Source organism: Clarias gariepinus, chromosome 17 (assembly GCF_024256425.1).
Source record: "Clarias gariepinus isolate MV-2021 ecotype Netherlands chromosome 17, CGAR_prim_01v2, whole genome shotgun sequence".
NCBI classification, from domain to species: Eukaryota; Metazoa; Chordata; class Actinopteri; order Siluriformes; family Clariidae; genus Clarias; species Clarias gariepinus.
Genome location: NC_071116.1, coordinates 29,389,626 through 29,460,000, shown reverse-complemented (window position 1 = coordinate 29,460,000; position 70,375 = coordinate 29,389,626). Strand labels below are relative to the sequence as shown.

General features: G+C 40.0%; 2 protein-coding genes across 5 annotated transcripts in view; both read right to left on the bottom strand.

Annotated features, from left to right (window-relative positions):
• Positions 1-17,154, bottom strand: part of rc3h2 (ring finger and CCCH-type domains 2) — a 23,458-nt gene extending 6,304 nt beyond the window's left edge. For 2 of the 4 annotated variants that reach the window (XM_053476238.1, XM_053476242.1), the window contains exons 1-12: positions 9,733-9,869; positions 7,770-8,074; positions 6,885-7,002; positions 6,059-6,292; positions 5,502-5,677; positions 4,811-5,011; positions 3,891-4,023; positions 3,677-3,795; positions 2,613-2,725; positions 2,079-2,306; positions 254-393; positions 1-107 (exon numbers count right to left, since the gene is read on the bottom strand). The exon at positions 1-107 is cut by the window's left edge and continues 294 nt beyond it. In XM_053476238.1, coding sequence (XP_053332213.1) covers positions 1-107; positions 254-393; positions 2,079-2,306; positions 2,613-2,725; positions 3,677-3,795; positions 3,891-4,023; positions 4,811-5,011; positions 5,502-5,677; positions 6,059-6,292; positions 6,885-7,002; positions 7,770-8,000 — 1,800 coding nt within the window. In that variant the 5' untranslated portion in view covers positions 8,001-8,074; positions 9,733-9,869. Of the gene's footprint in view, positions 108-253; positions 394-2,078; positions 2,307-2,612; positions 2,726-3,676; positions 3,796-3,890; positions 4,024-4,810; positions 5,012-5,501; positions 5,678-6,058; positions 6,293-6,884; positions 7,003-7,769; positions 8,075-9,732; positions 9,870-14,313; positions 14,439-17,037 lie in introns of those variants that run through there. The other 2 variants (XM_053476240.1, XM_053476241.1) reach the window with 2 other exon arrangements.
• A 15,114-nt stretch (positions 17,155-32,268) lies between these two features.
• On the bottom strand, positions 32,269-68,086 carry si:ch211-243g18.2 (uncharacterized protein LOC559906 homolog). The gene is made up of 10 exons (XM_053515827.1): positions 68,044-68,086; positions 42,747-42,824; positions 40,618-41,009; positions 38,733-38,815; positions 37,386-37,542; positions 36,488-36,652; positions 35,939-36,064; positions 33,046-33,263; positions 32,909-32,937; positions 32,269-32,462 (listed from the first exon to the last, which is right to left on the bottom strand). Exons 1-10 carry the CDS (start codon positions 68,084-68,086, stop codon positions 32,347-32,349), a joined length of 1,407 nt encoding a protein of 468 aa, XP_053371802.1. The 3' UTR covers positions 32,269-32,346.
• Between the last annotated feature and the right edge of the window lie 2,289 nt (positions 68,087-70,375).

Genomic DNA, 70,375 nt, shown 5'->3' with positions numbered 1-70,375 from the left:
AGGAGCCAGAGGAGGCGGGGCTGAGGAGTCAGAGGTGGGGCTGGAGCGGGGAAAGCGAGGCAGGTAGGGTTTGTGATGGTTCGACAGAGAAGGAGGGAAAAAATTACCTACAAGGAGAAAAAAATAAATAAATGTAAACAAGTCTCTTTAAAAAATATGAGCTAATAAAATACATCAAAGATGAGAAGTGAAGTTTTTTTTGGGGGGATAGCTACACTACTGCTGCGTGTGTGTGTGAGAGAGAGACAATTACCGGTCTGGCAGGACGGCAGCTCGTATACAGATCTCTGGTCAGGAAAGTAGGTGACCTCGTGGTGACCCCTGTGTGGTTTGAGGAGCTGAGAGGGGTCTGCAGGTCCTAACGCTGGGCTCTTCGGGGGAGAACCCGTTTTCCTGGGAGCAGGAAGAAAGAGACAGGCCTGTGCTTAGTGTTCTAGAGCGTTCTACAAATTAAGCCTGAGCAAAGAAAGTCTGATTAAACTGGTGAACAAACAGAGCCAAAAGTAACTAAAGACCTGAACCCGACACCATAACAACCCCTGAACACCCATCTGGAACAGTCCAATAACCACCTAAGAACTCGCAGTAATCTCCTGGAACACCTCTCGGCACAAACGCCACAATTGCAGTTGCATAAAAGCAGTACGTGTTGGCCTAGCAACCACCCAAGACACAATAATAACCCCCCAACAACCACCTTAGATATCATAGTAACCACCTGAGACCACGGCACCCACTTAGCAACCAGCTCGGATACCACGGCAACCATGCAATACCATATTCATATCTCTGAAGCGGCGACAGCCTACCATCCGCCCAAGGCACCGCGGCGACAGCAGAGCATCTACCCGCTTAACAAACAATTTTAAGATTTAATTAAAAAGTATAATCAAGATTTTGATTTTTAAAGGAATCAGCTCATTCAATAAACTGGAAAACCTCAGCAACCACCGAGCAACACCCTAAACCACCTGGGACACCATAGCAACTGCAAAACATCACTCAAACACTAGGGGGCACCAGTTGCACAACCACTCTCTGACTTCAGTAAATGCACTTTAAAAGAAAATGATTTGAATTCACGGTTATTTATTATTTTATTGAGTAACCTGTCCAACCTTCATAACAACTGAACGCACGTCTTTTTTTTTTTTTTTTTGCTGGTCATCACCTCCGCCTTGTTACCAAGATTAGAAGATTAACCTCTTAATTAATTTCAGTTTTATACAAAAATTTTAAATAAGTAGAAATAACATTTATTAAATTGACCTCCAAGATCTAAATGTCTTTAAATAAAAAAATACTAATAATAATTAATAAAGAAATATAAAAAAAATACATACATTTATATTATAAATATTCTATATATAAATTTAACCTCCAAGATCTAAATGAAAAAAATAAAAATATATAAATATAAATACATAAATAAAGTAATAATAATGATAATATCTTAGGGCCTGTCCACACGGAGACGCGTTTCGCTGTATACGTATATACATTTTTTATCGTATTGGCGTTTCGTCCACACGGATCCGGCGTTTTAGGAGACTGAAACCGCTATTTTTTGAAACTGGGTCCCAAAGTGGATAAATCTGAAAACGACACCCTTGCGGTTTCGTGTGTACGGCCAATCCGTATATTTTGTGAAACGATGATGTCATCACATCACGTGTCGGCTGCGTCACACGTAACAGCAACACCAATAATGGCGGACTACATGATTGTGTTTGTGTTTCTACAAAGCCTTCAGCTTTATTACAGCAAAATCTATTGCTTCTATGCAACTGTTATGAGAAACAAGCGATTATGGACAACACCATCTTGGTTCGTATACAGCGCGCAAGGTTATGCGCATGCTCAAAGTCTTCTTCTCCGTGTATAGTGCATCTCTATGGCAGAATTACAGCGCCCCATACTGGTCTGGCACATATACTACACCGTTTTCAGTGGTTTCGTGTGTACGCAGATATTTCTTGAGACGACGCCGTGTTTACGCAAAAAAAAGATCGGATAGAGAACGCACCGGCTTCGTGTGGACGGAGTCTTAGTGTGTGTGCGCGTGTGGTGTCTCTCACAGGTCTTGACAAGTGGTCGTTAATCCGTCAGTCATCTCCTTCATCACTTCATCCTGCTCATCCTGCTCTCCTCCTCTGGGCACAAGGCGAGTAGGGGAGGAGCTCTCTGAGGCCACGCCCTCCTGCTCACCAACACCCAAGTCCACAGCTGAGGATTTAACTGCCCCCACCTTGGGCAGGAGGGACGGCCTGGTTCCTGAGCAGACCTTCTTATTCCTCATTCGGTACCTTGGAGGAGGAGAGATGGACAGAAGAGCAGTGACATGCTGTGTGTTTGTGTGTGTTGCGTGGGTGTGCATGTGTCTGCATGTGTGTGTGTGTGGGGGTCAATAAAGGAACAGAAAAGAAGGGAGGAAAAAAAAAAAAAAAAAAACTCCTCCGTTCACCATGTGCGCGCGTGTGTGTTATGTAAGCGGTTTTCATTTGTGCAGACTGATCTGTATGAACGTGAACATGTGTAACACAATGACACACATTTATAAATAAATGCCCCCATGTGCATGTGTGCATCGGAATTTGTGTGTGCGTGCTTACTTTTCCAGCTCGTCCTGGGTGTGGGCGAAGGTGCAGTTGACACCCCGTGGGCAGGTTCCTTGCTGCCGCAGGTCTCTGCACATACTGGTCTTATATTTACTGTTGGGTTGAGACTGTCACACACATAATTAAATCATTAATTATTTAATTAAACAAACTCAAATGGAAACTTCTTAAAAATTTATATTTTCATATTTTACTTACTTTAAAACATTAATAATTGAAATGTTTAAAAATAAAACGCAATACCAACATTACAGTTGACATTTCTTTTACTACTTATCTCATTCATCCATTTAACATTACATTTAATAATTTTTAGTTTATAAAATTATTCCTTTTATTTATTAAAGTAGTAAAAAAAAATAAACGCTTCATCAGACACTAAAGCTGCATCCAGAATTCTGTTTTTCTATAATTAATAATTCTACAAATTCTGTACGGTGTATCTTCGGTGTTCTCAGTTCTCTCGTGTGTGAGATCAGGTGAGAGAAAATCAGGTGTTTTTCTCCCACTCAGAATCTGCCCTAACGAGGAATCATCACTGACACCACAAACACACACACTAGTGAATCTACAAAGTGTATGAGATTTTTGTCACCACAAAGGTTTTTTTTTTTTCAAACTTGTCAGAAATGCACTAAGTGACTGCACAGACATTTTTTTTTAATCTTCTGACCAATCAGCAAACGGCAGCAAAAAAAAAAATAGTGATTCTTTTTATGGAGGTAATATTTCCAAGGAGATTTAAAACATACTTTAATAGTCACGTCACTCAAACTTTCACAAAAAACAACCTCCTCCTCCTCCTCAACTGAGTTTCACCACCTTTATCTCATCTGAATTACTCAGAATAAATCTGATCCAACTGAGGCTTGTTAGATGATATGAAGTCTAGTGTTACATTGTTTATTCTCCCCACATTTACAGAAAAAGTGATCCGGACTGCAATTCTCCATTTCAATGTTGCAAAAAGTTTTTTTTTTTTTTTTTTTTTTTTTTTTTTTTAAACGATACACACTGTGCAAAGTGCCTTTCAGATCAGGTGAGGAGTTTGTCTTTACCTGAAACGTTTCATGGCTTTTTTTGCTGTAATTCTGGATGAACTCAACGAGACCATGGACCACAACCTTAACCGCCAGCATCGCTGCCTCAAGCTCCTCCCACGAGGGGATGGCTGCGTCTATGAGCACACAGAAAGAGACAGGAATTATTAAAGGGTCCTCAAACCCTGTGGTGTATGCACCCAAACACATGTGTATGTATACACACACTCACCCAGATTCTGATCAATGCCAGCCAGGAGTTCTAGCGGAGCTCGGAGGATGTTGAGGTTGGCCGGGTCTCCGGTTCTCTGCAGGACGATCGTCAGCTCCTGCACGCTCTTCGCAAAGGATTCTGGGGACTGGAGCTGAAACGAGGGCGTGAAGGAAAAAAAAAAAAAAAAATGGAACAATTTTTATAACTGCAAAAGGAAAAAAATATATACATTTTAAACAACGTTCAGTGCATATGAGTGCAGCAGAAACTGTGTGTTCTCAGACTATATAACTCGATTGTGAGATCAGATGAGAGAATCAAATGTTTCTCCCATTCAGAATCTGCCCTAACGAGTAATCATCACTGACACACAAGAAAAGTGAAAATGTTTTAAACTTTAAGACTGCTTTTAAAAGGGCATTTTTAGCACTTATCAGAAAACACACTGTTACACAGCACCGGTTTAAAGGCGTCTGTGTAGGTGGAGATTTTATATTCCTTTGTTTGTTCTTAAACAATAAAACAAATTAAGTCTTTCCCATCAGGAAAACAAAATCTATTTTTAAATGTACTTATGTACTATAATTAAAAAGGTATAGGTATACAAATAATGTAACAGTCATAAATAACATCAGGTGTACTTTTTCCTTTTTTTCGTAAATAAATTAACTTGTTTTTGCATTACATTTTCAAAAAGGCAAATATATATATATAAAGCTAATGTATCTATAAATGTAATGGGAAAATGTCCCCATGAACCCTTCCCCTGAAGCCCCACCTCTGATGCCCTCTATTGGCTACGACATTACATACAAAAATTCACGTCAAACGTGCATGAGGCGCACTTCAGACAAAATGTGCCCATGAACCCAGCCTCAGAAAGAAAGCACGATTTTAAAAAAAAAAAAAAAAAAAAAAAAGAAGGACGTGGGCGGTACCTTGTCTATGATGGACTGCATGTGTGATTTGTGGACGAGGTCGCCGTACAGCAGAGATGACCACTGCTCAGGTGAGATGCGAAGCCCCGCCTCCATGGCGATGTGGACGATCTGGGCATCGTGTTCACGTCTCAAAGCATCGTACGTCCGAAACTCCTCCTTCAGCTGCATCAGGGAGGAGTCTTCATCACGCTTCGTCACCTGAGGAGACGAGAGGAAGATAAGGATCTGACAGGAGATGAAAAGGAGTGTGTATTCACTCACAGTGCGGTGTGTGTGGCGTTCTCAGACTATAAAAACAACTCGTGAGAGATCAGGTGAGAGAATCCAGGTGATTCCCCCGCTCAGAATCTGCCCTATGAGTAATCATCACCGACACCAAAACACACACACACACTTTCTATATTTACGATTAGAAACCCATCGTCTACTCCTCTTACAACTCCAGCAGCAAGAAAAAGCGCACCGGTGCATTCTGGGACAGGGGCAACATTCCTGCCCTGCCAAGCACGCTCGTGTCACGATACAACACACACCCCGTCTCAAACACTTAAGCCGTACTTATGTCCTGTCACCCTGCCATCACATCAATCAACTTCAGCCTGAGGTAATAAAGTAAGGAGTGAAACTAATAAAACTAATAAAATAATCAGTGGCAGATTAGCATTCGCAGCCGCGCTGCTCCTCTGACCTTAAAGCAGGACGCTCGGTACAGCAGCTGCACCACATGACCGATGCTCGTCTTGGAGGCCTGAGGGAACCGAGCTTCCAGCTTCTGGACCACGAAGAGCACCAGGACCTTGCGGGAGAGCGCCGAGCCGTCCTCCAGGGCCAGGAGCACGAGCTTCAGGGCGTCCTCCTGCATCGCTGTGTGTCCAAAACATACACAAAATGCTTAGACACAGATTTAATCACTTAAAACGGTAGGAGACTTGAGCGCCTGGTGGTCTCAGACTGGTAAAAACTCATTTATGAGATCACATGAGAGATTTTTCTCCCAGTCAGAATCTGCCCTATGAGTAATCATCATCAACACCAAGCTGGGACAGAGAGGGGGGACCACATGGGGTGTCTGGGAATCGGAAGGAGGACATGGTGCACCTGGAGTGAGAGAGTGACGTCTCGTGCACTGTTCATACACTAGCTCATGGACCTTAATAAATAAATTAATAAATTAATTATTTTTAAAAAATAAACCAGACACCCCGTCCATGTGAGAACCTTTAAACCCCACAGCGTAACACTCACCAGGCCCGAGGAACTGACACCCCCGCGCCCTGACGGCAGCCCACAGGTTGGCGGAGAGCTGCTGTGGGTTCTGGTGCTGCAGGATGAGCTCGGTGATGGTGCGTTCTCCCAGAGAGCGAGCGGCCCGCAGCGCCCTCACGCGCCCCTCCTCCTCCACCAGCTGGCAGTTCACCAGGGTCACCAGTTTCCTCTGCATGGGCCGACTGAGCGTGCTTGCACTCGGAGAGACCACGCCTTTCATACACACACACAGGCCAGGGGAAGTACATGTGGTCAGGCTGCATTAGTTACACTTAAGCGACAGCATTAACTCTCTTAGAGAGTTTTAATTTAATTTATGTAAGAAAATACTAAGAAAAGTAATTAGCTCCGCCTACTTTACGCTGCGCTGTTGCCATGAGGTTTGTACAACAATACTGTGATATAAAACATTGTGCATTGTACTGCACACTGCCACCACAAGAGCCACATTAACCTGCTTAGCTTTAGCTTCTCTACACACAAACACACATTTTATTGCCTATGAACTGCTTTGCAATGAGAAGAACATCTGAAGCTCAACAGCAGACCAAACGTAAACTCACATTTAAAATAAAACTGATTTTTTTTTTTCTTCTTAAATTTAATAATCCTGCACGTCCTGGTACAGGCAGAAAGCCTGACACGCTACGCTACATCAATGACGCACAAACATCAACCACAAAACAGGCAAACAGGAAGCACTCTGATCTACACACTCACAGCGTCCTAACCACAAGAACAAAAGCACACAGTGTAGCACATTCTCACACACACAGGGAGAGAGAGAGAGAGACGAGACTCGTACCTTTCCCACCGGTGATGGGCTTAAGGTACAGCGCCAACTCTTCCACAGACGTCCTGCACACGTCATAATGCTGCAAGTCTTCATCGCTGTCCAGAGACACACTGTGGCTTTCAGGAACCTGCACACACACACACACACACACACACACACACACACACAGCAAATAAGAAAACTCAGCAACCCATTTGTCTTACATCAAAACTATTGATCTAAACCACATGTCCAGAGGGACATTAATTTCCCCCACCACACACAAACAACACCCCTCCTACAACTTTACCACAGGAGCTATTTGTAGCTGCCCCACCTCATCACACCCCCCACACAATCATGTGCTCAATACATCAACCAAATCTTTCCTCCCATGCCACAACTCCCACGTGCCAGACCACAACACCCACCTGCTAACGGAGACCCAGAATGCCCACCTGGCTTCATGCCACCCTAAAGGCTGCACACACACCAGATGAGAATTTCCCCAATAATTTTTTCTTTAAACACGTCAATTATATTTCACGAACCAGTAAACCTCTGACAGAATATTTCACACCAACAATGGAAATTCGCAGCGGTCGATCGACCCAATACAACCCCACAACCCACCTCACCCCCGACAAAAACGCCTCTGACCAATCACAGCGCAGCTTGTTGGAAAGTGTTGTAAATAAAAATATAATCACTTGAAAACATTCCACAAAGCGGACCGAAGTCATTTATAATAAAAACGACAGTCGGAGCGTAGCGCACAAAAACATAACACTACGTTTATTCCTGTAGATCTAAGAATAATATAATAATTCCTAACAGTTATTACACTACGCACTGATACAGAATGTTAAAGTGTTTCATCTATCCACTATCCCAGAACCCCGCCCCACGGCTCACCTGCGCCCCCACCAGCAGCAGTAGGGCACGGTTGACGGGCAGCAGCTCGATGTCGATGCTAATGGCGGTCTGGTCGAAGGGACAGGCTTTACGGTGCAGTTTGTGAAGGCAGGTCTTACACACGGTGTGTGAGCAGCCCAGGCTGATGGGTTTGTGTCCGCCTGCGTTAAACTCATTTAGGCAGATGGGACAGGACAGGAACTCCGTCCACTGTGCCGCCTGTACAGGCATCCTGGCACCTCCGGTGGGGCGTTCACGTGCTTACGAAGATCACATGACGCCCAGGGACAACTGCTCACACACACCTGTGGAGAAAAACACACTTGTTTACATGAATGTTTATTAATAAAATGATCCTGTATGAGAGACGGAAATCACCAGTCACCTCCCCATACATCACCACGTTACTTCGGTGCCAATTCAAATAAATTGCAATTCGATAAGTATCACAATTACATAAATTTTCAGATTCAATATTACATTTCCCACCTTAATTATTTCTAAACAAACTTAGCAAATAATTTACTTCAACCACACAGGACGTGTGAACAGAGTGCGCCACCTGTAGGATTATAAAGGAATACAGGAGGTTTTACCACAACAAATACCTCTAAAGTTTCAAAACTCAACCCAACAGGGAGCACGCGGATCCGAGCTTGTTTTCCTCAGAACATGATTTTCTACTAATTAGCACTTACAGTGTGATTCGAGACTAATGCAAGTGGGTGTAATGAAAGGGTTTGAGACTAATGCTTGATTTTTGATAGTTTAACACCATAAAAATGCATCGCCGTGCTTGGTACAGAATCATTTATAGCTGATCGGGTAATTAGCAGTGATGCGTCATTCACAAACGATTCATTATTTTTGAACGAGTCTTTAACGTGACTTAAAAGAATGAGCAGTCTCAGAGTAATTCGTTCATTTTCTACTGAACGTGCATGCGCAAAGCATCACAAAATCTCTGTAGGTTATGTACAGGAAACAGAAATGAGTAGTTCCTCTCATGAGTCTTCTTGTCCGAGTCGTTCGTTCATTTGTTACGCGACTCCTATAGATGCTATACAGTACAATAATAGCATCTACAGCTGTCACGTAACAAAGGAACAAACAACTCGGACCAGAAGATGAGAGAGGTGAGCTGCGGAAAAGGTAAGTTCATAGATAGAAGAAAAGAAAATACAGGTAAAAAAATAGATATAAAGAAAAGAAATAAAAAGTGAAATAGCTGACAGAAAAGGTAAAAAAAAAAAAAGAATGAGCAGAGAGAAAAGGAAAAAAAGAATTAGGGAAACAGAAAAAAAAAACAGGAGAAAGACAATCACCCTAGAAAGACAGAAGAGATGAAACCCAAAGACATCAGAAGACGAGAGAAAGGAGAGACAGGGGGAACTGGAGACCAGATGACGCTGGGACAAGAAAAATGAGGGGGGGGGGGGGGTGCAGAGAGAGACTTATTAATATTACTATAAAAACTACTTTAAAATGTGCTTTATATAAAGTCAACCTTTAATCTTTCCTACTTATTTTTTAAATCAACTGTTATTTTCTTGTGACTTATTTCTGAGCTTAAGCAGTTATAATGTTAATATTCATCCAATCAAGCACCTTTTAATCTTAAATCTTGAAAGACAGAAAGAGAAAGAGCGCGAGAGAAAGAATTCGGTGAAGGAAACTAATAAAAGAGAGAGATCTGTGGAAAAGTGAGGACCACGTGGCGTGAGCCACGTGCTGCGCGTGCACACTCCTCCACACCGCGTGCTCCTCACCTCACTAGCCCCGTGAGCGCTAACTGTTACAGACGGCTCGCGCCACTGTTACCTTTAGTGAACTAATCGAGATAAATTAATTTTATGAGCTTTATAAACTCTTTCTGGCCGCAGCGCGCTGGTCTGGGGGACAGTGACGAGACGCTATTTTACTCTCTTTCTCTCTCTCTCTCCCTCAGTTACGGGAAATTTACCCTCATTTTTTCCTTCATGCCGAGCTCGCGCGCTGTGGTCCTCCCCGGGTCCGCACACCTCACGGTACAGAGCGAGCGCATGTTCTCTCTCTCTTCCCCTCCGGAACACGGAGAAAAGTTCTCTATCACAGACCCTGTCACACACCGGGACTATAAACGAGCGCCCGGTGCAGAGTGCGGATCCCAATCTCACTCCTGACTCACTACACAAGTGCCCTACTGCGCATGCTCCCGCGTGCTATGTAGTGCGCTTTATATCCAACAGGAAGCGGTTTGGGATTCGGACAAAGTTTTTCTTCTTCGGTGGATCTCAGGAGTCTCAGCACACCGCCCCTAGCGAGACGCTCGGAAGCTGCACTTCCGGATACGGACTAGCTAACTTCAAAAAGAGCTTAGCTGTAACGTTATGTGAAAAAGTTTAGGTACTAAGTGCAATATTACCTCGGCATACGAATTTAATCCGTTCCGGAAGCGAGTTCTTGAGGCAAAATTTTGTACTGCGAAAATTTTTTTCTTCTAGTAAATAATGTAAATGCAGATAATCCGTTCCAGCCACCCAAAAATATTACAGATTTACTTCATTATGATGATAATTTTGTGTGTGCCCTGCGATGGATTGGCACCCTGTCCAGGGTGTACCCCGCCTCGTGCCCTAAGTCTCCTGGGATAAAGAAGATGGGTGAATGAGTAAACGTTAAACCTCACTTAATTTTAACTTAAACTTTGATTCCTCTTGGCACCGGTTGTGTTAAAAACCAAACTGAAACTGGTTCCCTCTTGCTACCGTCCTTGATAACATTCTTGGGCCCCATGGTGCTATTTCTTTACTAAATCTTGCACAAAATGCGAAAAAGAAAAAGCAACAACACACAAAACAAGGAAACCCCCTTCTCTTGGCTTTACACTGACACAAACAGATTCTGAACGGCTTTCAGACATACGCGCAACTTAGCCGGCGTTGAGTTTGGCTCGGTTCATTTTTACTACATTCATTGTAGTTTGTATATTGTTATTTTTGACAGGAAGACATAACCTCAAAAAGGCATAAGTGTTTTTCAGAAATACTCCTGCATCAAGCAAAGACAACAATAACTTTAATTTACATTTGGGCAGACGCTCTTATCCAGAGCGACTTACATTTTATCTCATTACACATTTGAGCAATTGAGGGTTAAGGGCCGCGCTCAAGGGCCCAACAGTGGCACCTTGGTGGTTGTGGGGTTTGAACCTGGGATCTTCCAAACCGTAGCCCAATGCCTTAACCACTGAGCTACCCCTGACCCTTTAATGAACTTAAATAAATGTAAATGTATTTAATACATTTATTTACTCAGTAAAGAGATAAATCTTAAATTACTGGAATGTTGTAAAGAACTGTCCGACACATTATAAAACCCTGAAGAGATAGTCCTGACCCCTCAACTTCACACCTTCACAGAATGTGAGGATGTGGGCAAAAAAAAACCTCCAGAGAGAAATAACTTAAAACTATTGGTGATGTTTCATTGTAAAGAAAAATCCCCAGTAAAAATCAGAGCTATGTTTAATAGTGAAAGTAGAAGCATTTACACACACACACACACACACACACAAACAGTGTGATGAGAACTTACAGGATTGAGATTAAACAGCTGTGTGTCCATAATAAAACCACTTGCTAGCGACGCTCGTCCGAAAAAAAAAGCCTTCAGTCTGCAAAAAAGCATAAATATTGGACTTTGGAGAGATGGAAAAAGGTCATGTGACCTGATGAGTCCAGACTGAGCCTATTCCAGAGTGATGGGTGTGTCAGGGTGAGAAGGGAAGGACATGAAGCGATGCTCCCATCATGCATAGTGTCCACTGTACAAGCCTCTGGAGACAGTGTTATGATCTGGGGTTGATCAGTTACTCAGGTCTAGACTTAATAACGTTATGGGGCAAAAAAATGAAGTTAGCTGACGACCTGAATGTACTGAATGACCAGGTTATTTTAGGAGAGTATGTTATTCTGATTACATATTGTATTATATATTGCATTATGTACTGTATGTATCCACTATCTGTGGTCTGCTGGATCTTGTGAATTTCCCCATGGGGATGAATAAAGTATCTATCTATCTATCTATCGTACATCCAGAAAGGATTCACAGGATCACTTTTTCCACATTTTGTTATATCACAGCCTTATTCTAAAATGGATTAAATAATTTTTTTCCCAGAATTCTACACACAACACCCCATAATGACAACATGAAAAAAGTTTACTTGAGATTGTTGCTAATTTATTTAAAAAAGAGAAAGAGAGAGAGAGAGAAAGCACATGTGAGAAAGCACAGGTACATAAGTATTCACAGCCTTTGTCATGAAGACGTTCTGAACCACCAGGACTCTTCCTAGAGCTGGCCGGCCATCTAAACTGAGGGATCTGGGAGAAGGGCCTTAGTCAGGGAGGTGACCAAGAACCCGATGGTCACTCTGTCAGAGCTCCAGTGGTTGTCTGTGGAAAGAGGAGAACCTTCCAGAAGGACAACCATCTCTGCAGCAATCCACCAATCAGGCTTATATGGTAGAGTGGCCAGACGGAACCACTCCTTAGTAAAAGGCACATGGCAGCCCGTCTGGAGTTTCCCAAAAGGCACCTGTAGGACTCTCAGACCATGAGAAACTAAATTCTCAGGTCTGATGAGACTCTATGGCCAATCTACCATATAGGCCTGATTAAGGCCCTTCTTCCCCAATCCCTCAGTTTAGATGGCTGGACAGCTCTAGGAAGAGTCCTGGTGGTTTAGAACTTCTTCCACTTACAGATGATGGAGGCCACCATGCTCATTGGGACCTTCAAAGCAGCAGAAATCTTTCTGTAACCTTCCCCAGATTTGTGCCTCGAGACAATCCTTTCTCGGAGGTCTACAGACAATTCCTTTGACTTCATGCTTGGTTTGTGCTCTGACATGAACTGTCAACTGTGGGACCTTATATAGACAAGTGTGTGCCTTTCCCAAACATGTCCAATCAACTGAATTTACTACAAGTGGGCTTCAATTAAGCTGCAGAAACATCTCAAGGATGATCAGGGGAAACAGGATGATCAGGGGAAACAGGATGTGTCTGAGCTCAATTTTGAGCTTCATGGCAAAGGGTGTAAATACTTATGTACATGTGCTTTCTAAATTTTTTATTTTTAATAAATTTGCAAAAATCTCAAGTAAACTTTTTTCATGTTGTCATTATGGGGTGTTGTGTGTAGAATTATGAAAATAAATAAATTAAATCCCTTTTAGAATAAGGCTGCAACATAACAAAATGTGGAATAAGTGACGCCCTGTGAAAACTCCCCGGATGTACTGTAGATATCTATTAGTTAATTAGCAACAGTTTGGCCTTTGACTTAAGATCATCTGTCATTGGTTTGACTTACAACGAGGTATCCTGATAGTTTAATTTATGCTAATATTATTTTCTTGTTCAAGACTTATTCCATCCCTTGTCCTTTTAACTTCTTGTTATTTTTGTATATACATTGTATATACAGAATCTCAAATCATTATTTCAAGATAGTGTCATTGTTTAGGCGTGGTGTGAAAAAAAGTGTAGTTCCTGTGCAAGTTTCTAATCAACATCATAAGCGTGTTATATATATATATATATATATATATTCACACACAATTTCTGATGAGTCACATGACACATATGACCTAAATAACCAAAATTATGTGGCCAGGAAGAAACCGACGCCCAGCCCGCATACTTCCTCATAGACAAAATGAACAGAGGCTCATGCTGTTGTACCAGACTAACTTAGTGACTTAGTGCATCGGGAGATTTTATAAAAAAAAAAAAAATCAATCTATGCATTTATCATTGATTTACACAGCGGCAGAATTGCTGAGATAAAATAATGTCAGTGTGTAATGTTCAGTTTCTATTCATTTGCATATTTTTGAGATCTTACAGGGAAAGTCGAATTCTTTCTCTTTATTAAGCAGATACCAATAAAAGCAATTTTTACAACTTGAAATCAATCTCATAATCTAAAATATTTTATTGTATATGTAGCTATTTTATTTCAGGCAACTTACACACAATCTCATAATTTAATCTACAATCTGTACTGTATATTCAACATGAAGCTGTTTTCACATTAACCCATCACTCCTATCTGTCTGAGAGATCCAGGACAGCTTCTGCTGCTCGGAAGAAAACGAAATAAACATTTCACTCGTCATCACGCCGCATCTGCTGAAGCATGTAAGTGAGTAATGACATGCGGCGCTCATCACGACGCAGAGACTCATCCGACTGCTCGGCTTTTCTAGCCTCACTAACAGAAACCTCACTGCTGCATGGAAGGTAGAGGCGTCTAAAAGGAAATCTAAAAATAATTTATAAAAAAAAAAAATAAAAGATCAAAAAAGACAAAACCATGTGGATTAGTTTCATAATTAAAATATCTGACGTATGTTCAAGTAATCTCCTGCTGCCTTGAGTTCCGGAGGTGGAAAGTTCACACGTGGCATGTTTGTGGTGTTTGTGCGAGTGGTTTTGAATCGGAAAAAAAAAAAACTGACAGCGTGAGAAAACGTACTGCTTAATGCTTACCTTCGTGCAGACGTCACAGTCACACCAACAAACGACGTGCTCTTGTTATGTCATTGTGACGCAAGCGTGTTTACGAGATTCTTTTTTTTTTTTTACACACGAAATATGAGCTACGTCTGCAGAAATCCGCTTTCCGCCGTGTAACTGCGTGCTAATAATAAAGCAAAGCCTAATTATACTCCGACACAAACGCCAAGGGCACCACGATGCAAGCCGAGACCCTCACTGACGGACCTGTGTGTTAAAAGGGAAACTCGTTCCTCCAACGACAAACCCCAGATTGGCCCGTCTTAAAACATGAACCCCTGGAGTCAGAGGGCGTGGAGGGGGGCGAGGGGGGGCAAGGGGGGCGTGTGGTGGTTTCCAGATCACTTTACAAGGCTCTTAAAGTTCACCACAACAAGACTATTACCACTGTGTTAGAACATCCTGTCCCCTCCACACACACACACACACACCAACACATACACAAATACACACACCGAGCTATCTCAGCCATCAGACACCTCCTGGTGCATGATGGGACAGCACAAAGTGTCCATCGCCTCTCCCTTGAGCACTTCCTTTATACTGCATTTCCTTATGTTACTTATTATTCTAAACAAAAGAGACGCTTCCTCATGAACGGACACCCAGATCTGATTCAAAAGAATCGACTCAATCAAGTCTCTAGCTTGTCGGTCTTTTTAGCATGTTGCAAACCTGAAACCTGCTCGCTGCTCCTTTATTCTGATCACTTCCTCTCCTGCAGTGGAACTTTTCACTTTCACTTTTCTGTAACGCTTCTGATTCTAATAAACCAGTTTGTGATTCATACAAACTTCTCCACCTCCTGTTTCTGAGAGAACAACCAGAAAAATTATAATAATTCCTAAAAAACACTGGAATATTAATGTCTGAGGACACTTCTCGGAAATGCATATCAGCACGCTTATAACGCAATACCATGATTTATTAATGGTTTATTAGCGAAATAAGATACAATACAGACCAAAGAGAAGTGTTGACTATCAAATAAAAAAAATCTTAAACCACAAAAGTGAAAGTATAAAGGAAGTTCGACTGAGAGAGAGAGAGAGAGAGAGAGAGAGACGAATCATTCAGCATCTGAACTGAGTATGTGGCCATAAACTTTACGACTTGTTCTACACAGTCTCTTTAAACTTTAAGAGTGTGGAATCATGCAATCGATTAGTCATGCCAAGGCATTTCATTGTGGGTGTGTGTGGGTGTGTGTGTGAGAGAGAGAAAAAGACTGGAAAACTGTATTTCCCAAACAAATAAAATGTAAGAGTATTTGCTTTTAATTTTTGGGTTTAAACATTTTTTTTGCTCTAACCCTCTAGCGTGCATCACAAAACTACAGGGGCGGAGCTTGTAGCGGGTAAGTCGGCGGTTCAGAGGATTCGTTTGCATTTTTGTCTCTGTCTCGTACCTGTTCGTGCAAAAAAAATAAACCTTTTCTGATTAAAGCTGCAGTCTGTAATGCTTAATTTAGTTGCCAGATCTGTAATAATTACACGTATCTATAATGATGTCTAATGATAAGCTGGAAAGCTGCATGTGCTAGAAGTTATATATCAGTCATTGTGGAGTGATACGACTCTAGACCATATGTTCTCTCTCTCTCTCTCTCTCTCTCTTTAGTTTTTTCCTCTACTCCTATTTACAGTTATTTCTGGGCCTGAAACATGTACACATATGGTGTTATGTTTTAATGAAGTCATTCCCCAGTATCAGCATTTACTTTTAGTCACTGGTTTACCCTAGTCAGGGTTACACACACACACACATTTATAAACTTTTTCACACACGCCCACACACACACACACATACACACACACAGAGCGAGAAAGAGAGGTAATCACCTGAAGAACCTGGGGGAGTCCCATCTGAATCCATTTACAAATCAACCTGAGTCTCTTTAGTGCATGTAAGTGTGTATTAGTTCACATCTGTATGCAATAAGTAAACTTCCATGGATATAATTAGCCTATATGTGTGTGTTGATGTGTTTGTTTTTACAGCCCACAACAATAACTGCCTGTATTTATTTATTCAATTTGGTCCGAATCCCTCAAATGAAATGAATCCTTTGCTTGCAGGTGAAATTTTTTATGAGCTATAAGGGACACTTCCTCATGAACCACCCTTATTATGAAAGTCACATAAACATGCCTACATGCAAAAACATCTGAGACAAGCAATTGGTTTAGGGCCAATAATACCTTATGTGATAAAAAAAAATCATGCATTGGAATAATTAGAATATTGTTTTATTCACTATTATATTTTAATAATAAAGCAAACATGGAGCAACAGTGTAATATGATATGTCTAAAATATACTTTCAGTTAAAAAAAAAAAAGCATTATACCAGAATGTAAATCATAAGATCACACTAAATGAATGAATCACTAAATCAGTTAAAAAGAAATGCTTGCAGAATCTGTCCAAAAGCTGCCAACTTTATCAATCATAATGATCTCCACTCCATAAACACAGACAGGTACAGAGACAGAGACAGATAAACTTGTGCATCACTCAGGATCTTCTCAGCTTTCTTATCTGATCAACACTGTGAAGACCATGCATTTATTTTTTATTTATTTTTGTACTTCCTGATGTTGCATGAGAGAGCAGAGAGACAGCTGTGTCCTGGCTGAGAGTAACACTGAGAGAAACATAAACAAAGCAATTCCATGCATATAGACCTTGACTTACCTTAGATCAGGGTGACAAATCATTCTTAGGATTAATCCAGTGTTAGAGAGAGGGGGGGTGGAGGGGGGTGAGAGGGGGGCAGGAAGGCACTTTGTTCCCGTGTAAAACTCCTGGACGCCACAATAATAACCCCAGACTGCCAGCAGTCATTTCTATCAGGCTGAAATGCGCGTCCACTCGGGCAGGCGCGCTCCCGCGTGCTCGGCGACGCGCGCGCTCACGGGTGTACGTGGTGTATCCCTCCGCCGTGCGCGTGCGCGTCACACCAGCGGCCCCCCGGTACAGGCTGTGGTAATGGGGTTCAGAATAAAATAAAATCACTGGTGTAGAGGTGTGTGTGTGTGTGTGTGTGTGAGAGAGAGCTGAAGGAGCGCGCGGTGTGTGTGTGTGTGAGGGACTAGTTCCCCTCAGGTGGTGTAAGGATCTCAGGTGTGACGCGGTGAAGCCGGAACGAGCCGCTTTTCGAGGCGTGGGCCGAGCCGCTGTGTGTGTGTGTGTGTGTGTGTGTTATTTAAAGAGACACGACGTGATAAAGCGCACACTGAAATACTTAACAAATAGTGTGCAATGTTTCCTTTTAAACACTCTTCAGGACCCCAGTGTGTGTGTGTGTGTGTGTGCAGGAATGATTCTTCCCAGACCTGGTGGGGTCCAAGTGATCACACACTCTGCCTGCTTCTCTCTAAAACAGACAGGTTATAAAGGATGTAGGTTTATAACATGTATACATCCTTAATTGTTTTACACACACACACACACACTCACACACACACACTCACTCATCGTCAATACCACTTTATCCTGGTTTAGATTAGATTAGATTAGATTAGACAGCACAGTGGCTTAGTGATTAGCACTGTCGCCTCACACCTTCAGGGTCCAGGTTCGATTCCCGCCATTACATGTTTCCCTTGTGCTTGGTGGGTTTCCTCCTGGTACTCCAGTTTCATCCCAAAAACATGCAGATTAGGCCAACTGGCGCTCCCAAAATGCCCATAGTGTGTGTAGGTGTGTGTGTATATACATATACTGTATATATATGCATTTTATAAAGTCTATCTATCTATCTATCTATCTATCTATATATATATATATATATATACACACACACACACAGAGTCAGCCAAAACAATGTATACTGTACACACTTCAAAATTAAACTATATACGTCTCTCATCCCTCTGTGCTTGGTGGGTTTCCTCCTGGTACTCCAGTTTTATCCCAAAGACATGCAGATTAGGCCAACTAGCGCTCCTAAAATGCCCATAGTGTGTGTAGGTGTGTGTGTGTGTATATATGCATTTTATAATGTGTCTATCTATCTATCTATCTATCTATCTATATATATATATAAACACACAAAGTCAGCCAAAACAATGTATACATATATATGCCTCTCTTCTGATAATCACATGATCGCATCAGCGGTGGTGTGACTACTGACATCTTTAGAGGAAACATAATACTACACATTTTCTGCCATCAAATTCGAGGTTTAAAAAAGGGCGTAGATACCAACTGTTATGTGTATATATACAGAGTCAGTCAAAGAATTTATACACACTTTGTGGACTCAAGTCAAGATAATATAATAGAAGATAATATGCTCAAGTAACATGATATACAGAAATAAAGAATAAATATGGGTGGAATATAGTACTGCAATGATAAATATAAGTTAGAGATGGTGCAAAGATGTATTGTGGATGAAGCAGTGCATACAGGGTCGGGGAGACTTAGGGCATAGGGTGGGGTACACCCTAGACTGGGTGCCAATCCATTGCAGGGCATGTAAACACATATACACACACATACACATACACACACATACACACACACTCATTCACACACTACAGCCAATTTGAGAACGACAATTAGCCTAATCATCCTGGTGTTCCACTTCTGTTTGGAGATCTCGTCATGGATGTCCCGTGTGGTCCGCTTTATGGTTCCACTTTACCATGAAGACGGTTCTGGCCCCGGCTGATGCAGACAGCTGTTCTCTGAGGACTTGTGACTGCAGTTACTTAATAGTTCAGGACTGGAATTTACTAGTCTAAAATCATCATGCAGAAACAGGTGGATAGATTCTGTTAATGTTCACTAATTCAATTCAATTTTATTTGTATAACGCTTTTAACAATTGGCATTGTCCCAAAGCAGCTTTACACAATCAAAAGAATTATTTAAGTCTGGATGAAATGTGAATTTGTATGAATCAAAATGGTCAAATAGTCCCTGGTGAGCAAGCCGAGGGCGACAGTGGCAAGGAAAAACTCCCTGAGATGGTAATAGGAAGAAACCTTGAGAGGAACCAGACTCAACAGGGAACCCATCCTCAGAGAGCAGGAATTGATCTGCATTCATACTGTGTGTTAGTTGGCAGGCAGTTCAGCATAACAGTTGATGTTAATTGATGTTAATATGGAGTCCAGTTAGTTATTGAAAACTCAGGTAGACTTGTATGAAGTTCCAGTCCTGAACTATCGAACGGTCAAGTCCTCAGAGAAACAGCTGCCAACACCAGTCGAGGCCAGAACCGTCTTCTGGGTAGAGAGAATCATCCCCAGACACCAGACGCATCCCAAAGAGACACACGGGACGAGATCTTCAGCCAGAAGCGGGGCACCAGGATGGGTCAGACAGGTCCGGAGGGCAGAGGGAGTCAGGAACGACATGTGTAGCTCGACAGAGAGAGGGAAGAGAGAGGGGAAGAGAGAGGGGAAGAGAGAACAGGAGAGGAGAGATAACAGTTATGTCTGGTCACAGTCACATAATGTATAATGTGAATGTATATTGAGCAGGTCTAACTATAACATCATAACTAAAATGGGAGGAGCCAGAAGGAAACACAGACATGAGGGCTTCCTGAGATGTAAAGCAAACAAACACCTCACCATCAACAAACCTGAGTGATCAATGAGAGTGAGGAAGACAGCATCTAAACATACCAGTTCACCATAATACTCTACGTCCATGAGTCCCCCAGATCTGCTCCTTTACCTATGGCTAATCTATTTATAAAAATGCTTGATTAAATAAATAGGTTTTTAGCCTGGACTTAAACACTGAGACTGTGTCTGAGTCCCGAACACTATTTGGAAGACTATTCCATAACTTTGGGGCTTTGTAAGAAAAAGCTCCGCCCCCTGCTGTAGTTTTAATAATACGCGGTACTGATAAGCAGCCTGCATCCTTTGATCGAAGTAGGCGTGGCGGATCGTAAGACACTAGCAGTTCGCTCAGGTACTGCGGCGCGAGACCATTTAATGCTTTATATGTCAAGAGTAGTATTTTAAAATCAATTCGAAATTTCACTGGGAGCCAATGCAGTGAAGATAAGATAGGTGTGATGTGCTCATATCTTCTGGTTCTAGTGAGGACTCTCGCTGCTGCATTCTGGACTAGCTGAAGCTTATTTATGCATCTAGCTGAACAACCAGACAGTAAGGCATTACAATAGTCCAACCTAGAGGTGATAAAAGCATGAACTAGTTTTTCTGCATCGTTTAGCGACAGTATATTTCTTATCTTGGCAATATTTCTGAGGTGAAAGAATGCTATCCTGGTAATATTATCTACATGAGCTTCAAATGAAAGGCTGGAATCAATAATCACACCGAGGTCTTTTACTGTTGCACTTGACGGAACAGAAAGGCCATCTTATGTTCACATGTAAACGTTAACATCAGAATGAGGAACTCATCTCAGTGACCTTTGACATGGTTGTTGATGCCAGTTTGAGTTTTTCAGAAACTGCTGATCTTTTGGATTTTTTTTTCATACACAGCAGTTGGTAGAGTTGGCACAGAATGGTGCAGAGAAACTTCCAGGGCTTTGTTTTTATTATTATTATTATTATTATTATTATTATTATTATTTCTGTTTATGTACTGTACATGTGATATTACAGAAGAAGAGGAGAAATGCACTCATAGATTTTAAAAATTATTCTTCCTGGTGGCTAAGTTAAAGGGTTTGAACCCCTGACTTTCCAATCAGTAACCCAGAACCTTTGAACTGTTTGAGTCACCTCTGCCCCAGTTAGTGCTGTTGCCTAACATCACCAGGATGGGGTTTGAATTGCAAACTCCTTACACACACACACACACACACACATAGACCAGGAGTGAAATTCAAACCCCCATCCAAAGGTTCTGGGTTACTGATCGGAAAGTCAGGGGTTCAAGCCCCAGCACTGCCAAGCTGCCACTGTTCAGCTCCTGAGCAAAGACCTTTACCCTGTCTGCTCCAGGGCGATGTGTCCTGGCTGCGCTCTGACATCAGCTTCCCAACTGGGATATTTAAAAAGAATCATTTCACTGTGCACAGTGTGTGTGTGTGTGTTTATGTGTGTGTGTGTGTGTGTGTGTGTGTGTTGTGATGAGTTGGCACCCCAGGGTGTACACCACCTTGTTCCAGAGAGTTCTCTGAGATAGGCTTCACGCCCAAAGTACCCCTACACAGGACAAACGTACAGAACATGGATGGATTTAGGACAGGGTGGCTGGGGTTCGAGTGGCTCCTTTAAAAATCAAGCATGACTTCTTTCAACTGTTTTATCATTTATAAACAGCAAGTTTATCGTATATCGTAACTCAAATAATCACTCTTTATAACCTTGGTGAGCAGAAAAGCATCTCAGGGATTCACATCAGACTTTATAAGGGCTCAAACAGCAGCTGTAGATACCAAAGGGGACAAATACTTATGCATGCCAGTGTTGCGGTGTGGTAATACTAAATGATTTGCACTGTGCAATACAATTATTCACCTCCTGACCACAGCTGGGGTTTATTCCCTAACAAACTGTTTTTTCTATTCCCGCTTCTGATTTGTGCCAAAAGTCTATAAGAACCGTATGATTATGTAGGCGTGACATCATCCAGGTAAATTAATGAATAAACACTTTTATCAACAATTCTTTAAAAAGATACTTCACTGATTGAATGTATTAAACTTGAAATATTTTATTCCTTACTCTTTACTCTTTAGTGTAATGCCCCCGTGTGTCCACAAAGCACACTGCAGCTCAGTCAAAAGTCTCTCCAGGCCTGATCCACTCCTGTGTAATTAACATCTGCACCTTCAAACCCTGTATGGATGATTTGGTTCAGAGTAGACTTTCTTTATTGTATTAACTGCACACGCTGTGCAAACACCACGTAGCCTGAGGACATGAAGCACGCGTGTCTGTAGGACATAAGACATAAGTGATGTAAGTTGATTGCTTTAACCTTTGTACGTACAGGATGCAGGTCCGGGTGGAATGTTTTCATTGACTGTATAATCACATTAATAGCCTAAATATTGCTGTTGTTAAAATTAAAAGGCTTCAAGCCAAGTTCAGGACTTAATTCCCATAAGGACTTAAATGTAAAAACAAACTTTTTCACTTGAAGCCTTCTGGTATTCACTCACTCACTCACACACTCACACACTCATCCTCTATACCGCTTTATCCTGTATAGTATTAGTATTCAGAAGGAAAATTCACTCTCTCACTCCGACTCATTTTCTATAAAGTTTATCCTGTACAGGGTCGCACGGGGCCTGGAGCCCATCCTGGTGCAATCGGGGTAGAGTGGGCCTTTAAAAAAAAAAAGATTTTACTGAAATGCATTTCCTGTTACACAGCTGCACTTTTGACCCCAGAGACGAAAGGTGTAAAATGGACGATGAAAGTTCCTCTTTTAGTCTGTTTCCTCTCAAGGTTTCCTCCTTGTGTTGTCTCAGGATGTTTTCCTTTCACCACGACACCTCCGGCTCCCTCATTAGGGACAAACCGATAAAGCTACACATGTATGCACGTCGCAGTTTACATACAGAATTTTTTTGAAAATGTTGATTGTTGTTCAAAGCGCAATATAAATACATTTGAATTAAAATAAAAATAAATTTGCACGTAGGTGTAGATATGGTGTACTTTCATTCCAATTTCAAGGCGTCCCATGAAGCTCGTATTTCTGTATTCCTGTGTTTTTTGGAGGAGACAAAAAAAAATCTTTCTGAAAGTGTAAGTGAGTGATTTCATGGGTTAACCTGCCATGTATTTGTGTGTAATGTGTTAATGTACACACCAGGGGGCGTCACTAGTCTGTACTACTCAACTGAGTGTCTGCAAACTGAATTCACATTGATATTCCCTCAAATGAATATCAGTAATCCGTAAAAATGCATCTCTGTACATGAATCTCTTCACAGCGTCGTGATCATTCAGATAAATCATGAATTCTTTGTAGAAGATGATCAGTGAAATGTGTCCTCACGTTTCCTGCGTAACTTTATAGTTACATTTAAGATCAATCAAACAAGTTCATCACTTACGTTACAAACAGCCATCTCCATCATCAGGTTCTCTTTACTCTCTCTCTCTCTCTCTCTTTTGAGTTTGACAAAATAAAAGCTTGTCATGTTAACAAGACCTCCTCTGATTTGAAGACAGAAAAAGTAAAGTTAAAACCTTTATATCTTTTTGTCTGTTACAAAGCGCTGACACTGGAGACTCCTTCCATACATATTAAAAGATCATTTGTTCTCCTTATAGAAAAAAATACATGGAAAATCCGTCCTGTGAATCCGCTGTTACTATAGAAACCATAACCTAGCTTTTAGCACACGTGTGTAATATAAAGCTGCACTACTGTCGACATTGCTGTTAGAGAAAACTAATCCACTCTGTCTGACCAATCAGAATCCAGACTTATCTTATCAGAAGAATCCACACTACTGAGTGAACCCTATATATATATATACATACATCAGTTACAGCTTAAAGTGAATGTGCTTCATATTGTCACACACACAAACACACACACACACACCCTGGATTAGAGCTGATCATTTCCAGCCACAGCATGTTGAAGCCCAGAGTTTTGGTATCACAAGGTTGGAATATTTTCGACCCTTAATCCCAGAGTTCTGAGACGAGTGTGAGTAAATCACATAGACAGAGACAAACATCTGCCCCCGCAGGGCAATAAGCCCCCGCAGTGCCCGGCTGTGGCTGAGTGATGTCGCAGATGGAGAAAGGTTACATGTCCGTGCCGATCCTGGGCTTGAAGGTGGACTGCAGTTGCACAAGGTGTTACGCTGACTACGACTGGCCCGCTGAAAAACATTACAGTCATTACAACCACTCGGGCGTTTAAGGGATTAAGAGGCTCCGAGGAACATTGTTTACCTGTGTGCTTTAGGATCGTCTAGACTGGAAGAGTGTTTAACTGGAAAGGTGGTGGCTGTGTGAACACAAACACCGTTTAGTCAGGGAATCATCTGTATGTACGCTCTACTGTAAACGCTCCAGGAAAATAAAAACGCTTCTTTAAAAGGTACTTTGGATGGAAAGAAAGTTAAACCAGTACCTTCAGCATTTTAAAGTTCGTCTCCTGTTTCATTTTAGAAAACTATGAATTAGTTAGAACTGAAGAGTTAGAACCCTACATAGATCCTTCTGAAAGTTCGAACTCTAAGTTAGAACCATCAAAAAATTAGAACACTCGGAACTCTCATAAGTTCTAACAGCAATTCCGAAAGTTAGAACTATATCTTAGAACCCCTTCAGAACCCTCGGTTAGAATTCTTAGAAAGTCGCAATCCTCCATAAGCACTCTCCAAGAATTAGAGCCCCATTCAGATCCTTCTAAAGTTTAGAACCCTAGTTTAGAACTATCAGAAGATTAGAACCCTCAGAGCTCTTAGAACTTTGAACCCTTTGAAAAAAGAAATTTAAGACGCTCACTTATACCCATCAGAAAATTACAACCGCGAGTTAGAACTCTCCAAGAGTTGGAAGCTTAGTTAGATCCTTCTGAAAGTTAGAATCCTGATGTTAGAAATGTCAGAAAATCACAACATGATAACATAATTGGAACCCTCCGTTAGATCCCTTAGTTACCTTTTTAAAGAAAACCTAAAACCTTGGGGTCCACTTGCATGGTGTCTTAGGGCTTAATACCCCTTAGGGTGTTGCCTTGTACCTCATAGGGTCCAGGTCCAATTCCCGGCCAGGTTCGATTCCCGCCTCTGTGTGCACGGAGTTTGCATGTTCTCCCTGTGTTTGGTGGGTTTCCTCCAGGTACTTCGATTTTCTCCCACAGTTTAAAGACCTGCAGATTAGGCTAATTGCCGTTCAGAAAAAAAATGCCGTAGTGTGTGTGAGTGTGAGATGGATTGGTACCCTGTTCAGGGTGTACCCCATTCCGGGTGTACCCCTGCCTCGTGCCTTAAGTTTCTTGGGATAGGTTCCAAGCCCCCTGCGTTCCCAAATACAGGATTGACGATGAGATGATGTTCTATGGAGCGCATAGATCTATGGAAGTAGATCTCTTTTAGGAAGGTATCAACCATAAATCATTAGAGAACCCTCTAATATTCCTAGAGAACCCTTTTAGGATCACACTTCCTTTAAGAAGTCTCTGAAAGATATGCAGCTTCCTTTCATCTTAAAGTGGGTCTGAGCATGCCAAATACTTTTAGAATTTAAGGAGGATTTTTAAAGGATTTTGGGCAGAAAAATCAACGTAGTAGTTGTTTAAGCTTTAAAGGTTTCATGTAGAACTTCATCACTAAGCAGGTTAAAGGTTTGAGATTAACCCTCAGCTTGTGTTTACCTATGAGGTAACTCCTAAAAAAGAGAGAAAGAAAAAGGTTCTTTAGTGGTTCTTTGCATGATTTATTGATCTGCTTTTTTAAAATAATGTTTCAACATTTTTGTTTTCTCCAGCCTGAAATTTTCCTCCATAAACACAAGAAAACATTACAGACAGAACATCTGCGCTTCTGTCACACCCAGCTTACTAATTACACCCCTGCATCTTAAACACATCTGGTCTTGGGTCATTCTGCACACACACACACACACACACACACACACCTACTGTACCTTTATTGGTCATCCATATCACTGCTGTGCTTTTTGTATGATGAAATATCCAAATAAATAAATAAATAAATAAATATTTAACCCTTAATTCAGCTAGCATCCATTTCTTAGGTATGTAACTCTCAGGAAAAACGGTTCTTCACATGACTTATGGTTTTTAATTTTTAATTTTAACAATCTCATTTTGCCTCCTTGTTAAAACACTTCACAGTTCCATGTAGAACCCTTCACATTTCTCTTTTAGAAAAAGTACGAGTAAGGAACCCTTCCTATGTCCACCAAGGCAGTTTCGTGTTTTCAGGCAGCCAAAAGACCGTCCTTCAGACAGAAGAACCTTCTCCATGATGGCACCAAGACTTTTCTGGGCTAGAACAAAGAACCGCTTATGTCAGGGGCCAGGGGTGCGATTATCACAACAAGCTAAACATTTGTGATCGCCATCTTTAAAAAATGGACTCAATATGCAGTGGGGAGCTCAAATGCTTTCCAGTAATGATAAAGCCATGAGAACTGCTCACAAAGCTGTTTGCCATTGTCGTTGATGTGCACGCCGCTAGCAGTGACGCTAGCATTTTATGCATTTTATTGGCTGCTATGATTGCCGTTAGTGTTGTCGCTAGCAGTGCTGGGTTAGTAGAGCCGTACACAGACGTAAACAGTGACACAATGAGGTTAATCTCCAGCCTATATAAAAACAAAGCCAGTTTTTAGGAGTTTTTAGGTTCGGTACAGTTTAGGTATTTCTTTTTAATAGTGACCAAGATACATGAACAGGATAATGTAATAGACTTTGATAAAGGTTCTTTTTTTATTTTTTTGCAGAACCTTAATCAAACCCTAATCTATCCAGTGAATATCTTGGTATATGGTTCTGTATAGAACACTTAAACGTTCCTAAAGACGCCACACATCAGACATCACACCTGTCTCTCTGCATTACGATCCATCACAGCGTCTACACTCCAGTTAACTGTCTTAACATCATTCTGCATCAGACTCAGAGTCCTAGTGTTTGTCTTTTGTTGGGTTCTTGGGTCCAGAATCTGCAACATGTAAAAAAAAAAAAAAGAGAACAGTTTCTTCTGCTGTAAGTAACTGATGCATTGTTTTGTGTATTTTTCCCCCAAAACAGGAGCAGACATGACTGTACAGACAGAACATCAATGCTTCTGTCATGCTCTGGTCACTAATTACACCCCTGCCCCTCAAACACACCTAGTCTTGAATAGTATGACACCTGTACACACACACACACACACACCCACACACACACTCTACTTCACTGACCGAATCTGTAATTTCTGAGGCAAAAAGAAAAGATCGGTCCACAGAAAGATTTGTTTAAAGTCTACAGACGTATACTTCAGTAATAATAATAATTTTATTTGTACAGAACAGAAGACAGCTTGAAATAAAACTGGATGTAGATTTATAAAAAGGAAAACTCTCGAGACTGAAAAGAAGGAAACCCATCACCTCCTGCTCTCAGCTTCACTATAGGACGGATGGATTATGTAAGGAATAAGACACCTGAGAGTGTGTGTTGATGAGAAGATCCTCCGCGCCGGAGTGGTGTGTGACACGGCCCAACACGGAGCAGATTACTGTTATATACAATAACTAGTTAATCTGTAGTGTGTTATTCTAATTAATTCACAGCGATTACAGCGTTTCAATGATTATTATTCAACAGTTCGTTCTGCCCGAGTGATCTGATTGGATGAAAGTCAAAGCACCAGCGGTGATGATGGACAGCAACAGCACTGTGAGGTGTAACTCTATGTATGAGTGGGCGTGTCCCAGGTGTTGTCCAGTGGTTAATGACACTAACTGTGTGTCTCAGCGTGGGTGAGATGGTCAAATGTTCCTTAGATGGCTAAAAGAGAAATTTAGTAGACATTTAAGCTTTAAAGGTTCCATTTAGAACCTTAAAACTAAGTGTCCAACAAGTGAATATCTTGTTGCCTGATTGTATATACAACCTCTGGATGTTTCCCAAAACTTAATTAGTTCAATGTTCTAAAACCTTCCCTTTACACAGGACGCATGTGACTTCGGTGTGTCACGCCTCTTTTTTTAGTGTGGATTGCATGGATCGTATGTGACTTGCAATCTTTTCGAATCCCACTGTTACTATGGAAACGATAAAATTTTCAACTAAATGCACCACTTATTCGTGTCACAGTCAGAGCAACAATTTCTATTATTTTAATTTAAAAGAAGACACACGACCCATCGATTGACGGACGGCTGAGTTAAATATTAAAGAGGAAAACTAACATCGCGTAGTGAGTCACAGCTGTTTCGTTAATCGCGACAAACTCAGGATCGTTTTCTGAAGTGAAATAAAATCTGTAAGTGAGGAATAAAAAAGACAAAGCAGGTATTTGACTGTGGGTCTTCAGTGAGCGGCCAGGCACGGAAGCTTAAGCAGCTCTAATTACAGCTGAGTTCGTTTAAAAAAGGATGAAGAGAACGCTGATCCCTGGCTAAGATCTACAACCTCGCTGCTGAAGAACACACGTATCTAATCATCAAGAACATTCAGGATTCTTCAGGATTTATACGCTACTTAAATACAGTAGAATTTCCCCTGGTTTTAATGCTGGTAGTGTTTACTTTTTTTTTCATTCCTGTCCTCCATACAGTGTTTCAGAGGTGAAGGGAAGCTGAGAACATCTACACTACCTTACTGAACTTAAGTACATATTTCACGTATCTGTGGTTTACATGTAGTAGGTTTATTAGAGGATACTTTTTACTTTTGCTCTGTTTAAAAGTACAGCAAAAATCTGTACTTTTACTCCACTACATTTCTGCAGGGAAACAACATGTTCACAATTTGAAAGCAGAGAGACAGAGACAGGGATAGAGACAGAGACAGAGAGACAGAGAGATTTTTACTATGATTATTTTAATACTTTTGATACTTAAATAAATTAGAAGGCGAGTACTTTTGTACTTTTACTCAAGTTCACATGTAAATAGAGGACTTGTACTTATACACTGAAAAAAATAATCCTTTGAATTTACTTGATGTTAATGTGTACACACATCAGTCCCACATCATCAATATGTGGCCAAATTACACAATTTTTGCCGGCTAAACCAAAGTATTTCATCATGTTAAACTTGTGTGAAAGAATCATGTTGATTTAACATAATCTTTATTATTTACTGTAACAGCAATTGATTGTGCAACTGTAATGTAATTGAATTATTATGTCTATGATTCTCCATTATCATTAAAAAGTCTAACAATTTCTTAGTGCTTACATTATTCAAATGTTTATTGTAATTTTAATTAAAAAAAAGTAATCAGTCAAATTAATTTTATTAGGTTCATTTAACTTATTTACTACAGCTGCGTCCAACATAATTTAATACTGTTAACATAAATGAATAGCGCTGGTACAACATATTTTTCAGTTGTAAATTAAGTTGATCCAACTCAAGTACTGTAAATTTAAATTAAAAGTCCTGGTCAACAGAATTCTGTGAAGGAAGGAAGCATAAGACAAACGGGATAAAACTGAGATTTTTATTTTATATTTATTAAAAACTCCTGAAGTCAGATGCAGACAGGACACTTTCACTCACAAACTCCTGTGAAAAAATACAGAGATAGATTCAATTAAAATTCATGATACTTAATTTATCAAATGAACAATATTTATACTTTCTTCCTCTCGCTTCACAACTCATGAGAACAGACCGAAACCAGAACCGAACCGCAGATTAAGCACGCGCATATAACCGTCTGTATTTTAAGTGTGATTAAAAATACAAGAAATAGCTTAAACCAAAATAACGTGACTAAACATCGCTAAACAGCAGGTGACATTTATGTTCAGTATTTCGTTTCTATTTAGAAAGATGGGAATTAATTCCTGCTTACCTTTTCCACACGCCCGCCAAACGTTTGTCTTCTCAACACGCTGTGTTCTCTTCTCGCGATGTCTTCTCGCGATGTTTGATCTGATATTTGAGGTTTTCATAGTGACGAGATCTCTTTGGTTTATCTCAACATAATTGAATCTAATACATGGTAAGTTATTGATTTCATGCGAATACAACATCATTTATTCATGTTCATCTTAGAAACATGAAATTATTATGTACAAAACACATATAACATTTTAGTACATGTAACAGGTAGCCAGGTTAATTTTTTTGAGTGTACTTGAGTAATACTTGCTGTAGGGAATCTTCTTCTACTTTTAGTCAAGTACAAGATCTCTGTACTTTGTCCACATCTGCAGATTTTAAGCCTTATCGATGTATTGGATTACGAACATTATGTTCCAGAAGCGGACTCGTAAATCAAAGTGAATTTCCCCCATAAGAAATAATGGAAAATCTAATTATTCGTTCCGCAGCCCCCCAAAAAATAAATAAAAATAATTGATACAAAATATAAAGTAAAAATAAAACACATAACGGCATGCTGACACAGAGAGAGAGAAAATGGACACTCTGCCCTACACAGAAACACTGCTCTGTCGTGACTCTTTTCAAAGGTAAAGTGCAGGTTAATTTGTTTGTTTTATTTTTACGTTACAGCAGTGATTCCGTTAGTGTTAAAAATGTTTCTGTCTCAACTTCATAAAGTGAGCCAGATGAAGATCAGCAAAATCTAGGACAACATCAATCCAGCCTGGGATGGATAATCTTTCAGACTCAGTGTTTTTAACTTTTGCTATGCTTTGTGCTTTCATGGTCTTTTATTCTATCACCTAGAAACTCTTTCATCATACTCACATGCTGCTGCTTCGATGATAATTCATATATGTTAGAGATCTCTATGTATAGTTATCTCTGACCATCAATCTCAACCTGTCTGTCTTTAATACTAAGATTTTTAAAATGTGTCTCTTGCTCTAATATAAATCATGTGATCAGTCAGTAGTATCTATAAACCCGGGTTATGGTGTTCTGGAGTGGTAACATGCGCTCTGGTCATTTTATTGATCTGATATTCCACCCAGAAACTCTGTACATAACATACTGTACATGCACGTGTAAGATGAGCCTGAACAACCTCTATACATTTTTTCCGTCTCTGAATTTTGCCCGTTCCATTCGCATTTGTCAAGAAAATGGTATGCAAATATTTAGCTTTGTAGTTTGAGGAACAGGACAAACTTCCAGTCTCTCTACACTTGAATGACGATCCCGGCCGAGGTGGCTCGGAGCCCACTGCCGTCGCTCCCGTGAACGATCAGCGAGTGTAACGCATGAGCCTTCCAAAACGACAGATAACTTGCTGCAAATTTGAGGAGGAGACGCAGAGAAAACTTTCTACCGTGATGGTGTCCAAGCACTGGTGAGACACTGGGAAAAGTGCATTAGTGTATCAGGGGATTATATCAGGGAGACATAAAGGGAGGGTTTACTCTTAGAATTGCGTTCTAAAGTCCCGGTTTGACTTGAACGCTCCTTGTGGATAGAAATTCAAAGCAATTAAATACTCACTGGGAAATTCCTCAGTTATTTAATGAAGGGTTCTTCATGGGTTCCTCAATAATAATGAAAATAATAATTATCTTTATTTATAGAGTAATTTTCATACACCTGCTGGCTTTAAAGTGCTGTCGAATTAATAGTCCTAAAGTTTTCTCACTCATTCTCTACAGCGTTTATCCTATAAGGGTCTGTCCCAGGCCACTCGGGGCACAAGGCGGGGCACAAGGCGGGGCACAAGGCGGGGCACACGGCGGGGCATCTATTTAACATTAAACATATTCTATGTAAATATGCACGAGATGGACTGTAGTGTTAAATAGATAATGCAAATACAGTATATGAGTCACATGGATGTGTTTTAAATGAATTAGTTAAGGTGATTGATGATCTGGGAACATTTTGTTCTGCGGTTTGTTCAATCCTACAGCATTAAAGCCCCAGGATTATGAAACAAGGGGAAACACCAAACATTCCATCAAACACACAGATCAGACATGTGGATTATTTTTCATTCATTATTCACTGTTTTATTGGTTACACAATCAGTCGATTCCATCATGTACATGTTAAAGAACACTACAGTCATCTTGCTTTAATAATAAGAATAATAAATGCTTAAATTGTAGGCAAGCAGGAACAGGAAAGAAAGAAAGAAAAAAAAATAAAGGATGCTCCTTTTGATAAAAACACTAAAGAACAAAGGCAGGACTTATCGGGTGTAGAGCGCTGAACAGATATCTGTTTACTCTAGTAATGTGCTCGCTTTGTGTAGCTGGAGAAAGACACAAGAAAGATGATCTCTCTGAAAGGCTTTGATGGTCTGAAACTGAAACGTGAGAGTCCTTCAGGGGGCCTTCAGTGTGTGTGTGTGTGTGTGTGTGTGTGGGGGGGGGGGGGGGGGGGGGTTGTTAATGTGGTCACTAACGAACAATTGGAGCTTTATTTTTTGACTCCGGTTCTTATTTCTTGGATTCCTCGATTTGCTCCACCTCGCTGGACTCGTCCACTACCTTCCCGTTGATCATGGTCTGAGTGACCACCTTGACGATCTTCCTGGTGCGAACATCAGGCTCTTCTGCAGAAAAGAAACAGCAACACTCAGTCAGTCAAGTCAACCCAGGCTGATACAATACAGAGAGAGATGTTTTTGTCGTGTGAGGTTTGCGTAGCCAAGGACGTGCTGCTGTGTTTTGCTACGTTGCCCCGTTTACGGCGTTTAATCTGTCATTAGTCTACAGCCACGGCCTCTGTGAGTCGCCTGGCTGCTATGAGACGTGTGTGGACCTCTCGAGCCCTGTTGGGCGAGATAATATCGCCATGTATTTTTTGTTCTAATCTCAAGTTAATTCAGGTCTCCAGGCTGTGAGAGTGAGCAGGGTGGGACTCGAGCCACAGCGAGCTCTTATCACAGCGAAAGCTGCTCATGTCAGAGCGTGACCTGGGTGTGAACGTGTCATTTATTTCCCTTTGTAAACATGTTAACAAACGTTCTTTTGCACGCTGGCACGCTTCGATACTCACTCTTAGGAGGAGGAGGGACTTCCTTAACGCTGCAGGAGAAAAGAATAAACAGGAAATCAGAGGTGAAATAAACCAAACTAGGAGATGTATTACTTGTTATTAGACAGTAAGTGAAACCCCTGAATTTGGGCACTCACGCTTCCTCTCCCTCAAGAAGGCGCCTGTAGGTGGCGATCTCCAGCTCCAGGTTCTGTTTGATGCGCAGGAGCTGCTCGTAGTCGGTCTTGTTGCGCTGCATGTCGAGCCGAAGCTGAGACAGATCCTCCTCCAGCTGGGTCAGCGTGGCCTGCAGGCGCTCCATCTCCAGGGCGTACTTCTGACCCGTTTCACCCAGGTTCCCATCCAGGGCGGAGACCTGCAGGACGAGACGGGGACGAGACCAATATAAAGGATTGTCAGTGTGTGATTTGGGGAAAGTTACACAGTTTCCAAATAGCTCTGTCATGCATTAGGCCAGAGATGAAGCTAAACGAAGAGCTTAATGAAGACTGGGTGAAGGAGGAAGGGTTTTCTGCTTACGAAGTATTAGAGGATGAAAACTGATTTATTTTTCCACATAAATACACATATATGCATAAAATATATGACCTCAGACTTCAAAAAACAGGGACAGCCATTATACCGTATCACACAGTTCTTTCATTTCTTTATGACAAGTTTCCATCTAAAGACTGTGACCTGGAACTGTCTTTACTGTAGAACCCTGAAGCTCAGGGGTTCCCCTGTCTATCAAAGCAACACTTATTGAATTGAACCAATTTTTTCCTAGAAGTACAATATAAACATGAAAACTCCATTATGGAAACAATCAACGGTTATTACCCGGTTTAACTGGTTTAACCCAAACCACCAGCTTGCAAGTAAAGTCACCTTCAACCCTCGGAGATCCGTCGAATGGATTTAACTTTGCTTATAAATAAATCCATGTGCAATTTATTTTACAGTGGTGTGCACAATCAAAACATTTTTTTTGTTGTTAATGAGGAGGAGGATAAGGAGGAAGAAGACACACACACACACACACACACATATCCTGCACCATCATACCATAGGTCAGCAGGTTTATGTTTATGTGAATGGGATTAATTTCCCCTTCAGCAGCCTGTATTTGGGGTTGTGTAAGGTCAGGTGCAGGTGCTGCTCGGTTATGGCAGAAATCATAATCGTGATTATCTTGGACTCGATACTGAAATCATCTTTGGAAACATCCTGCATTAAAGCTTTAAAACAAACTCGCATGAAAATGTTCTTTTTCTAACTAATTAATGTATTTATTTATTTGTTTATTTATTATTATTATTATTACTATTATTAATAATTAATTTTTTTATTAACAAAAGATGAATGCCACAACCTTACTTGGGATTATAGTGAGGGCCAAAACAGCCTGCAGTAAGATAACAAATGTATCACAAAATAAAAAATATGTTGCAGAATATAACACTATACGTAACTCACTCACTCACTCATCTTCTATACCACTTCATCCTGTTCAGGGTCGCAGGGAGCCTATCCCAGGAAGCTTAGGGCACGAGGCGGGGTACACCCTGGACAGGGTGCCAATCCATCGCAGGGCACACACCCATTCACACACCATGGGCAATGTGGGAACGGCAATTAGTCTAACCTGCATATCTTTGGACTGTGGGAGGAAACCGGAGTACCCGGGGGAAACCCACCAAGCACGAGGAGAACATGCAAACTCAGAGACGGGAATCGTACCCGGACCCTGGAGGTGCAAGGCGACAGTGCTAACCACGACACCACCGTGCCGCCTACTATACATAACATTAAATTATAATAATCATTTCACCACGATTGTCTTATTTATTACTATGATCAATCTTTGGATACTCAGACACATTAGCGTCCTCTGTGGTTTTCAGCCCGTGTCCTGGATATTTTAGTGTTTTTTATCGGCTCCATCATCTACATCCACTTAATTGCAGAAAAGATTGTGAATTAGTTCAGGTCAGGTGTGCTGGAAGCTAAAAAAACACGAGACTGTTGCTCTAGATGTAGTGCAAATTGTGTGTGTGTGTTGGGGGGGGGGGGGGGCTTCTATGCAAACTGTTAATCATATGAAAACAAATAAAGGAAGTGTTTGACAAGCTTCAGTGTTTGCACTGGTTCATTCCATCCTAACAAGGGGGAAAATATTGAAATGGAACACACACACACACACACACAAACACACACACACACACACACACACACACACACACACACACAAACACACACACACTGTATAAATAAATATCTGGCTGTAAAACAAGTTTGCTGACATTCAATCAAATTGCACCTAATGGTAAAACAGATCTCTATTTAGCTTCTGATCGTGACTGTTACTGACCGGCTGATGGAGGAGACACGATTCTGTGGAACTGCGTCCAGACAGAGGTTCCTTCTACACAAACTCCTTACAACATTTTTATTTCATGTTAGGACAGGATGGATTGTGGATATTCCATGGAAAAGGAAAAAAAACATGAATGTGTGTGTGTGTGTGTGTGTGTGTGTAGGAGGGGATTTGCTTGTGCTTTTCTTAAATTCCTTTGAAGCAGACCCTTATGCAATCTGTTTACTGTAAATGCAGTAAATGCCCGACTCAGAGCACTCTGAGCGGAGACAGACATCTCCTGATCTGAGAGCGAGATTGTGTCTTAAGTGAAAATCAAGATCTCATGAGAAAGGTTGCGGCTGATACAGCAGGTGATACGGAGGGATTACTCAGTCCTCCGCGAGCACAAATGCCACTTTAAGCAGCATCGCTTTCACATTCTCGACCTGAAATCGTCTGACCCTGTCAGCCAGGTGCTTGTGGACCGGGGAACCAAAAAAAAAACAAGAACTAAAACCAGGACACGGCAGCAGGGGGACACGGGCCGGGCAGCGCTTTGGGGACGTGTGTTTGAAAAGGGCACAGGCTTAAATTGCGCTGTAACTCTATGCGCACTCAAGAAGTTCAGCCTGTAAACAGGAGCCGTGTTTTTAAAAGGTTCCCCCTCCTTCATCTTGATGGTTTCTGACCTGTTTGTGGAGGCTCTCCAGTTCCACCTCCAGGGTCTGCAGGAAGCGCTGCCTCTCGGTGAGTTCGCTCTGAGCCCCTCGCAGTGCCTCGTTGCTCTCGTGCACCTCCGTCTGCACCACCTCCAGCTACAAGGGGAACACGGGAAAGTTTAATTACGCCGTTCCCACACCAGACTATAAGGAATGTTACACATGGGTTCCATAGCAGACAAGTTCTTTATCATTCACGTCTGGGGAATTTTAAAAAGCTGGTGTGAAAAAAGTTAAAGGTGTAGTCTGTCTCTGAGATGTCTGGATGGTTTATTATTATTTTTTTACATCAGAAATCATCTAAAAACCTGATTATTTTCCTCTAACAGTAAGTATTTTTAATCTCCAATAGCCTCCTACAGGTTTTTACCAACCAAACTGACACTTTTTGGACTGGAGACTCCTTCCTTTACATCTACATCAAACTACCCATCTCCTTACAAGAGGATCGCCTCCCCATATCAACCACTACACACGTTCCAGAATTCCCAACACCAACACCCAGTTGAAATCACCAACCTTTTTGCGGTACCAGTCCTCCGTCTCTTCTTTGTTCTTATGAACTATGCCCTCATACTGGGAGCGGAGCTCAGCCAGCACCGAGCCGAGCTCAGGGCCGCGAGCGGCGTCCACCTCCACGTTGACGTCCTCCTGGGCTATCCGCGCCCGCAGGCTGTCCATCTCCTGCAGAGAGTTCTCATAGCATCACATGTCTCTCAGCCGTTCATTGTAATAGTATTTGATTATGGTGAGTGTGTGTAAATTCACATTTGTTTAATCGGGTGTGGTCTGTAAAGTACACGTGTGTACAAGTATGTATGCATCAGAGTTGAAGAACTTAATACCACAGCGTGGTGTAAAGTAGGTGGAAGTGTTTTCATTATTAATTCCGTCGTTAAATATTTAATGGACACCTCGAGTTACCTTCTGCTGCATTTGTAACGACTATGTGACTTGCACGAGACTAGCCACTCGTCTAATCCGCGTCTTAGGAAAGCGTCCAAACTGATGGAGAATCGGAAATATCAATTTCCACTATTTATAAAAAAGCCTTATAATGAGTTTCTTTAAAAAAAAAAACAGCCCTGCAATTAATTTCAATACTAATGACCTCATCGAAGATATTTTTAGTCATCAAAATCAAATTTAACTAATGACAATTACGATTGCACCCATTGGTCAAAAAGAAGCCAATTGGGTCAGGAGAGTTAATATCAGGGTTGCCAGGTTGGGATAGTTTAAATCATTAAGTCCCTAAGATTTTGTTTCAGATGCAATTAAATCTAACCTAAAAAAGGTTTGAGTGTGGACAAATTGCTCAAAACAAGCTGCTAGATTTTCCATCATCTCTACAAATGAATTCATCCTGGCTTTAAGTGTAATTGGAGTGTGATATCGTGTGAACTTCCTTTTGTACCTCCTCGTGGTTCTTCTTGAGGAAGTAGAGCTCCTCTTTCAGGCTGTCCAGATCTCCCCGTAGTGTAGCGATGATCTGATCATGGTCTGTCTTGGCCTTTTTCAGAGCCACACAATCCCTCTCCACTGACTGACACATAGCACTCTCAGTTTCCCATCTGGAACATGAACAGACTTCCATCACCACTTCAACATCCATCACCAATTTCACTAGCTGTTTCTTTTACTCAAACCAGGAATGGAATTCAACTTTAATTTTGGAAACCAACAGCAAACAGCAAAGTTTTTACAAAACCAGGTTGAAGTGAAAACTATTTAGAAGGTGTAAGAAACCTTTATGTACCTTCTTTTTTTAAATGAACGTAGATCTCCAGGACATGGGTTAGATATCTCTCGTTTACATTCACAGAAAAAAGGTCAAATCATGTAAAGAACTTGTTCATTTCAGTGAACAAGCTCTAAACCATCTCAAGAACCTTTAAGGAACTCATTTGTATAATGAAGGTAGATTGTGAGGACATGAAACCATCCTTGACTTTTAACAATTTTAGGAACTGTTGAGGAACCCTTATTTTTCAACAAAGCAGGTACGTGTTTAGAGACATCTGGTCTACACTGTAAAACATCAGCTCCTTAAATCCTCCATTCAGAGGAACCCTAAAATAATATAATACACATTGATACAGTATCAATAAACATTTCATACTTCTATGTCTTCTGCTCTCCTGGTATACACTCTTAATAGGTTTTATGGTTCTTCAGCTTTGGGGTAAAAAAAAAAAAACCCTCTTAACTACTCTGAGAACCTTTGATGAACCATCTTTGGAGAGTATCAATGTAAAGCTATTCTTTAGGAAATAGGTTACCCAGTCATGGTCTACACTTTCTGACAAAAAGGTCACCTGCAACAGTTTTTCCAGCCTATCATCTTTAAAGGAACATTTAAAGAACTTGAAATTTCCACACAACCTTTGAGGAGGCACCATTTAATGAACATGCAGGAGATCTTCTATTCACTGCCAATAATTCTAAAACGTAAAGGTTCTTCAGGATGTCAGTTAAAACTTGAAGTAGTGAGGTTAAGATTTCTTAATTAATGTCGATCCATGATTCGACACTTCTTGTTCTTCAAGGAGCATTTTAAAGCACTTTTACTGTAACTACCCAAAACATTAAAACTTTATTTTTTAAACGAGTGCAGACCTTAAGGACATGGGCTCCTCTGTAATGGTCATCCAGTTTGTCCATTTTAAAGAGCCACATCTAAAGAACACTTAATCAAGACCCTTTTTTTTTCTTCCTAAGGATGTAGATTGGTTTAATGCAGAAAACTCCTTCCGTCACTCACTTGATCCTGAAGTCATCTGCAGCCAGCTTGGCGTTGTCGATCTCCAGCATGATGCGAGCGTTCTCCAGAGTTCTCTTCCTGACCTGTGGGGGAATAAATATGTTTATGAGTTGTAGTAGTTGGAGGGCAGAGTGAAGTTTCTCAACCACTGTTTTCTTTCTAGAAGTTTATTCTAATTAAAAATCACATTCTTCATGTTAACGAGTAACTGTTTGATCTGATGTAGAGATTAAGACGTGGCTAATTATTAATGAAAGACTTGTTTGCAAAATGATTCACAGTGAATGAAGGCTGGTTTGGGAATGCACAAACTTCAGACTTCCTGCGAAATAAAGCCGTGTCAGATTATACGAGGAAGCTCTTGAAGGAAGCGGCGTACGTGTCGCTGTCTCATGAATTTGCCGTCATCTTGTTGAGGGCTTTAGACACACTCTGGGGATTTTTTTTTATCAGTATCAGAACTTTGTCTTTGGTCATCTCTTTGGTGTTTTACTGCCGGATCTAATCTGATCTAATCCAAACTCATTTTTAATCTCAGTGCTATTAGTCAATACATTTTATGCTCTAAGATAATTAATCTCGAACTATCACCAAATAATTATTTCCCGTTCTGTGGTTTACGTCTGCGACAGCACAGAACTATGTCTCTGATGATCCTGTTCTTCAAGACTTTTATTAAATAATAGTATTATCCAGAGAGAGATCTGGAAACCACAGACGGTCATTGTAGTTAGGTTTTTGGACTGAGTTTAATTCATCAGTCTTCTCCTGTCGGCTTGTTATCTGATCCTGGAGCTATTGAGGAAACGGCAACCTGAGACCCTGAACTCCATCCAGCCCCAGAGTGACCAACCCCTGGTATAACTCGAAGCACCACTGAGACTGAGCTACGGCACAAAGAGTGGAGATTAGGAATAGAACTGGTTTCCAAAAAAATGATGTCCTTAAGGTCGCGTGTAAAGTTTATCTCTGTCTCTTTCTGTATCTTTAAGCTTCTTTTATTTCTCTCACTAGCTACAAGTACACGTATTTCTTCAATCTGAATAAAATCATCCGATAAGGTGACAAGTGGTGCTGCTTGCTGTTTAATCTGCTGGAAACAGAAGAAGAAGAAAAAGAGAAGAAGAAAAAGATTTTTTTTGTTCCAGACTTTGAGGTTATATTAGACTTCCTGTCTTTTCCGACAAATGCCACATTCCTGCATTATGATTGGTTACAAAAGTTCAGTCTCCTCTGCGATTGGTTAAACGCTTTACTACAAATGTAACGCGAGCCAGTCAGAGCTCCTCAGCCAGAGACCCAGAGCATAAAAGAAGTAAAGACAAGAAGAACAGAGGATCAGGAATTTCCCTTCCAGAAACTCATCAAGCCACCCAATGTTACACCTAATATAATGTCATCATTCCAACCAGAGTGAAACGATCAGATCGCGTGTGTACATGACTAATATTTACCTACTGAGCGGTTATTAAAGGTTCACACCGCCCTCACATTCCCATTACAAATTCATTACATCAGATCAGAATGTTTCGACTGAGGTGTTATTGGAATATTGGGGTCCATGTAAACACACCTGCTGTTTCACACTTTTCCTCTTTCATTCTGTTTTTTTTCGCACTTTATTTCTTATAATAATCTATATTAATTATATAGTGACAAACATGTTCCCCTGAAAGTCTAAGAGGTTCATGAATCGTGAAAATCTAAAACTTCTGAGGTTTCTGAGTTTGTTCATCTGGAGGAACCCTGAGAAGAATCCTACAAGAGAGGCTTTTTTTCTGTATGGAGATCTTTCTAAATAACCATTCAGGATCTCTCTTTAGGCTTGTAGGATGATCTGTGTGTGTGTGTGTGTGTGTGTGTGTGTGTGTGTGTGTGTGTATACCTCGTGCTCCAGAGCATGAGCCTGAGCCAGCATGGCGTCTATGTCGTGGCCTTTGGGAACCCTCTCCAGCATGAGCTGCTTGATGCGGAGCTCCAGGTCGGCGTTGGACTTCTCCAGAGTGCGCACCTTCTCCAGATAGTTGGCTAGACGGCTGTTGAGGCTCTGCATGGCTTCCTTCTCATTGGTGCTGTTGCCCAGGCCGTTGAGCGACATGTTGGAGAGGCTGTTCAGGTCAGCCATGCTCATGGAGGAAGCACGGGAGAGAGGCTTCGCCGCGGAGAACGAGACGGCCGCTTTGGATCGGCCACGTCCGGTGTCTCTCAGAGATAAGTTGGAGAAGGACGGCTGTCTGCCGATCGAGAAACTCCGCATGGACATGGATGTCATGATGTCTGTGGACACACATGGACAGGAGATGTTAGATAGACAGAGTTAAAGTGTAATGATCTTTCAAAACTTTCTAAGTCATATTTAACTTGTTGCCAACATGCGGAAGAGACGCGTCTGTCTGCGTGAACTGTACACACACTCATTCACCTGCACCACTTCCACATGACAGAAACTCGGCTGGGAGTTATTGCCACGTCCCCCGTACAGTCCCGACCTCGCTTCAAGGAATTTCCACACATTTGGGTCATTAAAGAAGTTCTTGGGAGGCCGGGGTTTCAGATGTGAAGCATCTGATTATTTTGTTATTCTGCGTAAATTCACGGCGTATCAGTGATTACAGATTATTGTCTAATGTTCTGATAATATAAATCACTATATACATTATAAAAATGAATGTACACACAAGTACATCCTTAAAGCCAATCCTGCTTTTCCTAGAGCTGCTTAATGATGATTTTAAGCATAGATCTAAATAATTAGTTAATAGAGCTGAATACACCGCAATACACCGCTTTTTTACATAAACATTAGCTTTAAAATGAATTAAATGATAACCAGTAAAAAAATATTGTGTGTGTGTGTGTGTGTGTGTGTACGGAAGCTAAATAAAAACCTTCACACAGGAGTAAACACACTGGACCTTTCACGCGCCTGTAAACGTCATCTGTCTCAGACCTCACTGTCTCTCCATCTCTCCCTCCTTTTTCTTTCTTTCTTTTCTGGTCTGTGGCTCGTCTGATTAAACTTACAGGTCTGGGAATCAAGTCCGGGTTTATTTTAGGAACATGTGCAAATGTTTGGCTGCAACAAACAAATTATTGTCCTGTTTTCCATAAATTTTTTTCCTTCTCTTTCTGTCATTCTTTTCCTTTTTCTTTTATGTTTTTATTTCACTTAATTGTAAATAATTTCTATATTTATTTATTTTCGTTTATTTTAATATTAATTTCTGTATACTGTATAAGGAAATATTTAACAAATTAAACATTCGTTCTTTCTTTCTTTTGTTTTCTTTGTAATCTCACTTGTTTATCCCCTTCTTTATCTCTATATCTCTACCTTTTTTATCTATATCTATCTTTTTAATCTATCTCTATTTCTTTCTTTCCTTCAGTAGGTAAATGCTGTACATTGTTAAAAATAAATGAGTTTTGAAATGCAATAATCTTGCTCCTTTTTTTTAGTTTTTCTCTCTCCTTTTTGCTTATCTCTTATCTTCTCTCATTTTCCTTTTTTCCTTCTTTCCACTTTATCTTTTTTGCATTGATTTATTTGTGCATGACATTTCATATAAAGACATATAAAAACTCAAAGCTTCTTTCTTCCTTCCTTCCTTTTTTCACATGTGAATGCAAAAAACTATACAAACTGAATATTTGTTCTCAGATTCCCCAGTTTGGTGCAACAGAGAAACTTAAAAAAAAAAAAAATTCAGAGAGAGAGAGAGAGAGAGTGTGTGTGTGTGTGTCTCTGTTGGCATGTGAAACAATAGTCACTCTCTCTCTCTCTCTCTCTCTCTCTCTCTCCCCCCTGTGAGGTGTGATTAGTTCTCTGGGAGACGGCAGTGCGGTTGTTGTTTAAACGCAGGTGGACGTAAAACGATTAACCTGTGGATCAGATCACTTTCACTTTCATCTCACTATACACTTAATCTCCATCAGAGACACACACACACACACACACACACACACACACACACACAGAGCCATTACTGCCCAGGTTCATTACACAGCACTTACCGTCAGAACCCAGTGATGGAGAGATGAAGCTGAAGGAGGGACGAGCGGAGCACAGCGTCCAGCGCAGAGACACCTGACCTTTATATAGAGTGCAGGAGGGGAGGAGCAGCACACCTGTACCTGGGGGAGGAGCCCTGTCTCTCTCTCTCTCTCTCTCTCTCTCTCTCTATCTATCTATCTATATATTTATATATATATATTCTTTACTGTTTCTTGTGTTTTATATAATTTATAACATTTTAAAACTCACATTACTTTTTTATCTTCACATTTTAACATGTTCTGGCTTTTTCCTCTAACATTATATTCTCTATATTGTTTATAATATCCAATAATGTGTAGTTAAAAAATAGTGAAACATATTTGTCCTTCTTATACACTCACATTATATTTAATTTTAGTACTTTTTTTATTATTATACTTATATTTTATTTTAGTAATAGTAAAAACAATTTTTAATAGTTTTTGAAGTCTGTTTTTTATTTGTTTAAATAATAAATGTAAAAGTTTAAATAATGTATTGAAAAGCATTGATGCAACCTAAAAGTGTTTCTTTCTTTTTTCCTTTCCTTTTTGTACTAGTAAATAAGTTTTAAAACTCAATGTAAGCTTTTCCACTAAACATTTTTTCCTCTTTCACCCTTAAAAAAAATAATTCTTGTCTCCTTTTTGTCTTGTTTATTTTTTTTCTTTCAGTCACTCTTCCTCTCTTTGGTCTCTCTTTCTTTTAAATTTAGTTTATTTTAAAGATGTCCTAAAACAGTACTTATAGTTCTCTTTCTTCGTCTCCGTTTATTTATCAGAAACATTTACAGAAAATGAATGTTAAACTCAGAGAGGTCCTTCTTCCTGGCTTTTGATTTGTTTCAATTTGTCTTTTATTCTCTCTCTCTCTCTCTCTCTCTCTTTCTTTCTCTCCCATGACACAGGAGTCATGTTGTTTTGCCAGGCTGATGGAACCTGAGAAGCTAAACTCCTCAGCAGTTAAATATTCATCAGTTCAGCATGAACAGAGAGAGAGAGAGAGAGAGAGAGAGAGAGAGAGACAGAGAGAGAGAGAGAGAGAGAGAGAGAGAGACGATCCCTCAGTGGGTCGGTGTGATCAGTGAGAGCTCCGAGCTCTGTGAGGAGACGCTTTGTTTCATTTTCTCTGCACTCGGCTCTCAGCCCAGATCTCCATCATCTTCACCTGATCCCTCTCTCCTGTACACACTCACCACTCTACTGAACACACACACACACACACACACACACACACAATTGTTTACACTATGAGACTTTTACACTCCAGGTCTCCATTAAATGTTATTCTAACTGAGGTTAAGATACAGTGTGTGTGTGTGTGTGTGTGTGTGTGTGTGTGTGTGGTAGTGTGTGTTTGTTTGTGTGTGTTTGAGTACATGTGTGTGTGGAAATTTTTTGTGTTTGAATGCATGTGTGTGTGTGTGTTTACTTGTGTGTTTGTGTGTAGTAGTGTGTGTGTGTGTGTGTGTTTGAGTGCATGTTTTTGTGTGTGCGTGTGTGTTTGTTTGTGGGTGTGTGTTTTTGTTTGTGTGTGTGTTTGTTTGTGTGTGTGTGTGTGTGTGTGTGTGTTTGTGTGTGTGTGTGTGTTTGTGTGTGTGCAGGTACTTTTTAGTGACTAATTACATTACAAAATTACTGTCTACTGTCTAAAAAGTAATCAGTTACATTACAGCGTTACTTTCTGATAAAAGTAACTAGTTCAGTACTTTTCCACTGCAGAAAATGAAAACTCCTTTGTGATTCCTCATGCATGTTGTTTTAGTCAAGACCTTTATAATTATTCTACCATCATCACTCAGTGAAGTTTGGCCCATAATCTGTTAACTACTAATACCCCTATCTCACCTACTAATACCCCTATCTCACCTACTAATACCCCTATCTCACCTACTAATACCCCTGTCTCACCTGTTAATACCCCTATCTCACCTACTAATACCCCTGTCTCACCTATTAATACCCCTGTCTCACCTATTAATACCCCTATCTCACCTACTAATACCCCTGTCTCACCTATTAATATCCCTGTCTCACCTATTAATACCTCTATCTCACCTACTAATACCCCTATCTCACCTACTAATCCCCCTATCTCATCTACTAATACCCCTGTCTTACCTACTAATACCCCTATCACACCTACTAATACCCCTATCTCACCCACTAATACCCCTATCTCACCTACTAATACCCCTATCTCACCTATTAATACTCCTGTCTCACCTACTAATACCCCTATCCCACCTACTAATACCCCTATCTCACCTACTAATACTTCTATCTTACCTGCTAATACCCCTATCCCACCTACTAATACACCCTATCTCACCTACTAATACCCCTATCTCACCTACTAATACCCCTATCTCACCTACTAATACCCCTGTCTCACCTATTAATACCCCTATCCCACCTACTAATACCCCTGTCTCACCTATTAATACTCCTGTCTCACATACTAATACCCCTATCTCACCTACTAATACCCCTGTCTCACCTATTAATACCCCGTCTCACCTATTAATACCCCTGTCTCACCTACTAATACCCCTGTCTCACCTATTAATACTCCTGTCTCACCTACTAATACCCCTTTCTCACCTACTAATACCCCTGTCTCACCTATTAATACCCCTATCTCACCTACTAATACCCCTATCTCACCTATTAATACCCCATCTCACCTATTAATACCCCTATCTCACCTACTAATACCCCTATCTCACCTACTAATACCCCTATCTCACCTACTAATACCCCTATCTCACCTACTAATACCCCTATCTCACCTACTAATACCCCTATATCACCCACTAATACCCCTGTCTCACCTACTAATACCCCTATCTCACCTATTAATACCCCTATCTCACCTACTAATACCCCTATCTCACCTACTAATACCCCTATCTCACCTATTAATACCCCTATCTCACCTACTAATACCCCTATCTCACCTATTAATACCCCTGTCTCACCTACTAATACTCCTATCTTACCCACTAATACCCCTATCTCACCTATTAATACCCCTATCTCACCTACTAATACCCCTATCTCACCTACTAATAGCCCTATCTCACCTACTGTACCAATACCCCTATCTCACCTACTAATACCCCTATCTCACCTACTAATACCCCTATCTCACCTATTAATACCCCATCTCACATACTAATACCCCTATCTCACCTACTAATACCCCTGTCTCACCTATTAATACCCCGTCTCACCTATTAATACCCCTGTCTCACCTACTAATACACCCTATCTCACCTACTAATACCCCTATCTCACCTACTAATACCCCTATCTCACCTATTAATACCCCTATCTCACCTACTAATACCCCTGTCTCACCTACTAATACTCCTATCTTATCCACTAATACCCCTATCTCACCTATTAATACCCCTATCTCACACACTAATACCCCTATCTCACGTACTAATACCCCTATCTCACCTACTAATACCCCTATCTCACCAACTAATACCCCTATCTTACCTATTAATACCTCTATCTCACCTATTAATACCCCTGTCTCACCTATTAATACCCCTATCTCACCTACTAATACCCCTGTCTCACCTATTAATATCCCTGTCTCACCTATTAATACCTCTATCTCACCTACTAATACCCCTATCTCACCTACTAATCCCCCTATCTCATCTACTAATACCCCTGTCTTACCTACTAATACCCCTATCACACCTACTAATACCCCTATCTCACCCACTAATACCCCTGTCTCACCTACTAATAACACTATCTCACCTATTAATACTCCTGTCTCACCTACTAATACCCCTATCCCACCTATTAATACCCCTATCTCACCTACTAATACCCCTATCTCACCTACTAATACTCCTATCTTACCTGTTAATACCCCTATCTCACCTACTAATACACCCTATCTCACCTACTAATACACCCTATCTCACCTACTAATACACCCTATCTCACCTACTAATACCCCTGTCTCACCTATTAATACCCCTATCCCACCTACTAATACCCCTGTCTCACCTGTTAATACCCCTATCTCACCTACTAATACCCCTGTCTCACCTATTAATACTCCTGTCTCACCTACTAATACCCCTATTTCACCTACTAATACCCCTGTCTCACCTATTAATACCCCTGTCTCACCTATTAATACCCCTATCTCACCTACTAATACCCCTGTCTCACCTATTAATACTCCTATCTCACCTGTTAATACCCCTATCCCACCTACTAATATCACCTACCTCACCTACTAATACCCCTATCTCACCTACTAATACCCCTGTCTCACCTATTAATACCCCTATCTCACCTACTAATACCCCTATCTCACCCACTAATACCCCTATCTCACCCACTAATACCCCATCTCACCTACTAATACCCCTATCCCACCTATTAATACCCCTATATCACCTACTAATACCCCTATCTCACCTACTAATACCCCTATCTCACCCACTAATACCCCTATCTCACCCACTAATACCCCTATCTCACCTACTAATACACCCTATCCCACCTATTAATACCCCTATCTCACCTACTAATACCCCATCTCACCTACTAATACTCCTATCTCACCTACTAATACCCCATCTCACCTACTAATACCCCTATCTCACCTACTAATACCCCTATCTCACCTACTAATACTCCTATCTCACCCACTAATATCTTACCTTTCAATACTTCTATCTCACTTACACGGTTTCGGACGGTGGGCGTAAGTTCGGTTCATCTTAATTCACCGTAAGTTTTGGCGCTGTGATTAGGTTTCCATCTTTTCGCGCGTCGGTCCTCGCATAGCCAAACCGCAGAAGTGAGATAGGGGTATAGCAGCAGGAATAACTGGGGGTGGGGGGGGGGTGGTCGTTGGGTTATTGGGGCGGGGCTTTTAGGACAACTTTCACACACACACACACACTAACGAACTGGGAATGACTGTCTGGCTCACGGATCATATAAATTGTCTGAATAACGGATTACATTTTTGAAAAAGTAACTAAATAACTGAGTACTTAAATGGCGGACCTACTTACTCGTTACATTAAAAAAGTTATTCAAATACTCTAATGCGTTACTTTGTAATGTGTTACACCCATCACTGTGTGTGTGTGTTCGTGTGTGTGAGACAGATACAGTTGACTGGATTAAGTGAGGGGTCGTGTGAAAAGAGCCAAAGTTGTATCAGTTTCTGCACCTGAAGCTTGTGTTTGTTGCACTGTGCAGGTGTGTGTGTGTGTGTGTACAGTGTGTGTGTGTGTGTGTGTCTATGTACACACTTTGTTCATCTCTTTGTGTATCTTCATGTCTGTAGCTATATCTATTCTTGCATCAATCTATCTTTCTATCTAGCCTGTGTAAAAGTGTGGAGTTGTACAGATGTGTTACATTTCACACTGCAGTGAAGGGTCCACGCATCACACACATACACATGTGTCAGAACAGAGGTGTGTGTGTGTGCATGTGTGTGTGTGTCTGTGTGCATGTGTGTGAATGTACACTGTACTTGGTTGCCAGTCTTGGTTTAAGAATGTGCTTTAAGAATCACCAAACTCCTCCTCAGCCACACACATACACACACACACACAGAGAGCTGCTTAAACTTTTTCAGATCCATCAGAACGACGAGTCGCTGTGTCAGAATGCTTAGCCACGTTGTCATCTGTGTCACCCGTATATCAGCTACACGGACACATGACTCAGGTCACACGTTACTGTAAGTGACGGATTGATTACGAGACACTGAACAACTTTTAAAATTTACACATTTTCCTGTTTGTACTGTAACCTGTTGACACACCACATGACTGTCATACAAAAAAAAGAAGACTATCAGTTCAGCCACATATGGGACACACGGGACACACACAACAGGCAGAACTGTCCATGCAGCGCTGTATGGAGACTTGAATGAAAGAATCTTTTGTAAAGTCTTGTCCAGCCTGTGCTGTGACGTCCTCACACGCTGCATTGATCCGAGAGCACGTCATCAATTTAGGTTTAATAGGAATGTCAAGAAAATGTGCTCAATAGTTTATGACCCCTTGGTTCAATCATTTTTACCTGTGCAGTGAACAAACACGACCATTCAACAAGGACATGACATAAGTCACTGATGATGGAGGAAACAGCAGAGAGTTGCACATGATGATTTGCATGAATATTTGCAGTTTGTACAAAAGAACGAGATGTTGTGGTTAGGATAAGAAAAGGCTTCTAGATGATGTGTTCGTGTTGGACGACTTGCTGGGAGAATTTTACAGCCCGTCTCTTTCCTAATCCCCATATAAATGTTCAGTGTCTCACAAATCCGTACCCGTGTGTAAGCACCTTCATCGGCTCATTCCTCCTCCTGAGTTGTTCTTGTTTCATCTTCCAGTACAGCGATTAGAGAACAGAAAGCGTTTCAGTTCACTGCATCGGAGGAAACAGGGCTCGCATTGTGTTCTGTAAAGGCTCAATTATTTTTCTCAAACAGCTTTAATCTGTCCACCTCTTTGAAGCAGCTACTGTAGCCCACTTCTTCTGCATTACCTGGGGGAGGGGGCGGGGCTGCGGGAGGCCAAACATCTTATTAAAGGAGCCTCAATGCTACAGCACACCAAAACATTCTAGGGTGTAGGGGATAGGGTTTAGGGGATATGGTTTAAGGCAATTAGGATGTATGCTGCAGGTGATATGATTTGAAGTATATGGGAAAGCATAAGATAGAAGACATGGTTTGTGGTAAAGGCAATAATGCTTTAGGTGTTTACAGCATTGGTAGGGTGTAGTGGATAGGGTTTAGGGCATACAGGATATGGTTTAGGGTGCAGGGCAATGGGTTTAGAATTTAAGAGATGTAGCTTAGGGTGTATGGGTCAGTGAAAATGTTTGGGGATAGGTTGAGGGCATAGGGGATAAGAGTTGTAGGAGATGAGGTTAATGTTGCAGGATATAAGGTTTAGGATGTAGGAGATAGGGTTTAGGCTGTAGGAGATGAGATTTAGAGTGTAGGGGATAGGGTTTAAGGTGAAGGAGATAGGGTTTAGGGTGTTAGAGATGAGATTTAGGGTGTAGGGTATAGGGTTTAGGGTGTAGGAGATGAGGTTTATGGTGTAGGGGATAGGGTTTAGGATGCAGGGGATAGGGTTTAGGATGTAGGAGATGAGGTTTAGGGTGTAGGGGATAAGAATTGTAAGAGACGAGGTTAATGTTGCAGGACATAAGGTTTAGGATGTAGGGGATAGGGTTTAGGGGGTAGGAGATGAGATTTAGTGAGATTTAAGGTGTAGGAGATAGGGTTTAGGGTGTAGGAGATGAGGTTTAGGATGTAGGGGTTAGGGTTTAGGATGTAGGAGATGAGGTTTAGGGTGTAGGGGATAAGAATTGTAAGAGATGAGGTTAATGCTAATGTTAAAGGGTTTAGGGTATAGGAGATGAGATTTAGGGTGTAGGGGATAGGGTTTAGGGTGTAGGAGATGAGGTTTAGGGTGTAGGGGATAGGTTTTAGGATGTAGGAGATGATTTTTAGGGTGTAGGGAATAAGAATGGTAGGAGATGAGGTTAATGTTGCAGGATATAAGGTTTAGGATGTAGGGGATAGGGTTTTGGGTATGGGAGATGAGATTTAGTGAGATTTAAGGTGTAGGAGATAGGGTTTAGTGTGTAGGAGATGAGGTTTAGGGTGTAGGGGATAGGGTTTAGAATGTAGGAGATAGGGTTTAGGGTGTAGGAGATGAGGTTTAGGGTGTAGGGGATAGGGTTTTAGGCGATAAGGTTTATGGTGTAGGAGATAGGGTTTAGCGTGTAGGAGATGAGGTTTAGGGTGTAGAAGGATATTGAACATTTTCCACTTTGGGTCTGAAATATAAAAGAAAAATATCACATTTGATCAAGGGCAAAAAAAAAAAAAAAAAACGCTTGTGGAGACAGAATTTCTGGCCACCCTGTCTGTGGTCTCATGGTCATAAAGCTGCATACCACAACATGTTTACGCCCTTTTTGCCCCGTCTGTCTGGACCAGTTCTCCAACAAGGGGAGTATCCCTCCGAACCATTCGTACAGATTAAAATAATTAAATAATACAGCTTCTTGATAACACTTGATAACAAAGATCTCGTTTTCCCATCATGTTATTCAGTCTGTTCTGTCATAAACATGAGCACTGTAAATGTCAGACAATTCAAATCAGAGCTCTGACCTTTGACCTCTATAGCGCAGGGGTACTCAGGGGTAACTCAGTGGTAACTCAGTGCTTAAGGCTTTGGGACTACTGATTGGAAGGTCCCAGGTTCAAACCCCAGCACCACTGAGTTTCCCCTGTTGGGCCCTTGAGCGAGGCCCTCAACTGCTCAAATGTATAATAAGATAAAATAAAAGTTGCTCAGGATAACGACGTCTACCAAATGCTGTAAATGTAACGCAAACATCATATTCATACCTAACAATATAAATGTCCACATAATTCATGCAGAAGTTTATTAATAAAACAATTGATACGACTGTGTTGATGTTCTACTCTTCACTCACTCCGACTCTTAGAGTTTCTTTAATTTCCAGACCTTCATCGGCCCCCTGTTTAGAGACTCTCACACACCTGGTGTCTGACCTGCCGTGTTTACTTTCCGGTCGATCCAGGTGTCTCCTTTTCACCAATAAAAGCTTCTTTGTAGGTAAAACTGTGTGCTTTAAACCTTGGGGCAACAGTTTACAGAAGTCCTGCTTATTATATAATATGCAGGTATCCAGAAATATTTGGCCATATAGTTTTTGTGAACATACTCACTGCCCACTTTATGAGGAACACCTGTACATCTACACATTCGTGCAGGTAGCAAATCAGCCAATCATGTGTCAGCAGCACACACACACACACACACACACACACACATCGAGAGCCTCAGTGGAGTTTACAAGGACGTGAAAAACCATCTGATCTCTTTACAGTTTTTGGATAACATGACAAGTTTTTTTTTATTATTATTATTAACAAAAAGGGAGTATTGGTGAGGAAATGTCTGTTTATCGCTGCTGTATAATGTTTCCTAAAACTCGCAGGGACGTGCTGTTATGGGAAAATAATCAACTCCAGAGCGGTAACTGTATCTCCTTCCTGTCGTGTTTGACTGATTCCTTTGATCATCAGCAAGGCAGACGGCTCTGACGTCACACGGTCACACTGAAGACCTTCATATCCATACATGCATAAGAAGAAGAAGAAGTTGAAATCCCTTGTCATTGTTTGCTCAGGAAATCGGATGACGTATTTTCGGCTCTGATGTAATGCGTACGATGACGTGACTATAGCACTAACAGGTTTACAACTTCAGCAGCTCAGCGTCAGTGATGAGAAGAAACGATTATGAAAGCACTACAGACAATAAAAGCATATACAGATAATTAAAAAAAACAAATATTGAAACATCTTTGAACATTTTTTAAGGAAAACCACAACAGTAATGACGGAAACAGAATACACAGTAATTAACTTTTGTGTGTGTGTGTGTGTGTGTGTATACACACGAGCATGTGTATACATAATCATTATCTTCAGAGGTCCAAATCATGTGATCTGATATGTAGATAAATCCACACCTTATTTAAGCAAACTCCAGCGTATTTGCATGTGATCACAGCGCACACTGACCTCAGCTCATTTGCATGCCACTAAACAAGAAGTGGGCGTGGCTCGGGTCAGTTCCTCGGAGCCTGGTCAGGAATTGCAAAAAAACAATCAGCTCTTATTGGAACAATAACAACAACGACAGGAGTGTGTTACTGAGGGACGTTTTACACAGATATACAGCAGAAAAAGAAAAAAAACCTCTCACACACCTGATTTATTTAAAAACATAAACACACACACACACACACACACACACACACACACACAAAAGAAAACCCATAACCCTGTCCAGGATGAAGTGGTATTACAGACAGACAGAAAAACAGATTGTTAGATAGACCAAAAACCACACTGACTGACAGATACATAGACAGGGGGGTCAGACAGACAGACAGACAGACAGACAGATAGATGTATTTTTCGTTTAACATCGCCATCTAGTGTCTGACACAGAGAACTGCATCATGTCCTGCTCAAAAAACACTAAACAAATAAAACTGAGAGGTTTTTAAAAATTTGAGACTTTACCTCTTTTAAAAGACCAAATACTGAAACAAATTTCTGACTGCTAACTTTAAATGAACTTCAGTTAGGAAATGTAGAACAGGTTTATGTTAGAATTAATGTCATCTATTAAAACTATCAGCTGTAAAAGTCCATAAAGACATCACTGCAAACAAAACAAAAACAAACAAACAAACAAACAAACAAATAAACAATTCCATTTAAATACTCTCAAGGCATCTAAAGAGAAACTATTACTATAGTAGTTATTCACTAAATATACAAACATAGTATGCATTTATATTAAAAAGAATAAAATAGAGGACAAACAAATAAAATAAAACTCTTTTTTCTGTCATTATTTATTTAATCAAACAAACAAACTAATAAATATATCTAGAGTCTGTTATTTTGGAAATCACAGAAAATTTGTAGTAAAGATTATTATACTTTAAAATATGGCAATAAAGAAATTAAATAAACAAGCTAAACAAATTAATGCATGCACACAGTAAATAATGCAATAGTACAACAAATATAAATAATATGTAAAAATAATAACGAAAAAAATAAAAGCTATAAATTTACATAAAAATTAAGCAGACAGACAAGTAGACTCGTTCTTATTAGATATTTAAATAAGTGAAGACATAAATACATAGATAAACATAAACTTTTTTTGCTATTGTATTAAACATTAAAAAACAAAACGACTGCAAGAAATGAAGTATAACAAATAAACAAACAATAATACTTTAGTCATTTATTTAAATGCATTTAGACATAAAATTAATATATATGAATATGCAGGAAATAAGTAGAAATTAATTCTATAAACTATGATGTTATACCTAAGTGCCCCTGCAGGGGGCATTAGTGAGCTTCCATTGAGTGCGTGCCAGGACACGATTGGAGCATCATTCTTCAGTGCCATACGACTGTATTTAAACACAACTCATCATACAGGGAGGGAGTGAAGGAGGAAAGAGTGAGGCTGTGTGTCAGATGGAGAAAATAAACCACAAATTTCTAGTGAAATTTCCAGATGGAAGAGAGGGGACACACGGGGCAGGGGACGGGTTCCAACCGGGCACCATGGGCATTACAACAAAACCCACTTGGGGTCCGGCTAAAAGTCACCTTACTGCAAGTTTTAAAAATATATATAATAAAAGAAAGGAAAAGAAAGAAAGGAATCCAGACATCTGGACAAATTGATATTTAAGGTGAGTAAATTCGATAGCGGGTGTGTTCAGCCCAGTGCAGCGCCCGGACGCAGACTGTGACCCCACTTGACCGTTTCTGACCCCTGTCATGTCTGATTAGCCCTAACACACCCCTGTGTTCACCCTCACACATGGTTTACTCCCCCTGGCCTGGGCCTGCATGCACACACACACACACACACACACACACACACACCTCCTCCTCATCCTCCTCTTCCTCCTCAGAGTTCAGAGATCTTTATCAATACGCTGTGTGTTCTGATTGTTTACAAAACATGTCATATCCAATTTTGATGCGAATGTAGGCCTTGGCGTAAAGTCTAACTCGAGATGATGTGTTGCATTAAATGTGTTGGAGGGGACGAGGATGAGGAGGAGGAGGAAGAGGAGGAAGAGGGAGTGATGCAGGAAACATGGGTTTCGGATTAAAAATCCAACTCTATAAACCGTTGCTGAACCGGAAACCATAAACATGCTGCGAGTGTCTTCCTGCATTTGTCTAAGTTTTTTTTTTCTTTTTCTTTAATACATTCCCCAATCTCCTTTATCTAAAGTCATTCTTTCCTGTTTGAGCAGCTGGGCTAAACCCAGACGCTGCCAGCTGTTTGCACACCAAAGTGACCACTTTGCGCAATTATGCTTATCTAAGGAGAGGAAGCGTATACGTAGGCAGCCACGTAGGGCCCGAGTGGAGTGCACTAGTGCGCACTTTGAATCGCAGCCAGTTCTGTGCAAATCAGATAGATGATAAGGATCTGGTGGAACTGCAAGCAAATACAGACAGATGTGTGTGTGTGTGTGTGTGTGTGTGCGTGTGTGTGTGTGTGTGTGCTGGAGGAGGTCAGCACCTGCATTTGCATTCCTTTTCCAATCTTTTATTTTGTGAAAGAATTGATGCCCCCCCACCCCCCACCCCCCTTCCCCACACACACACCTCAAAGTGCAGGTTCTTTAAGCATCAAAAATCCAACAAGGCCACTTTGTGAAACACGAGGAAATGTGTTTGACCGGTGAGTAAGAGATGTGTATCGCAGATTCTGGTACCACATGTGGAGCAGCAAGTGTGTGTGTAACAAAAGCACAGAGCCCTTCTGCAGGACACAGTCAGTGTAGATTGTTGCACATAGCAAGTTTTTTTTTATTTCAGTATAGAAATCATGTGAGATCTACACAAACCGGACTGTAAACGTACAGAGCATGAAGAAAAGTAACGGCGGAACAATAATTATACAACGGTTAGTTCTGACCGAGTAATCTGATTGGACGAGAGGCGTTCCATGAGCGCTGATAATGGGCGATAACAGCACTGGGATGTTTAACTCGACGTATCACTCTGATACGAGATATGTATCTCGCTGCTGCTCCTCACGCTGCTCCAATGTTTTGGCATCCCTGTTTTGGCATACTTCTGCCCATTGTAATTGCCGTCGTTCTAGACGCATCACAGTCTGATCTGCGGTTTTAGTAGCCATGAGCTCGGCCTGATGGGCGCTTTTTTTGCCGTTGGCGACGATCCTTACTGTTGCAGTTCATGAGGAACACCTATGACATGCCTGTGTCAGAATAGTGTTAAATAGAATTTCTGTTTTATATATAATTTTAAACTTATTAACATAAAATGTAACACATGACTGAAGCGCAGGTAATATTGTCTCTCTGATACACCTTAAAAACTCAAAGTAAACATATTTACAGTACGTCTGAATATTCACTCATTTAAACGGAGACTCATTTTCATATCATAGTGTCTGTTCTTCCGTAATCACATAGGAAATGGATTTACTTTAACCGTTATTCAATTCAGCAGTCTGAATTACAGTCCTGGATTAACACATCCCGGATCAGTCTGGCTTTAAACACATACAGAGAGAGAAAACATCTCAGGAAAAGCCTCCAAAAGCCAACAGGACTGACAATTAAAATAAAAGAAAGCCTTTGATTGGGAGCGTTTATGCAGCCTACTGTACTATATATATATATAAAACCCTTAATAACTGTGATTGTACACCAGCTCGGTTAAACAGCAGCCTTCACAATCACACCGTGAGATAATTAGCCTGCATGTGTGAGCTGAGGTTATATTTAGCTGCTCTAAAACGTAGACCTGTTGTACTGAACGGACATCTCAGTCAGGAGGTACAGACCTTGTGTTTTACATACAAGACTAAAGATTGCTACTTTAGTTTAGCACTGGAGCGGCTAATGCGCTGTAGCTAGCAAAGAACGAAAGTCTGTCTAAAATTTGACAAAAGTATTTTGTGGGTGAATTCTTTCTTTAAATTGCATCTGTTTCTTCGGTGCCGTGCGCTAATTTCTAAATACGAACAGAAAGTCAGTCTAACACATGGTGGCGGCCATCTTGGATCAGGTTTGGATCACTCGGCCCCATCGGCGCAGCTGGAAGTGATACGGTGGTGGTGCGCATTAACATGGTGTTCATGGTGTTCATTATTGTGTTTAAGTGCAGTTTTCAATTATCAGGTACTTTATTGAAGTATTTGCATTTTTTCAGACTTTTACAGACTTCACTACAGTTTAAACCCAAATATCTCACTTTATCTCCATTACATTTTGCAGCGCGTCGATCTTCACCGAAGTGGAGGGAAATGTTTTATTCAGAAATTGGACTGAAATGTCCGCTGTTTACATGGCAGAGAAAGTCGGCTGTAATATTGCCTTCAACTGAAAGACGTAACTTTTAGGCCAATTTCTGCGCTCTGACTCGGAAGAACCAAAAAACAAAAACAAAAATTTAATTCTTTTTCAAAAGTGTTGTATCCTGAACTCCTCCTATTTTAGCATACTTTAGTGTATTTCATCATTTCTATAGTAACAGGTGATTCACAAGGACGTATACAGTGGAGACGTAACATCACCCAAGAGTAATAATACACAGAGTAAAAAATGATGATGTTTTCAATTGATGTTTTCTGTGACCTGTTATGGAAGGTCAGTGATTTGTAACGTCAGAGGTAAAGCTGTAACTTTTCCGTCTTCAGGACAAAGGGGTTTTTCTGTAGTGTTTCTGTAGTATAAATTTAGAAATATAGATTTATATTGTGTTATAAACATATATAGTCATAAAATTATATAGAGTTACAGAGATACATTATATGGATTTGTAAAGTTTTATAAAGGTAGAGTTATAAAATACATGGAGTTGTAAATATAGTAATCTGGACGAAGGGGTTTTTCTGGTTTCTTGGAAATGACAGACAAAAAACAAACAAGCACAAAACCAAAATAAGCATAACAATAATGATTTCAAAAAATATATATATTATTAAATATATGTAATCTAAACTGGTATGAATAATGCAACTGTAAAAAGTAACTTTGAAGCTTCATAGAAACTTTGCATGACATAAACTCGTCTCACTATATTATTGTAGCATGATTGCAAAATAAAGAAATTAAATGTTTGACCAAAAACATTTGGTATAACAGAGAGCTTTAATTAACGAGATAAAAAAATCTACAATTATTAATAGAGATAAATAATGCAGCTAATTAAGTAAGAAATATGTGAGTTCTCTAAAATGAAATGAGACATGAAGAATACTTTGTAGAAAACACAACCTCTGTGTGTGTGTGTGTGTGTGTGTGTGTGTGTTCCTTCCAGGATGAGGTTAATCGCCTGCCAGAATTCAGTGGCAGTCTCAAAAAGAGCCACTTCATGTCCAACAATGGCTCATTTGCCCGATGTGAAAACATCATTACAAGCATGAAGAAAAGACTTTAAAAAAAATTAGAACAAGTCTGCAGTCAGAATTGTTGCCAGAATACAAGATGATGATGGGTGGCAAATATATTATGGGCGGGAATTTTTTTTAAAAAAAAGCAACAATTTTTTTTCGCCATTTGGGTGGAAAATAATATCCGTGTGGGGAATTGAGATAGCGATATAAATAGAGAATCCAGTGCATCTTCCAGAACACAGCATTCCTGTGGCGAAGGTTCCTGTAAACACTTCTCAGAAACAAAGCAGGAGGGATAGAGAGGAACAAGGAATGATGCAGAAACACACACACACACACACACACACACACACACACATAATCATCTTCTCACTTTTATAAATTCTTAAACCTGAAGTTGTCTCTGTTGTAAATAAGGAATAAAAAAACTCCATTACACTGAAAACATGAGGAGTTGATCAGCAACTCTTATAGAATTATAGAGTGAAGTACAGTTATAGAGTAGGATAAATTTAGAAATATAGATTTATATAGTGTTATAAAGATATATAGTCATAAAGTTATATAGAGTTATAGAGCTAAAATTATATAGTTACAGAGATACATTATATGGATTTGTAAAGTTTTATAAAGTTAGAGTTTTTATATAGAATTAAATAGAGTTCTAGTTATATATTTATAGTGTTATAATGTTATATAGAGTCATAGTTATATAGATTTATATAGAGTTGATCTAAATTATATGAATCTAAAGTGATGGAGTTATGGTATAGAGTTATATTGAATTATATAATTATATAATATTTGTACTGTTTTAGCGCAAAACAGTGTTACAGATTTAGGGTTATAAGTTAGAATTTAAGAAAAAGGTTATAAGTTATATAGTTTTACATTTTTGTATACAGTATATATACACTATATACAGCAAATTCTCCAGTTTCTCCAGAGTTAACACCCAGCGGTGTTTATATAGTCCAGTTCGACTCAAATAAACTCTGAAAGTGTTAAATCAACACTGGGGATTTTACTATGTAGAGTTAAATAGAGTAATAAAGTTATATACTGTTCAAGTTTCAAGTTTATTTATCATGTGCGCAAAAATGTCTGTGACAGCTCTACACTGAAATTCATGTTGTGAGGCTCCTGGACTCTACAGCTGTACACTATAAATATATACTGTACATTCAACAATATAAGGGGGAAGAAATCATTTAGAAACACAGATTATTTAAAAACAACAATATCCATAATTAGATAAATAGTTCATAAAAGTTTGTACGAGTGTAAGTGATATGTGTGCACAGTGATAAATAAGTAAAGTACAGATCCAAGCTTTGAACACCAGAATGTAGTGAAATAAAAAAGTGTCTGTGTGCGGATGAAGTATCCCGGCAGTCGGCTGTATACGTTGGCAGGTGAAAGGGACGAGGCAGCCGACCAGAGTGGCATTTAAATTTTAAATGATAAAATGTAAGTATAATTACTGGGACTGGACTTAGTCCTTAGTTGCACTGAAATGTAAATTGAGTTCTGAGATTCTCCTTAGTGTGTAGACGTATTGCACCTGCACAAAAGTGACAGCAGCATGTGAGGGGAGTGTGTGTGTGTGTGTGTGAGTGTCCTTATCATGACCAGTGTGTGGGAGGTAGTGGAGGCCTGGGTGAATGAGTGCAAGAAGAAGTAATGGGTAATGACTGGATTACAGTTTGTTCAGGATCCCGATGGCCTGCAGGTAGAGAGCGTTCTTCAGCTGGCCGGTTCTGGCTGCAGTGCTGTGGTACCGTCTGGCTGATGGCAGGCTGGTAAACAGTCCATGTGCTGGGATTGCGGTGAGCGGTAATTTTGAGAGCCTTCCTCAGACGTGGTGTATGAAAGATGTGCTGTAAGTCCGGGAGCTTGGTGCCAATAATGTGTTCAGCTCTTCTCACAACTCTCTGCAGGGTCCTGCGGTCGCGGATGGAGCAGCTGCCAGACGAGACATTCGTGCACTCAGTCAGGATGCTTTCAATACGCCATCGGGTGGAGTTAGTCAAGATGTCTTTTTTTCTTTGGTGGCAGACCAACTTCATGAGTCTTTTTAGGAAGTAGGTGGTGGTGGGTACAATTATATAAAGCAGATCTAAAGGATATCGTTAAATAAAGTTCTTTAATTGTATAAAGTTATAGAGTTACATAGTTAAATGTAGATAAGTAAAGTTTTAACGTGATGCAGTGTAATAAGGTTATACTGAGTTATAGTTACATAGAGTTATACAGTTAAATATAAAGATTTTATGATAGTGTTATGAGGTTATATACAGTTGTAGAGTCATGTTGAGTAATCTAAAGTTATAGATTTATACCAAGTTATATAGAATTTCATAGAGTTAGAGTTAGTGTATAGAGTTATATTTATATAGAGTAATAGACTCTGCAGTTGGTTGATTTATACATTGTGACAAAACGGAGGTGGAGTTATAGAGTTTTGCAAAATTACACACAATTCCAATCATATAAGGTTCAAAGCCACCAGTCACAGGTTAACACTGCTAACCACTAAGCCACCGTGCGGCCAGAATGAGAAACACTACAAAGGAAAGCAGTACACAGATTCAAAAAGGTAGCGAAATAAATATTTCTTCATTACTGCAATACTAGTGTTCAGCTAAACTGAGAAAAATAAATTGCAAAATTCACTGAAACAGTTCACTCTGCGTCCCGCCTCCAATCCCGATCAGGCCAGAGGACCTCATCCACATCGGCTGTGATGTTCTCCCTGGCCATCAGCTCCTGGCATGATGGGTCCATGCCTGGCATTCATCTGCATGGATGGCATCATATGAATCCTTCATTGCCTGGAGAAGTGCCACGTGTTCATGGGGTCTGTGTTCGTACACTTTGCATCACCCCGCATGCTGAAAAAGAATTCTTCTCTGCCGGATTTAGAAGTGTGGAACATGGTGGAAGGTACAGTACAGCGCTGCAAAACGTGGGTTGCTAGTGAACCAGTCGTGGATCAGAGCAGCCTGTTGGAAACGTACATCTCCCCAAATGACATCGTATGTGGGCTGCTTTGGTTCCTCTTCCTGTGGGAGAATGAGGATATTTTTGAGTTTGTCATGGAATGTCAGCAAACTGGGCGTGTTATAGGGATTGAGTTGTGCGTGATGATGTATGACGGCTATGCTGACCAACAGCAGCACACATGGGGACATTTCCTTCATGCTTTAAGTCACAGCGTACTGTAATTACTGTAGAGAGGACTGTAACCCTTCTCGAGTGGTTCCGTACCTATCCTCTTGTCTAAAGGTCTGAATAACTGAGGCTTCTGTGAAGCGGCTCAAATTCGGCTGCACTCGCTGCCCAGCTTCACGCATGGTTATGCCATGATTGATTACATGGTCCACCAAAGCTGTGCGTATTTCATTGGAAATATTGGCTCACCTTTGCCTTTTACTTCTGTGGCCTGCTCTTAGTCTCACTCGTACTCTTCCTCTGTGTTCTTGCTGCTCCATCTTTTTGCCTAACAAGAAGTCTTTATATATAAGTCACTTAAGGCAAATGATGATTTGAGTGAGAAACAACAATAGAACGTTGCTAAGTGTTTAGTACTTTAGATTGTTGGACTTGTTGATACAAAAGAATGAAGTTTTCAGGAGTTTTTATTTGTGTTTATATAAAACGGGGGAAACTATAATATATACAGTAACATACAATACTAGCGACACATAGTAAACTATGGAGTTTGTAGAAACAGTTAAAATGTTAAATCTAAAAATAATCTGCTGATCTTTAATGTAATCAGTGATATTATTATTATTATTATTATTATTATTATTATTTGAGGTTGAAGCCCACGTACATGTCTGTGTGTCTCTCTGTACAGCAGAACTCTCTGTCTAACTTATTAATACAAAGAAATCCCATTCTGTAAGGTTGAGTATCTTACGCCTTGTTTACACTAAGTTGTCCTTCTTTGGTGCTCAGACAAATACACTCCCTGTTCGGTAATCGGAGAGTGAATCACAGATGAGAAATGGAAAAAGTAGATAAAAGGATAAAGATGAAGTTTTGTCTTAAAACCACTCCAGCGTGTTAAAATTCACTTATACCACTTCAGCGCTGTTATTTCAGCCAAAGTGAAAATATGAACTAATCCCAGTCAAAATATTCACTTTATCTTTTCTAATTAATATCTATTGGTGCAGGTGTTTGTTTACATTGAGACAGTAGCGCATTAGTAGATCATTATAAAGTAGATTATTAAATCCAACACGTAAATGTTCATAACATCACTTTTATTTAAAATTTAGATTTCATTTATGATGCAGATTAAACTTTAGGCAGAGATCTAAGGTCTGCAAAAGATACATCGAATTCTGTCCAGACAGTTTAATGTGATACTGTGACAAAATTTGTCTGGACAGACATACAGACATACAGACAGACATACAGACAGAAATTTTTTCGAGACTGGTTTCTGTAAAAATACAGTAAAGATGTATCAGTAAAAGAGCAAGAAAAAAACAACAACTATTATTTATATAGATATGACATGCCTGCTATAAGTATTGGCTCCTTTATACTAACAGAAAATTCACTTTTCCTTCATCTAATGTTTAAATAAATTCTTACACTTTATGCAAGACTCATTGACCTATGACTGCTCTCAGGATTTCACACAAAAATAATGTAGTAAAAATGTATTTTTTTACATTATAAAAATATAATAATATTGCCTTCTGCAGTCAAATCATTCAAAAATACTGTTACATAAAAGGAAAGCACAGATTTGTGGCTGATCAAGTGCGATTTCTTCACACAGAAAATACAGTCTGCCAAAAAACATACTGATATCGAATATTATATTAGAATAAAGAAGGAAATAAAAACACAAGCTCTCTGCTGAATGGAGGCGAGAGAGTGACTGAGTGACAGAAAGAGAAACGCAAATCCTAATCTAATGATAAGTGTGTGAGAGAACAGTAATTATAATCATATTCTTTTAAATCCAGAGCTGTTACGAGGACACTTTACACCGCCGAGCCCTGATTACACAAACGTCACAGACTCGGGTTATTCTCTTCCTTTTTTGCTTTTGTTACTGAATTTTCATTGTTACTCATATTCCTGCACATGGCCTTGTGTGTTCAGTTGTGTTGTGTTTGTGTGTGAGTGTGTGTGTGATAGAGAGAGAGAGAGAGAGAGAGAGAGAGAGAGCTTAGATTCATAAAGCAAGCAGAATAATGTAATCATGGGATGAATGGCTACGCTTAATTGCTTGATTTGATGTGTCTTTAGCTGAGCTCTTTAAGGCGATGACTAAATGAGTGGTTCACAGTGTGTGTGTGTGTGTGTGTGTGAGCGAGAGAGAGAGAGAGAAAGAGAGAGAAAAAACAAGAGATAAGAAGGATGAGAAAAATCTCTTGTTTGTGTAGACAGCAAGTGTGTGTGTGTGTGTGTGTGGTTGTGTGGTTGTGCGTGAGCTCCATTATGCACGTCTTGTTTTGAAGAAGGAGTTTACTCAAAAACTAGAGGCATTGTTTATTTCTGCACTTTTGCAAAACCTTGTGCAAGAAGCAGAATTTTTAGTCGTCTGCATTCAGCACAGGGTGTGTATTTAGAGAACAGCCTCCTAATTTAAAATAATAATAATAATAATAATAATAATAATATTGCCATATTGTTGTTTTTTTTGGTTGGTTTGTTTAAAAGTCGTACATCAATCGCAGCAATAGTTTTTAGACTGTAGTACGCACTATATTAAACTCACTTTAAAAATAAATACAAATTGAAGGAATATCCATAATTACAATAATTACACCGAAAGCCTGTTTAAATTACAGTATTATGTTACAATTACTATTATATTACAATTAGGGAAAAAACTTCATTGAAATCAAACAATAGGGAAATACAGTATTTCTGAAATCTGAGGTTGTGATTTAATAAACCTGCAGCTAATAGTTTAATAATAACAAAAGTTTTTTAATGCAAATGTGAATCATTATCTGAATAAACTAATTAATTTACAGTATTTTAAATGAATATATCCAGTATGTTTACAGTATGATACGCAGTAAAACGCTTAAAAGGAAAGATAAAATAAGAATAAGAAGATTTTGTTGCAATGAGAGAAAAATGAAAAAAAAAAAATACACTGAGACATTGAAAATTATATTTAAAATCTAATTTACAGGGTTGCAAAGTTACAATAAAATTAAATAATATATAAAATTTATATTGTATAATGGATTAAATTATACATATCATACTACATTCAATCCAGAACCCAGTGTTTTAAGGTATAATTAGGAGAACAAAACTGAAAATTATTCAATATTCTGAATTATTCGGATTATGTACAATATTCAAATAATGTAAAATTTATAGAACCTTCAGTGCTCATGTTTAGGACCTTTATTTTAAATTCTTTAAAAAAATCAAATAATAAATAATAATAAAATAAAAAATAATAAGTGAGAGTGAACATCATATTATATTTGGTGTCATACAGAATACTGCATTTCTCTGCAAAGTTTCTGTAGATTTCTGAATGTTCATTATTCATTATGATGGTGATTGTTTTAATTCCAAGCCATGACACCACCGCCACCATGCTTCATCCATCAGCTTGTTTGTTCTGGATCATCAGCTCCACACTTTGGCCTTTTTATTACTTTGGTAGAGAATCAACTTGGTTCCTGTACTCTACTAAATCAACTTTGTGTTGATTTATTTCTAATAACAAATTAAGTCTTTACAGTTGAAACTCAGACATCAAACCAAGATAAGATATTCAGGGGTATAAATTGCTGATGCCATGTTCTAGGTTAAACATGCACATATCGGGAAATGAAAACTGAAAATCTGATCTAAAGCACCATGCTTTTTTTCAATTTTAATCTCAAATGTCTTCAGTGTAAAGCAAAAACAACAGACTGGCCTTGCTGTTCCAGGACTGTATGTAACACACTTGTGAGTTAAAAAAGATAGAATCTAGAACTCTTCACATTTTTAGTTCTCGCTCTCTCTCTAGGGGAACATTTAAAGGTTGTGTTCTTTTTATCACAGTTTTAAAGGAGGACTGTTTTAAGGAAAATCGCACCCATAAATGTCTAAATGAAACCCTTGAAGAGCTTTTTTATCCCCCTGAGAATGTGTTACTACAGTGAAATAAATACAGTTATAGTTATATACATACAGATGATATATACAAATGTTAACTCATACCAACGTTATATATCATTATTATAATAATAGACACAGATGTTATGTATTGTGAATGCAAGCCTATATACCGATGGTATATACAGATGCTATGCACCAATTTTACCCTGCATACAGATGTTATATACACACACAGATGTTAGCCTACACACAGATGTTATATACAAAAGTTATGTACTATGGATGTAAGACAATACACTGATGATACGTACAGACGCTATGTACTCGTGTTACCCTGCGTACTGCGGATGTTAGCCGATATGTAGATATTATATGCAGATGTTGTTTTCAGATGTGTTTTTTGTGCGTCTATTCTTTAGAAGAGATGTAAAAATAAATACACATCCTCGAGTCTGACATTTCTGCACCCCGGGGAGGAACACCTTCGACTTCCCACAAAGACTTTTTAAAAAAGTCTCCTCAGCATACGCACCGGAGTTGCTGATCGATATGCAAATCAGCGTGATGAATATGCATGAGCGGGCGCCGGTAATTGCACGTCAGCGCTGCGGCGCAGTAATTTCGGCGGCTCGGGGATCCTGCAATCAGCGCTCTATTCATTAACACCGGAGCCATTTCATCACGCGGCCACTCGAGTCTGCCAATCACCCCACACCCTGCACACACACACATACACACAAGTCGCCGCGTGCAGAAAACGGCGTGGAAATAGTTTCAATTAGCAGCACGAGCCAGGGGCGCGTGGCGTGGTGTTAACGACGCTAAACACCGTATTTACGGAGCCTTTGAAGCCATGAATGGCCCGTTAACACACTGCAGGGAAAAAAAAGTCAAAACTTAACAAAACTGCATCATTTCACGCGCTCGTGTGACCTTTTTGCCCCGCACGAGGTTGTTGGCCCCGGTTGCCTGGCAGTAGCGTGAGATCGCGATCGTTAGATGCTTGTTTCGGTGAAGAGCAACAATTACCTCGAAACACAAAAGGAATAATGTGGACAAAAATTAAACGTCCAATTGAGAAAGGCGCGCGCGAGGCTCTTGTACCGGCTTTGTCCCGGGGAGTCTGGAGATTGGGCACGCGCCACTGAAACACTTCTCTTTTGTTTTATAAAAGCTTCACATAGTTATAAGAACGGGTTTCTCTTCCGACTGCAATTTAAAATAACACTTACATTAGTCATATAAGCGTTAACGTCAGAAACGTGTAGCTGAGAACACTAAACTTTATTCAGCTCTCTCTCTCTCTCTGGGGCCCTTTTAGAAAAATCACATCCTCCACATCGGAATTATTTTTATACCTGTAGTGCAAGCTGTTTCCAGTTATTAAATTATTCTCACATGATGTCACAGGAGTACTCGTGCCATTTGAAGTCATACTGTATATGGCACTAAAGGACCCTTTAAATACACATACAGTATAATAAGGACTGTACAGTAGGTCCACGTGGGGGAACTCGATTAGTAATGGTTCCTCTGTAGTTCCCACTAAAAAGAATGGAAAAAGGAAAAAAAAGAGCTAATGTAGGATCACTGATGTTTTTTTGTTTTGTTTTTATGGCATTAAAGATCTATTATTTCTTAATAAAAAGTCCTAATAATAATAAAATAATAAAAAAATAATAAAAAAGTAGACTTTATATATATATATATATATATATATATATATATATATATATATATATATATATATGAGGGGCGTTCAAGTCAAACCGGGACGTTTGAATATCTGAAATAACAGAACACAGTTTTGAGAGTAAAAACTCTCTATATAATCTTCTGCTACACTAATGCACTTATCCCAGTATTTTACTAGTGCTTGGACCTCATCAATAAAGATGCCATGAAGATACCATTAAGAAAGTTTTCTCAGTACGCCGTGATCAGCCTGCTTTTTGTCTGAAACGCCGGCCTCCCAGGAACTCCTTTAATGACTTTTCCAAACATGTGAAAATGGCTTGGAGCGAGGTCAGGACGTGGTCGAGTTTATGTGATGTTCAGATGATCCACTCGCTAAATGTTCACAGGAACAACAACCCCCGGGATTGTCTTTCACATATGTACGGCCTTCTTTAAAATGTTTGCACCGTTCAAATGTTTTACTGCGACTAAGAGTCTCATCACCGTACTGCGCATAAATTTCATCAAAAGTTCTGGTTTGACTTGAACGCTATTGGATAATAGACGATTTTAGGGAAAAATTGTAAAATCTAAGTGTAATGTCCTTATTTTAAAATGTCTCTTTTAAGGTCTAACCATTTTAGGACGTTTAGAACACTGATTGTGTAAGTTGTGTTTAATCTGCTTATGTGATATTTGTTTAAGTAGCATTTTTTAAATAAAAAGGATTACCCAATTTTTTGCTAAATAAATTTTTTTTTTATAATTGCCAGATTTCTATGGAACAGGATTAGTAAAAACCTTTGATTAATTTCCCCTAGCAGTATGAACCCTGAGTGTGTAATTTTAGACAGTCAGTGTGTAAGCCTGTACGCTCTGCAGTTCCGGTTTCTTACACTAGGGGTGATGTTGCAGTTGTTAGGTTTTTGGAGGTTTGGGTGGAACACATGGCTTAGGACCAGAACCAATCCATCTCCACATGGCTCTCAGTGAAACCTCTCATCCTGTCTCCGCCCGCTCGCCGTCTGCCGCATTCTTCACTGTTTATGTTTGTTTCCATACAGAATCCACAAGTACAGCTGTCCGTTTTCCAGCCAATCATCAAACTCCATAAATGTATCTCCATGATGTCATCAGTAATGGCTTTCGATTTTTACTTACACCCAAAGATGTTTGGTTTTTGCAGCATGTTTAGCTTTGGAAACCTACGCACAAGCTGCAAACCCCAGTGCAGAGCGCTACCGTACCGCTCTCAGACACAACTGCTTCAGCCGTACTCACCGTCTCTTCGTCTCTTCTGCACGATGGTGAGCAAAATGGATTAAAATGCAAGTCCAGTTACTTTAGCTTTAAACTGGTTCACCATCCTAGGGATGTTTCATGACTGCAAACGATTGAACCTGGAACTCTGCTTGGGGTTCTGCTACCTGTGCTGGTGTACGGGGATGCTCGCTTGAGATGCTCGACCATAGTGCCTCAGGTTCTCTTATAATAAATTCAGAACTGATTAGTTTCATTGTGCTCCGGACAGGAATAGTGTTGTATCTTCTTTTAGAATGCACTTTGAGGTATTTCCCGCCTCTTATTTTCCCTATGTAATCACTTTGAACATATTTTCCTATTTCAAGCACATTTCTATGTAACAGGAATTGAGCATCATATGTTAGATAATGTTTGTTTGAAATGGAACAGACCATAAAACATAATAATTTCATTACTTTAAACGATTTGATTAAATTGAAAGTTTCAAACTTTTATCTTTTACTTGTACTGTACATGGTTTAAACCTAAAACTTCAAAACTTTTATTTACATAACATGTTTTTGCTGTATCTTGTATTTATTCCATGTTTTATCCAAAAACTGCTCTTAAGGATCATAATTAAGAGGAAGTCATTACATTTTCACAAGTTTTTGACCGACACCGGTCTGAGACATTCAAACATGCTTCCTCAGAAACCTATCACGCTCCCATGTCTTCTCTAACTGATGCTTATCTAAGGAAAAGAGGTTCTTCTGTGAGTTCCTCTGCCGAGAATGGATTTCAGCTTCCTAAAGAACATCTAACTGGTACTTTTTTTTTTAAATAGTGAAATCATCAAAGGTTTCAGCTTTACAGGCTGTGTTGAAGGGCAAATCAGAGATGATGGATTTGTAGCTTCCTATACATGTTATTGCCCTCGGAATGTTTTTGAGATGAGGAATCTTTAAGGGTTTTCCCAGACAGACAAGAAAAAAAGAACACATTATAGTTCTAGAGCTGACCTTTTTTCTTTACAGATAGGAGCCCGGATCCATTTCTTGTCTAAGGGAGACCACATGGAACACATTTTGGAAAACGTCACATGACATTTTCCCTGACAATATTAGGGTTAAAAGCCCTATGAGACTTATATGGCACTCGATATATGTGTTCTTAATTTGTTTTACATCAGTTTGTTCATGAAATTCAGTCAGAACAGATTAAATACAAAATATGAGATGGTATGAGTCAATGATAAAGTGTAATAAAGACATTCCCAGAAGATTTAAAGGCTTTGTGTCCCTGCAGGTTCTCATGAGAGTGTAAAGTAGCTGTACACATTTGGACTAAGTGTCTAATTTTTTTGGAACCCTCAGTTTGTTTCTCTGGGGAAGCCCTAAACGTGTCCTGTCTAGATCCCTACAAAGGAACGTTCTTAATAAAAATGTCAAGAAGCTACAAACCATTAAATATGCAAGAAAACATCAAAGAGTTCTTTCATCTAAGAATTTTATCTTTCGAAAAAGGATATATTTGGAACTTTTCAAAAAGCAAAAAAAATATATATATATATTGTTAAAAGTGTTAATTGGATGATTATATTTTGTACAGAACCATGAACAATACTCATGAGATAGACACCAAATATCTCCCCAAGGTACTAGATTTAACAATCAACAGGCTACAATGTGAGAAAAATGGGTTCCTTGGTTCTTTTTGAATGTCTCTAGATTCCTAAGGAGGTTATAATAAAAAAAAGAAAAAAAAATCTGCTTTGTTGTGGGGTTAAATATAGAGCCTTCCCGAAGGAACAAACCAGGAAATAACTTTTTTTCTTCATGCACTATATAGATTATAGTCTTATAAAAAGATTCCTCATGGGTTGTTTGAAATATTTCGGATTCCTAAAGCGATCGTACTCGGAACCTTTTCTAAATGGTAAACTCTGTTTTAGATTCTACATGGAATATTGAAGGGTCACCCGTAGAGACAAGCCGAGGCATCCCATAACATTCCAGATCAAGAAAAATTCTAGCTATGTGTAGGATACAGTCTGGGAAAAGATTTCCTTCATGGACTTTGAATGGCAACAAAGAGGTTTAGGGTTTTGAACGTCAATTAGAGGTCGTGCTGGTGTAGTGAATATCAGCACGGCTGTGGTGTGATTGTGGGCACGAGGATGCAGCCCGAGTACTTACAGAGAAGATATCACAGCCATGCTAATATTCAGCACAACAGCATGACCGTGAACAGCGTGATATCACTTTTATACAACAGATCCTCAAACACCATTTGTTATCAGCAAATTAGGATGATCGGTTAAAAGTTTCTTAACTTTCGGGTTCTGGGGTCGAATTCCAAATAGCGCTAAATGTACAGGTAGTGCGCTATGTAGGGGGTTCAATCCCTTGTTCCACACACCAAGTAGTGCCCTTGATCAGGGGTTAGAGAGGGATTTGAGTGAGTACTACAGAGACGGCGTGTTGTTTAAGACGCCATAACGTTATCAGATGTGTG

Coding starts and splice junctions, on each gene's coding strand:
- si:ch211-243g18.2 (XM_053515827.1), bottom strand. CDS start 68,086: ATGGTCGAGCATCTCAAGCGAGCATCCCCGTACACCAGCACAG. Junction 36,653..37,385: donor TCAAGAAGAACCACGAGGAG/GTACAAAAGGAA, acceptor AACTCTCTGCAG/GAGATGGACAGCCTGCGGGC. Junction 33,264..35,938: donor TGGAGAGCCTCCACAAACAG/GTCAGAAACCAT, acceptor CTCGTCCTGCAG/GTCTCCGCCCTGGATGGGAA.